The sequence below is a fragment of the Tamandua tetradactyla genome, chromosome 23 (genome assembly GCF_023851605.1).
Source record: "Tamandua tetradactyla isolate mTamTet1 chromosome 23, mTamTet1.pri, whole genome shotgun sequence".
Taxonomy (NCBI): Eukaryota; Metazoa; Chordata; class Mammalia; order Pilosa; family Myrmecophagidae; genus Tamandua; species Tamandua tetradactyla.
The window spans coordinates 3,974,193-4,046,281 of record NC_135349.1 but is presented as its reverse complement, the minus strand read 5'-3'; the positions used below and the strand labels follow the sequence as shown (position 1 = coordinate 4,046,281).

The window sequence follows — 72,089 nt, the reverse complement described above, 5'->3', positions numbered from 1 at the left end:
ATACTCATACTATGATGTGCCCAGAGGCGTTTTTCATGCAGAAGCTCAAAACAGACCCAAACACTTTTTGAATATTTTAGCAATTCATTCATTCAGTCGGCACGGGGCATTTCACATAGCCACCACACTAGGAACAGCGGTCTCTGCCTCCTGGAAACTGGAAATCAGGCTGGCGAGGGGGCGGCGGGGCGGCGGGGCGGCGGACGGCGGGCGGCCCCTCGGGCCACACCACGTAAGCGCAATGACAGGACCACGGCCTGCGGGGCTGACCCAGCCTCAGGACCCGTTCAGCTTTCTACGGGCTCCTTCCCCTTCTCCCCGTGCCCTTGGCGCCATAAAAACTGGGCTCACATTGAGTCCGGCTGTTCGCATCCACGACCACCGGGACCCCACCCCAAAACGAGGCCCGCCGGCCGCGGCCACCACGGCGCCACGACCCTAGGCGGGACGGCAGGAAACCGGAAGGGACGGGGCCCGGCGCTGGCCCCGAGTACGCACGCGCTAAGTGCCGCGCAGGCGCCGCCAGGGGGCGCTGCGGGACGCCGGCCCTTGGGGGAGGGGAGCGCCGGCGCGCCGGGCGCTGACCACGTGCGCACCACGTGGCGCCCCCCCTGCCCAGGTCCGCAGTGTGGCCGCGGGATTCGCCAAGCCGTGCGACTCCCAGCCCGCGAGCCTGGTGGGGCCGGCCTCCACACCAGCGACCCCGCCACCGTCGACTTCTGACCTCTGACCCCACTACCTTTAGGGGCTCTGTCTCGCTGGCAGCCGCGCTCTGTGTTTATAAACAGAGTTCCCGGCGGAGCCCAAACCCCGGCTCGGTGGATTCAAGCCCGAAGGAGCGGAGTCTTCAGCGCATGCGCGTTGCTGCCCCGCCGCCGGACTCCTCTGCGCTTGCGCGCGGCGGCTGGCCGGGGACCTGCGGTCGGCTGTGGGGCGGGAGGAGGCCGGAGCACCCGGAGGGGCGGGTCTGGGGGTGGCCAGAGACCCCCACTCCCTTCCGGGCCTCGCCCCGCCCCGCCCCAGGCCTCGCCTCCGGGTGTCCTGGGACCACCCCCATCACTTGGGGCCTGAGGAGGTGGTTGTGAAGGTTGGAAACTGGACCTGCCTCCAGGTCCGCTCGCGCCCTCCCGGCCCCCTCTCCCCCCACCCTCCCCCGCCCTGTCATGTCCCCGAGGGCGGTGTCCGCACAGCAGCCCCAGAGACCCTTTAGAACCGACCACCTAACAGCAGTGGGATACAGATCGGAATGGACTGAAATGGGAGATGTTAGAGTGTGTATATGGTAACAATATAAATTTGAAAAAAACCAAAATCCGTGGGGCTACGCTGCAAACTGAACCCTAAGTTAAACCGCGGAGTATAGTTACTAGCACAATTAGAAAAATGTGCTTTCATCAACTGTGACAAGTGCACCAGACCAGTGTAAGGTGGTGCGGGGGTGTGGCTGGGATGCCTGTATTTTATGCAGGATGGTTCTCTAAACCCACAACTTCTCTAATAAAAAAACAAAACAAAACCCAAATCAGATCTTGCTATTGCCTTCATCGCACTGGGAAAAGCGTGCCATATCCTTCTAAAAGGCCTGACCTCGTCTCACCCCAGCTGAGGTCCTCTAGAGCCCTCCAGACGGTGGCCACGGTGCCTCTCCCTGCTGCTCCTGCTGGCTGATCCGTGCCTCTCTCACGTATAAACCTTCCTGGCTGCTGGCTACCTGCCCGGCATCGTACTAGGCGCAGGGCATGCCCAGGTGGTGGAAACAGGTAAGGGCCCTTCTCTCTCATGCTTTATGTTCTGGCAGAGGACTGGTCACTAAACAGAAAAATATCAGGTGGTGGTAAGTGCTGTAAAGAAAACACGGTGACGTGACTGCACCTGCGGGGTCGGGTGTCTTATCTAGGTCAGCTGTCCTGAGGAGCTGTCCCAGGGATGGCATTTGAATAGAGACAGCCTGAGAAGGTTGGGAGGAGGGCAAGGGGAATTTCCAGGGAGAGAGAGCAGCTAGTGCAAAATACCCTGAGGCAGGAACCAGTTCCCCACAGAGGAGACCAGATGCTGGGAACCAGGGAGTGAGGGAGGGTTTTAAGCCAGGTGGGCAGAGAAGCAGGAGCTCCCATTACTATAGCCGTGTAACAAATAGCCCCCGAACTGCTCGGGTAGAATGGTGATCATCTTTCTTGGCTCATAGTTCTGTGAGTCAGGAATTTGTTTAGGGCTTGGCTAGGTAGTTCTTGCTTGGGGGTGGGGTAGGTGGGGGGTCTCCTGCGGTGGCCATCAGGTGTTGGTGGGGACAGGCTGACCTGGGCTATCCCTGGCATTGCTCACCTGTGGCCTCCTGGCGTAGTGGTCTCGGGGGACTTGGTGTTCTTTCTCATTATTTTTTATTGTGGATCTAATGTATGAATTCATATAAATCCTAAAATTTGCCATTTGAACCACTTTTATTTTTAAATATACAATTCAGTGAGATTGCATTGACAACGTTGTGCTACCGTGACATGACCAAAACCTTGTGTCACTCCCAGCAGACACTCTGCACCCATTAACTCCCCGTCCCCCTCCCCCCATCCCCTGGGACCCTCTATTCTACTTCCTGTCTGTATGGATTTGTCTGTTCTAGCTAGTTCATAGAAGGGGAATCATACAAGGCACATCCTTTTGGGTCTAGTTTCTTTCACCCCGCCAGTTCATCCACACTGCAGCGTAGGCCAGCACTGCAATTCCTCATGAGCCGAGTAATTCTCCATGTGTGGACAGACCACATTTGTTTATCCATGCAGGTTTTGATGGACCCTGGGGCTGAGTCCACCTTTTGTGTATGGTGACTGCTGCTGCTGTGAACGTTGGTGCATACTTACCTGTTTGAGTCCCTGTTTTCAGTTCTTACGTGTAGATAGGTAGGAGTGGGATTGCCAGGCCCAATGGTAATTCTTTGTTTGACTTTCTGAGGGACCCCCATATGGTCTTTCACAGCAGCCGCATGGAGTGCGACTTCTCAGATTTCTCCCAAGACAGCAAGGCAGAAGCTACACGGCCTTTAAAGGCGCATCTTCACGAGTCATGTGGCATCGCTCTTGTCAAACTCGGCTGGTCAGACTAAACAGGAACCGGCCCAGGTTCAAAGAGAGGGGGTGAGGCCCTCCACCCACCGTGGGATGTCGGGCCGTACGTTAAGGTGACAACGGGACGAGCTTCCTCTGTTAAACAGAGAGAGGAAATGACACTTACAGGCAGAAGGACTTGCCCAGGTTGCACACAGAGCGGGTGCTGGGACTGAGACGTCAGCGGGCCCAGTGTTTTCTCTTCCCCGCCTCTCTGATCGGGCTCCACGCCCAGCACCTGGACCGAAGCTTCAGGATTAGGGCTCTCATCACCTGCGAGCTTTGGCTCAAAGGTCTCCTCAGTGAGGCCTTTCTTAACTCCCCCACTGAAGCAGGACCCCCTCCTTGATTTGAGGCCCTGCCTTGTTGCCTTCGTAGACCTCATCACCGGCTCAAGTTCAGTTGGTACTTGCCGACCTGCTGACCTGGGTTTGTGACCCCCACATCAGCACTCTCGGTGCTTTCGTGGTCATTCCCAGATGTGCACAGCGTGGGGAAGGGTCCGAGCCGCCCCGGGCACGTTCCCTGCTGTGTGGAGCCAGGTGTCGCTCTGCCTTCTCTTCTTGGCTCTCACACTGCAAGCGAGGGTCCTGCTTTGATTTTTTGGTTTTTTTTTGCGTTTTTATGGGTGATCTTGCTATTTAAAATGGCCCCCGGTGTAGTGCTGAGGTGCCGTCCAGCGCTCCTGCGCACGCGAAGGCCGCAACGTGCCTGACGGTGGGGAAAATGCGTTTCAGGTCAGCTTCATCCAGTGCGAGGTACAGCACTGCTGGCCGCCAGCCACTGTTAACCAACCGATGACACGTCCAGTGCGGGGTCTTTAAATGCAAACACACACGGAGCAGGGTTACGTCTCGAGAGGTTGAAGGGAACGCTGTGCCCAGAGGCCCCGGAAGCCTGCCCTGGAATCAGGGGTTCTGCACATGTCTGTTCAGTGACTGTGACGTGACACATCGCGACGGTGCTGGCTTGGGGATCTGCCGTCCTTGGTCTGTGTATCTCTTTAGTGTCTGGCTCCCCGACTCTCCAGGCCGCGGCTGACCCCTCTGCAGCTGTATCACAGCGGCCAGGCCGGGCCTTGGCCCACCGCGGCATTCCAGGAATCCTTGGTGGATGACTGTATGGAAAGTCTGTGCCCGAAGCACGCGGTGTTCCGACAGTTCTGAGCTGCACTGCACGCCGGGCACCTCACAGACGGGAGCAGAGCCGGAGCCAGAGGCTCGGGGAGGGAGGGCGGCCGTTCGGCAGAGCCAGGGTTCAAGCAGAGGGCTGGGTTATTTTCCCATCCACCACAGCCCTGTTCCCCCAGCCCCTGGGAAGTAGCACGTGCGAGGGTTTAGTCCAGGGAGGGGCCCCCCTAGTACCCCCACAAAGAATGCTTACTAAAATATTGTGTTTGTTCAGAGTGCATCTCAAATTCTTGAAAGGAGACACGTGGACTCGTGTTGATCACACACTGTCACAGCGATGCCTAATATTGAGGCAGGGGAATGGAGGTTGGAGAATAAAGGGAACAAATAAGAGAAGTTAACAAAGAAAAGCAACTTCTGGTACAGTTGTCTCGGGGAAAGCGGAGCTGCCTGCTCGGCAGGGAGAATCTTGCAGGGGGCTCTGCAGCTTGCCCATCCTCCCAGATGCCATGGCTCCAGTGAAGTCCCCCCTTCCCCCCGGGGAAGTACACCAGGGTTGTGCCGAGGGGGCTTCCCTGCTAGGATGCAACAGGAGAAGCTGGCCTCGGAGCTGTCAGGGACTTCCGTGGCCACCAGCAGAGCGGCCTCCCTGGACCCCAGGCTCTGCCCGGGCCCTGTGAGGCTGTAAGGGGGGGCTCCCCGGGGTCGAGGGCCTCAGCTGTTCTCTTCTAGGAGCCACCATGGCCTTGGAGTAACGAGTGATGCTCAGGGGCGGTGAGAGCACCAAATCGTCATTTGCTCAGAATTTCTGCAACTTACTTTTGGCTCAAGTTCCTCTCCCTCCAGCCCCCAAGTTTGGAGAAAATCCATTTCCCCACTTCCCTACCAATTTGTAGCTCTGGAATGTTATTCTTTCCTCTTGCCTTTCTTCTGGTTTCAGATATTGAAAGTGTATAACACACGCACACATGCACACAATCAAGCACTATATAATCACTTCTGGTTTCTCTATTCTTTGCAATCACAGTAGAGAACTTGGAGTAGTAAAAGAGTTTGCGAGCTGCCCACGTGGCCAGGCACTGTAGGTTTAGGATTCTAGCATCTGCAAATTTCAGGGTCAGGCGAGATCTAAAGCAATGGTGGCTGAAAGCGATGTGCAGGCCACTCCTGCTTTGCCAAGTGTTTACGTGTCTGTGACGAGACAAATGCAGAAATAAGCATCTAGGAACTTGTTCAGTAATTTGATATTTTGACAACATCCAAGAGTGGATTCAGTGGACTTGTCCCCTGTTTGGCAGAACAGACTGGAAAGGAAACCAAAACGTGGTCCTTGACTGCAAATAGTCTGAAAAGCGCTGGAACGAAGAACTCACCTAGCGAGCAACACCTAGAAACCCACGAGTCAACGTCAATACTGTTGTGAAAAATCAGAGAATGCAATAAGATGGCTTAATATTTTTTAAAAATAGTAGGGTTCCCATATAAAAATAAAGCTCCTTAGAAAATATGAGGGAAGACAAAGCTGAAAATTCCCTGGAATAAACTAACTAAAAACTGCAAAATCTGCTTGAGTGATTTAAGAACTAGAAGACACAAGAAACGCTCTTGAAATCGGGTTGTTTGGGGCGGTTCAGAAAGATCCTGACTCATTTTGCAATAGGCCAGTACAGCTTCCAAGAAGGCCGAGGTGTGGTCCTAGGAACTTGTGGTTTCTTGAAGCACGCTGTGGCTGGAGTCTCGATCTCTAAAATGGAAGAGAAAGCCGGAGCCTCGGAGACTTGGCAGAGATGCTGGGGCTGGCTGGGAAAGCTCTGACTCAGGGATGAGAATCTCTGCCTGGGAAGGAAACTTGGAGACAAGTCCTCAGGCTTTCCCGTCTTCCACGAATGTTTCTGAGAAGAGTGGGGTGTACACACGTGCCTGTCTCACCAGGGGCCTCTCAGCAGATGGCGGCAGTGGTTTCTGGGGAGGGGAGCTGAGAGGCTGGGGCTGGTGCTGGGAGGGAGGTTGAAATTTCACTGTTTATGGTTTTGTTCCTTTGGAATTTTGTCCCATGTACAAATATTACCCATTCGAGAAAATTAGTTAAAAAAAAACCCTCCCGAGTTTAGTCTTTTCACTTTGTTAATGAGAGCAAGGGCCCCAGAAGGTCACTAATTTTGTTAGCAACAACGAGCTTATTAACGACAACGTCAGGACTCGAACCCAGGCCTCCAAACCGCCGGCTCTATCATCCCACTTAATCAGTGTGGCCCAGGCATTGGGTCTCCGAACCTGTGGACCAGAATTCATTCAATTATTCAAGAAATGTTTAGGGGAGACGTCTTATAAGCCAGGCGCAAGGCCGGATGTTTGGGATTCATCTTTGGACAAAACAAACCAAGTGCCTCAGCCTGGAGAGCTGCCATGCTCTTAGGAGAGAGAGATGGTGAACAGCCCGCTCAGAGAGAAGCGCATCTGAGGCTGCAGGGGGAGGTGATGAGGGGCCTGGGAGAAGAGAAGGCAGAGCAGAATGCAGAGTCTGGAGGCTGGATCCCCCCTCCCGGGGAACTGAGTGTGGAGGTCAGAGCAGAGGCATGAGGGGCACAGAGGGGAGCAGCTGTGGGATGGGCATGCGATCTCGGAGGGTTTCCCTGACTTGGCTAGGGGCTTCGCCTCCTACTGTCAGAGACGTGGGCAGCCTGCAAGGTTTTGATCCAAATTGTGATGGGATCTGAGATGTTCTTTAAAAAGATGACTGTGTTAGTCGGGGTTCTCTACAGAAACAGAACCAGCAGGAGAGCTGTGTGCATATGAGAGTCATAAAGGGGTCTCATGTAACTGGGAATGGAAGAGTCCAAAATCTGTGAAGCTGGCGGCTCCAATGAAGGCTCTGGACAGACTCCACAGGAGAGGCTGGCTGGCTGGCTGAAGAAGCAGCTAAAAAGTCTCTCTTCAACTGATTGGATTATCTTGTTGGTGGGAGACCTGCCTTTGTTGATAGCAGATGTAATCAGCCACAGATGGAATCAACTGACCCACGATTTAATACACCAGCCTTTCCATTTATCTTCCAGACATAAAATGTCCTTGCAGCAAAGGTCAGGCCAGTGCTTGCCTGACCAGACACCCGGGCATATCACCTGGCCAGGTTGATACCAGAACCCAACCATCATAAGGACCTTGTTTGTTTTGTTGAAACAGATTAAAGGACCAGGGCAGAATCCAGAGACCCCCAGGGGGCTGCAGCAGCCACCCAGCTGGCAAGAAAGCGTGAGCAAGGGAGGGCCGGAGCTCTGGCCACATGTGAAGGCGTGAATTGTGCTGTGTGTCGTGTGCAAGGGGCGGAGCCAAGGAGGACATCAGTGTTTTGGCCTGAGCACCTGGAGGGGGTTGTTGTGCAAGCAGAAGGCTGAGGAGGGCCAGGGGAGAAGATGAGCTGTCCACAAAACACCACAGGGGAGCAGTCGAGGAGGCGGCTGGACAGAAGAGCAGAATTGAGGAGAGACTCTCGGACTGAAGAGCTATATTTAGGAGTTGCCAGCATGTGGATTTAGGAATCAGATTAAGACCTATTTACTAAAACCTTCTAATGGTTGGATTCCACACGAGTTGGAGAGGCAGACAAGAGGATCCATCATTTCGAGTGTTAACATGCATTTAAATCCCATGGCACGGGCAACACAAACCCTTCTAGTTCCAAGGAGAAGGCTTTCTAATTGTGCTCTAGCAATAGCAGGTAGGAAATAAAATAGATTCAGGTTCCGGAACTGTGATTTTCAAGCTTTGCTTTCTTTTATATCTTGTGGGTGAGTTTTAACAATCCTGGTATTCAGCCCCGCCCAGTACAGATTAAAGCAGGTTCTCCTGGAGTCTCACATCAGCACTTTCTAAAGCTCGCCAGGGGGTTCCCAGGTGCAGTTTCGACAACCGGTGCGCTAGAGCAGAGCTTCTCAAACTTTATGCTGAATCTCATGGCCTGCCTCAGCCTGCTGCATGTGACTCTGCATTTTACAAAGCCAAACAGAGCGGCGTGGCCTGATCCCATATGTCTGGTGTCCTTCTAAGAGGGAAATCTGGGTGCACAGGCAGACAGTGGGGAGAAAGCCCAGGGAAGAGGGGGGTGGCGGGGACATGTTGTGTTTACAAGATGGTGGGGCATCCAGATATATACATCCAAAGGCGTGCACAGTCTCTTAGAGTTGGAGAGGATTGTAGAGGGCGTTACTACGTTCCTTCATCCTGGGTTGGAATCAGTTCTCATTTCCATGGAAGACAGTCATCCAGTTTCTTTCAAACATTCCCAGTGATGGGAGTTTCCCCCCAGTTATTCAGAGGGTTTTGATGGCTTCCATTCTTCCTTATCCTGAACCAGTATGTGTGTCTCTGGTAAACAAAATGACAAATAGGATATAGAGCCAAGAAGAAAACTGCCAAGTCTCAAGACCTTTCTCTGAGTTGACATCAATCCATTAATCAAAGCTTTGCATTTGGCCATCTGACCTCTTGGAAATCTGTCTCACGTGACTGTCCTCCAGCCCAGTTTTGTCCTCCAGCCCATTTTTGTCTGACTAGTCATTGAAGTATTACGACTTTGTCAAATGTCTGGCTGAAATCCCAATATGCTACTCTTAAGTCTTTTCCCCTCTCAGTAAGGGAAATGAGCTCCCTCTGGTGTGAATTATCTTGGAAGGCCAGGCTGACTCCTAGACCGTTTGTGTCTTCTTCTCCCAGTGCTTCCAAGATTTTAGAATCTTTGCTCAGTCGTAGACCTAGAGTTCTGCCTTTCCTTGATTTCTTTTTTTAATTGCTAGATTTCATTTTTGCGCAGGCACCAGGAATCAAACCTGGGTCTCCGGCATGGCAGGTGAGAACTCTACCTGCTGAGCCACTGTGGCCTGCCCATAGACTTCATTTTTAAAGGCAGTTTTAGGTTTAGAGAAAAACTGCAGAGAGTACAGAGTTCCCAGATGCCTCTTCCTCCCACCCAGTTTCCTCTACTAACATCTACTATTAGCATTCGTGTGACTCATGTGTTTCAATTGATGAGCCAGTCTCGACACATTATTGGTAAGTCAAGTCCACGGTTACATTACATTCGGGTTCGCTCTGTCCTACTGTTCTATGGGTTTTGACAAACGCATCATGTCATGTATCCACCAATGCAGTATCGTATAGAATAGTTTTCCTGCTCTAAAAAACGCCCCTGCTCCACCTATTCTTCCCCCTCCCCCCCGAGACCCTGGCAACCACTGAGCTTTTCATTGTCTCTATAGTTTTGCCTTTTCCAGAATGCCATATAGATGAATCATACCTTATGCAGCCTATTCACACTGACTTCTTTTACTCAGCAGTCTGCACTTACGAGTCCTCCGTGTCCTTTTTGTGGCTTGATGGCTCATTTCTTTTTATCAGGGAACAATACTCCATTGTAGGGATGTACCTTCTTTGCTTTTTGAAAGATGGGACATCTGTTGCTCTCTCCTCTGCAGGCACCATCCCCTTCTCGGGGCTCTCTGAAGATAGGGACCACATCTGTCACAGCCACCTCCCTGCATGCTGCAGGGTCTCCAGGGCCTGGCAGGGAGGGTCTGCTCAACTGTGTTGGTCCTAACTGAACTGAATTAATTCTGCGATCCCATTTTTACAAATGCTGCCATGCCGGTCATCATGCTTAACCTGTCTCCTGCTTTAGTTATTCTTCAAAATAGCATCTTTCCCTGCTCTGACTACTAATCAAACAAAAATCATCTACAATTCCAGTGTGCAAAGGTTACGGTTGGCCACATTTTCTTCCTGAGGTTTGGGCTCAGATTTCCATCTTCTGTAGGATGCCTCTGCCTGGACATCTCTAAAACATCTCAAACGCTCCCTAACCCCAACGACTTCCCCATCTTCTCCCTTCACACTGCGCCTGGACTGGCCAACACCGTCACCGTTCACCCAGGAAGGAATCTTGCATAATCTTCTTCCTGGCACCGACATTAACTCTTCATCAGAACCTGCCCAGCCTTGCACCTTGGAATGTGGTTCTTCTCCATTACTCAGCCTCCTGGGACTCCAAAGCAGCCCCTTATCTGAATGGTTGCTACAGTGTTCTTACTGGTCTCCTAACCCTTAATTCCTCCCACTGGGGCAATCTAATCTCGACTTTGCTGCTGAGTTAAGGTCATATGACCCTCTGCTCAAAAACCTTCAATGACACCATTTTCTACAGAAAAATCCAGCATGGTATTCACAGCTCCATGTCATTTGGTGCAGTCTCTGTTTTCAACCTCATTACCTACTGTATTAGTTAGGGTTCCCTAGAGAAACAGAATCAACAGGGAACACTTGCAAATACAAAATTTATAGAAGTGTCTCACGTGACTGCGGGAATGCAGAGTCCAAAATCCGCAGGGCAGGCTGTGAAGCCGACGATTCCGATGGAGGGTCTGGAGGAACTCCACAGGAGAGGCTCACCAGCTGAAACAGGAAGAGCCTGTCTCTTCTGAATCCTCCTTATAAGGCTCTCAGTGATTAGATTAAGCATCACTCTTGCAGAAGACACGCCCCTTTGGCTGATTACAAATGGAATCAGCTGTGGATGCAGCTGACATGATCATGATTTAATTCTATGAAATGTCCTCATCGCAACAGGCAAGCCAGCACTTGCCCAACCACCACTTGGCCAAGTTGACACATGAACCTGACTATGACACCTGCCGTTATCAAAGGTCCTACGCAAATGCCACCTCCTTCAGGAAGCCTTCCTTAATCTCAACTGTCAAAATTAACCACCCACTGTCTCCATTCTCCCATGGTGCTTTGGCTAGGTGTCTTTAACAGTCTTTACCAATCATTTCATGATTTCTTACATATGCAACGTGCATCCTTCCTAGATGGTGGATTATTGATGTCAGGGACAGTTTCATCTATCTTTGTATGACTCAAGAGAATCACATTATCTTTCAGGTTGATTTCTGCATGTAATTCATTTGGGCCGGAAAACCTGAACCCTTAAAACAGGGCAATGCTCCTTTGGTATTGCCTTGCCCATCTGGAGCTTCAGTACTCTTTAAAATAAAAAAGGTTGTTCATTAATTGGAATGGAAATGTTATATGGTTCCCCCGTTTGTCCGATCCTTGAGGAACTGCCTGTCCCTCCCCACTGGGTACAGTGCTTTGGGGTGGGGTGGGGTGGGGACTTTTTAGAATCATGGGTCTGCTCTCCCCAAGCCAGACCCAATATTAGGGGTTTGCTCCCCCTGTGGGGTTATTAGGATACGATGGAAATTCCAGGACTCCAAAGTGCTTCTGCAATCTTTTTATTCCCTATCGAACACTACGCTAAGCCCTGTTTAGATGTTTTCCATCGTGCCTCCCGCTTTCTGCCTGAGGTGGGCCTCATCTCCTGTCTGAACAGCCTGGACCTTGGAGCTGGCTTACCTGGCGCAGGTATGGACATTTTGGTGTGGCAGAACCACCCTTCCTGATGGAGAAGTGGGGCACACCTACTTACAACGGTCTCATTTTGAAACACCGTGAGGGTAAGTTTCCCTCTGGAATCATCATAAGAGTAAACAAGCAAAATCTCTAAAGGGTGAATTTTAGTAGGAGAATTTGCAGACTTATATTCTTGTTCTTTGTCCCAGCATGTAAGTTAGCTTCCAGGAAAGGTGACTTGCTTGGAACATTGGCAACGGTTTATTAACACACCTGTTCCCTCAAGAAAGAGAGTCACCATGTGTAACTTCGTGGCTGTGATTCTTGCTTCTTGACTCTTAAAGCTACCTTATTTCTTGCCCATTTCTAAGTGTGGTTCTCCAGATTCTTGTGGACCCAGGGAGTCTTAGACAGATGATGGATGAATTTACATGCAAGGGGGAAAATCCCCTGCAAAGATAGGCAACCCACATCTAATCTGTGGCTCCATGGTGTCAGCAGTGTCTCCCTGTATCTCTGCTTCACAATCCTCAAAAATATGGCTTCCATCCCCATGGCTACCTAATGGACACAGGATTGCTGCTGCAGCACCAGCCATCACTTTGATATTCCAGAGAGAAGGAAAGAGGAAGGGAGGAGAGCCAAAATGGCATTGTCATTATAGTCAGCCACTTAAAAAATCTTTCCCAGAATTCCCATCTTCTATTTACATCTCAATATAAAAATATCACATGATCACCCCAAGTTTAAAAGAAAGATGAGAAGTGCAATTTAACTGGACACTTTCCTGTTCTAAAAGCCAATGGATATTAGGTGGGCAAGTTGTGTTCTCTGCCCCAAACTCTAAGATCCTTCCTATGATTTCTTTTTGCTTAGATTAGTTTGTTATTTTCTGTGATTTTCGACAAGGAAGACCGATGCCTTAATTTATTTTTTCCTTATTCCAAAAACATTGCATTTAAATTTATTGTGGGCAATAAAAAGGGGGGTGGGGTGGGGTGGGAAATATAGTAAGAAAAAAAACAGAAAAGAAAAATCACCTGTAATTCCACTCACTAGAGATAAATATCATTAATAATTTATTCATAACAGTGAATATTCAACTAACTAGTTAATTTTCTGGCTTTTTTTTTTTTTTTTAATTTTTTTGCATGGGCAGGCACCGGGACTTGAACCCAGGTCTCCGGCATGGCAGGCAAGAAACTCTGCCTGCTGAGGCACCGTGGCCCACCCTTTTTTTTTTAATAGACAAAATCTTAAAGGAATCCTTACTTCATGAAATAGATCGAAATGAAGCTGCTTGGAGTGGCGCAGACCCTTCTCTGTGGGTCTCCTCTTTCCTTTGCTAAATTTATAACTCATTTGCAAACAACCATTTTAAAGGGCTGTCCAGTGGTCATTGTGTGCATATGCTCTAATTTATTTAACAGGTCCCCTGTTGATGGACACTTAGGTTGTTACCACCTTTCGTGGGTGCAGACACGGGCTGTGACGTTCCAGGCTGGCTTCCACGTGAGGGCTCCTAGGTGCCTTCGAGGTGTGACGGGGCCGTGGGGATTCAGCCGCTCCTCTTCCCCCCAGGGAAACCCCTGGCCTGACGTCAACACCGGAGAACGGCTCCGCCTGCTGTTTACATTTGATGTAAGTGTATCATCCCAGATGTTCACTTTTATGCCGGGCTCCATTTGGTCCATGTGACTTTTACGAGCTTCATCCCCCTTGTGGTGTGGAGACGCTCCTCGCTCAGCCTGTCGCTGTGTGCACACACCACGACTGATCCCTTCTCTTACTGCTGGACACTTGAGCTCTTTCCAGTTTCAGCTGTTACGGTGAACATGTGTGGGTGTGTGTCTGAGTGTGCTTATGAATGTTCCGGTACGTGTGTGCATGTAAGCATGTGCCTAAGTGTGAACACGTGAGTGTGAGCGTGTGCCTGAGCGTGAACATGAGTGTATGAGAGTGTGCCTGAGTGTGAACATGTGAGCATGTGCCTGAGTGTGAACACATGACGGTATGAGTGAGCCTGTGTGAACATGTGAGTGTGGGCGTGTCTGAGTGTGAACATGAGAGTGTGTGAGAGTATGTGCCTGAGTGTGAACATGTGTGCATGTGTGAGTGTGTGTGTTTGGTGGAACTTTGGATCCAGCACCCATCCAGGGGTCCTGATTTTAAGAGTTGATGTTTTGGGCCATTATTTTTTTTGCCTGACTCTTGTACTGTTACTTGGCTCTCTTGCCTCTGATGGATTTTTCTCTCATTTTTTATTGTGGTTTTATATATATAATCACAAAATTTGCCATGTAAACCATTTTGAAGTGCACAATTCAGTGGCATTAATTATATTCACAATTCTGGGCCTCCATCGCCACCATCCATCACCAAAACTTTCTTGATCACCCCAAACAGAAACTGTCCCCATGAAGCAATTCCCTCCAGCCCCTGCTAACCTTTCATTTTCAAGGTTCTGCCTCTGTAAATGTACTTATTCTAGATATTTCACATAAGTAGGATCGTATGATATCTGTCCTTTTGGGGTCTGGCTTCTTTCGTTCAGTGTAATGCTTTCGAGGCTTACGCTTGGGGTAGCAAGGACAGGAAATTGATTCCCATGTCCCATGGTATGGAGAACCCCCCTTTTGTTTATCCATTCATCTGTCGGCCAGCACGTGTGTTGCTTCTGCCTTTTGTGCTGCTGAGAACGATTGTGTACGAGTGTCTGCCTGAGTCCCTACTTTCAGTTCCCTCTAGGCTGGTACACGCTTTTTGGTGTACACATGCAAATACATGCTGTTGCGTGTACACCTAGTGGAATTTCCGGGTCATGGGTATTTATTAGGTGCCCCTAACTAGTTTCCAAAGTGGGGGCCACTGCTTATACCCTCACCAGCAATGCAGGAGCTCTTTTTTAACTTCACTGACGCTCAGTATTTTGAACTTCCATTTTGCAATTCAATCATAAAGCAGGGGATCATCAGTTTCAATATTCTGTAAATTCTGGGTTGCTGCTCCTTCTTGGAACTCCTTTGTGTGAGTTGGAAGAGGACATCCATTCCTCTACTTCCATCGGTTGAAAATTTTTTTAGAGCATGGCGTGTTACTGCCCTCTGCTGGACGGCTGCTGAAAATCATCGACTCGTGGGGCCTGCCATAGACAGGGCCGCTCTTGGGTGGGGGGCCTTGGGCAGTGCACCCCCTGGACAACCACACAAGCTGACTGTGGCCCTCTCGCTGCTTGTGCACACACACGGGAGATGACAGTGAGGACTGGGTGCAGAAGGCCCAGGGGAGACTTTCATTCAAGGGCTGGTCTGGCCTGCATTTGCATTCTGTATGACCCAGAGTATTTAAAAAAAAAAACACAAACCAAAATTTTACAAAAACCTAGGGGCTTTCATCCCCCAAATATGGAAAAATCTGAAAAAGAAGTCAGAGAAGCTAGAGAAATTGGGCCCTCATTCCCAAACGGTAACATAGCCTTTGTCTCTAGTTAGCCTCAGTCTCCACCATGCCCTGTTGTCCCCCAACCCCGGGGCCTCTGTCAATGGCAGCAGCAAAACTGAAACCTGATGATAATTCCTTTTTCCAGTGGCTCCACTTATTATGCTCTCTGCCTTGCCACTACGAGCTTGTGAGTTTGCAAACACTAATCTTGACATTGGTAAGGGAAAAACTGCAAACGGATTATAAGGTTGTGAGGTCAAACAACTTCCATTTCATTTTTTTGTGGAGTAAAAAACTCATCTGACAAGGTTGTCTGGATTTACAGCGATGTAAGGCTAGAGTTTAGAGTTTCCCGGCAGGTCCCACACAAAGGACTTGGTTCTCCGTGAAGCTGTTGACCAAGAAACTGTCAACCCAAGGAAATGTGGGTGGGGGTGGGTGAGGTAGGAGGGGCTGGATGAGCTGGCGAGGGGAGGAGGCTGCCTCTGGGGCCTGCTCAGAAACCCTTCGTGTTTCCAGGGATTGGGGCCAGGCGAGGCAGCTTAATAAGTGGTGAGGCTGAAACTGAATAGAAAGTTCCAAATCTATAAGTTACATAGCTCTAAACCAGTCTCTTGAGTAGCCCAAGAATTTTTCACATTTTGGCTTTTTTTTACTTTTGCATCTAGTAGTCAAATCAACTAGCCAGGAAGGAATTGTCTTCATCGTTAAATGAGAATGCGCCAACTGACGCTGATGTTTCTGGGCACCGACCATTTCATCTGCTCTTCACAGTGACCCTCTCCATCCCACAGGAGATGCTGTTGGTTCCATTTTACAGACTTAGTTTACAGATAAGCAAAGTGAAGCCCAAAGAGGTTAGGCAGTTCATCCAAGGTCACACCACAGGGGAGAAGGGGTTTGGGCCCAGGGCTACGTGGTTGTGGGTTTCCTGCTTTGGACCCTTCTGCTCTTCTAGTCAGATACCAGGACTCAGGGGCTGAAGCCCTTCACTGGTGGCCCCAGATGAAGTCTCGGTGGAAGCCGGCGTTTGTCATACTTACAAATGTGGTAGCACAATGCCTGTGGACATGGAAACGTCTTTCCAAGCCTTGGGCCCCTAAAGGCTGAGACCCATCGAAATCCAATCCCACCATCTCACGGGCGAAACACCTGGGAACCAGAGAGCCGTCTGATACTTCGCACAAGGTGGCAAGGCCGTGGGTGGCAAAATCGGGCCTGGGTACCGGTGACCTAACTCCTGATGTTTTCACCTGCTGGGCAGTCCTAGAGCTTCCAAATCTGGAAGGCCTGGGAGCGCTCTACTTTTTTGAAAGCGCAAACCAATCTCCATTCTCCCCCTTGAACCAATTCCCAGGACACCTCCTTACCTGGAGAAACCTCTGTCAGGTGGGCAGTGTCCAGCGCGTGGCCTTTCTAAGTGGCCCTGGTGTTTGGGCCACCTGCTCCCCTATGCGGGCGATGGCCAGAGACAGCCGGCCGGCATGAGTTGCTTCAGTCTTGCCCTTGCTGTGGGGCTTGACCAGGATGTCCTGGAATCATTAGACCTGTGTCCTGCCCGGCCCGAGGTAGGGAAGGAAGGACCCAACGCGATTTGGACATGAAAGTGTATTGAAAAGAGTCAAACGCTGGGCAAACAGGGATCATGACTGTTAACCTGGCAGGTGGGAAGCAAGCAGACAGGATGCTGTTTCCTATTCCCTCCCCCCGGCCCCGGGCCCGGAGCCTGATTTCTCTCCTCTGCTCTCTGGCGCTGCGGGGTCTGGCCGCGTCCCGGGGTTCCGTGAGTGGCTTAGCCCCTGACACTTTGGCTCTGTCCTCGGATTTGCACTGAAGACTTCCAAGTAAAACATCTGCCAGTTGGACTAAATAAAAGCTTTTCTTGGGCCATGAAGAGGTGATTATTTGCATTATGTGGGACTGGCCATCCATGACAGTGAGACTTTTCTCCTGGAAGGAGAAAATGAAGAGATGCCACCGCCTTCCCGGCACCTCCACAGAGAGGCCCAGCTCTGAGGTGGGCTGCGGGCAGCGGGCTGGTGGCCCCGGGGAACCCTGCCAGGGAAACAGGCCGGGCGTGTGTATTTAAGTCTTCCTTCCCTAAAACAACATCTCCTGACCGCGCCTTTTGTCCCATGCGTTGGGCTGCCCCTGGAGCTCTTGTTATGACTGTCAGTGAATGTGAGCCTTACTGAGGCCATTTGATGATGTGATTCAAAAATGTCTAAACCCTAAGCTTTAGGTAAGTGGGGAAAACCATGGAAAACAAATTCCAGCATTGCTTCGAATCCACAGGTTTGGTATTTTTCAACAAAGGTAACAGTAAACGAGTCAGCAATTTTCTGGCCTAAGAACTGAAGGAAGATGGTTTGGGATACGTACATTCAACATACATCAGGGTCTTATTCCCATTTGCATAAAATAAATGATTTCTCAGTGGTTGCCATCCATCTCCAGATAAACCCCTGAATGTCTCAAAGTGACTTTGACGAAGTGATCTTAGGAGCCATATAGTTTATCTGCAGGCAGAATATTCCAGAAGCTTTGGGGAAGCAAGTGCATGTCGGAGATTGTGGTGAAGAGGCAGGGATCTTCATGGCACCCCCGCCAGGATGGGTGGTGGGCAGTTCCGGGGTCAGAGCTGGTCACCCCTGGGCAGAGCTGGTCCTGTTAACCACGGCCTGTCACGGCCACATGCTGCGGACTCTCGGCAGGGTCCTTCGTGTCCCAGGGTCTGCGTTTGCCCAGCTGTGAAGTGGGAAGGACGGCACACTCTCCCCCCCAGAGCAGCACTCAAATCCGTGCCTCGGTGCTGCTGCCAGGGCGCCCCAGACTAAGACAGCGGACTACCAGCGCCAGCTAAACAGAAGTGTCCCTTCTCCTGCCCACTGCGGCTCGGAGAAGATGGTGACGACACGACAGCGCGCAGTGTCCAGGCTTTGGCCCAAACCGTGACCCGGCTGCCTTCGGGCCTGGGTTGCGTGTCGGCCACCTTCGGAATGCAGCGGGCAGCTGTGCGTTTTTGGAAACTTCCAGCTCACCGTCACAGTGGGAGCAGCCGAGTCGGTTCAACATGTGCCCTTGATACTGCCCCTGCTCGTGAAGTGATGTGGAACTAAGTGGTCCTACCGGGAGCTGTCCCCAAGGATGGGGGGTGGCCCCCGGCCCAGCTGGAGGCAAAGCTTCTCCTGCGTTACTGGGCAGCCCCAGAGGCTGTCACGGCCGCTTCCCTGTGCACCGTGCTGCACTCGGGGGATGTCACCCAGCCCCAAGCCGCCACCTGGCGCTGGCCCACGCTGCAGCACCGGGGACCCGAAGGGGTCACAGTGAGTTAAATAAGCCAGACACAAAGGGACAACCACTGTGGGATTCCACTTGCACGAAACACCTAGATTAGGCGAATTCATCAAGACAAAAAGTAGATTAGAGATTCCCAGAAATGAGGAGCCATAGCTCAATGGGGACAGGGTTTCTGTTTGGGGGGATGATGTTGTTTTGGAAATGGACGGTGGTGATGGCAGCACGACACTGCAAATGTGATTATTATTATTATTATTTTTTTTTGCATGGGCAGGCTCCGGGAATTGAACCTGGTTTCTAGCAAAGCAGGTGAGAACTCTGCCACTGAGCCGTTGTTGCCCGCCCTGCAAATGTAATTAATGTCTCTGAACTGGACACTTTAAAAATGGTTAAAGTGGCAACTTTGATGTTGTATATATCACACATATATATGTGTGTCACCACAACAAAATTTTTAAAAAGTGTGTGTAGGTCTTGCCTATTAAAAATGTGAGGGTGCCAGGCACATAGTGTATGCTCAACAAATACTTGTAAAATAAATGAATCAATAAATGAAATCTAGTCTTCTAAAAAAAGTGCATTCAGCATCAGAGTTGACTTTAACTGTTATTTCTTCTTGGGTTCCGTATTTTGAAAGATCTTGGGTGCCATTTTGCTTTGGTGACTCAAAAGGCAATTAATATTCTTTCCACATTTGATTTACCACTGACATTTCTGGTGGTCTGGCAGAGGTTTGGGGCTGCGCTGCCCATTTCGAGACTCTTCCTGCCTGTCTTGGCTCCCTGGCTGCCGTGACAAAGGACCACGGGCTGGGGGCCTGGACCACACACATCTGTTGTCTCCCAGCTCTTGAAGCCACAAGTCCCAGATCAAGGGACCGGGGTGAGGGTGGGTGCTGCTCCCCCAAAAGGCTCTGGGGGAGGCTCCTCCTTGGCCTCTCCCAGCTTCCTGTGTCTGCCAGCCTTCCTTGGAGTCCCCTGCCTCGTGGCCGCATCACTCCAGCCTCTGGCCCCGCCGTCACATCTGCCCCCGCTGGGTCTGTACATCTGTGTCCAGATCTCTCTCTTCTCATGAGGACAGCAGACACACTGTCTGAGGGCACGCCCTCCTCCAGTCTGGCCTCATGCCCTCTGCAGCCACCCCATTTCCAAGGGGAAGACCCCAAGTCCAGAAGCTCAGGGTTGGTGGGGAGAACTTGCCCTGCTTCACGGCTTGGACCTGGTAAGCTGCTGTGGGTGGAGGGGACGGAAGCTGATCCTGGAGGGTGGCCTGCTGGGGGGCCGTGGGCTTGGGGCTGCCCCTGGGTGCAGTCCTGGGTGCTTAGAAAATCAATCTCAGGGGGTTTAGGGAAGTCGGTGTCGGGATTTAAAGAAACCCCTACTTCTATCCATCCTGTGTGCTCATCACATTTTCATTTTGGTCCTTTCCCACCCAATTGCCAGGGAGAGCCTCTTGTGCAGAGTGGGGGAGGGGCAGGCCTTATGCTTAGCCCTGTAGAGGATGCCCACCCTGGCCCCTCCCCCACCGGGCCTGGCTTTGGGCTGCCTCCCCCGAGCTCGGCGGGCTTGGGGTCTGGCAGATGGGAGTAGAGGGGGACGGAGGGGCGTGGTCCTGGGGCCAGGTGCCAAGAGGCGCTTCTCTTCGGGGACAGAATGCTGCAGATTTTGGGGACTGGCCTCCTGTGAAAGGGCATACTCTGCACCTGTATTTTCCCATCTGCAAAATCTTTTTTCCTTCCCCAACTGCCTCACAGGGATTTAAAATGCCTGCAAAGTACTTTTGTTCCTCAGACTAAAAAAAAAGGCACTAGCAGACTAGAAGATATTATTAATACTGTACAACTGTAAAAGTGGTGAGCAGCGGATTGGAATTAAGGCATGGTGTGACTATCATGGTAGTGAGTATTACAGAAATAAAACATACATGATAAAAGAATTATCAGAGCGGACTAATTATAGACTTGAGGCTATTAAGGGAAGGCAGGAAAATCTGTGCTGAGGGGAAAATGAGAAGAAAATTAGTGAACAGAAAAAGTGGAAATAGTACAGGAGAGAAATATTGATGTCCGTTGTCTTTTAGGTTAGTGGTTTCCGTAATGTGATGCGCAGAATGAAAAGGGGTTGTTTGAAAAAGAATGTGACTGTGGTTGGACAAGAACACGTTAATTTTTAGTTTTGTATGTTTATAGTTGTCAGTTTTTATTGAGACGTCATTTACATGTAGTGAAATTCACCCTTTTTGATGTGCGGTTTATGATTTTGACAAACGTGTATGGTTCTATAACTTCACCCATAAAGAAGATCTAGAACATTCTCATCACCTCCCAAAGCTACTGTCTCTGGCTCCTCCTTCCCATCCACTCCTCAACCCACCGCCCTGCGGGGACATGTGACGTGTTCATGGAACTGAGTGGGGCCAGGCCAGGGGGCAGGTGAGATGGAGGTGCAGGTATGATGGCGTGCAGTGGAAGTCATGGGAGCCGAGGAGAACTTTAGGCTGACTTACCTCTGAAGTCCCTGTCTTGGCATGAGAGTCTGGGCTGCCCCATCAGTGTGAGGAGCTTGGGGAACTGGACAAGAGTCTTGAGGACAGTGTTGGCAGGAGGCCCAGGGCAGGCCACTGGAGACTGAGAGAACCTGCAATGGCTCCAGTGGGCAGGACTCTGTGGCTTTCTCCAGCTATGCATGGCCTCCAGGATGTCAGGTCAGGAGGCTGGTGGAAAGAGGGAATTGTTGCTTGTTCTTGCCCAATCTCCACCCCTGGCCCCCCATCTTTCCATGGCAGCACCCTCATTTTTCTTTTCTGGTGGAATTACACCTCCCCTATGTTCAGATCGTGGGATTCAGTAGGGTTGGTCCTTCTCCCGGTCTCCAGGGGTGGGACTTGAGCCAGGCTTAGCCAATCAGCCGATTCCATTCCCTTTGCTGCAATAAATGATTGGTTCAGAGATGTGTAGGTAATCTAGACTGGGCCAATGAGTATCAGCCTTGGGACTTTAGCTGGCACTGTTGGGAAAGCAATGCTCTTCATTTGCTGGGGTGGCTAAGCATGTAGGCTATGAACCTGGAACCACCGGAACCAACCACGCGAAGACAGCCTGCCTGGGGGGAACGTCAACTTAGAGGAAAGCAGAATCAGAGAGAGGGAGAGCAAGACCTCAGAATGTAATCAAGAGCCTGGATCAAGCAATATCTGAAGGCGTGGGCTTACTTTCTGTTGTTGTTTTTGGGTCTCAAGTGTAGACGATGAAATTAATTGTACTCTTCAGTTCATGGCGTATTCTTGCTTATCTGAACAAGGCCCCTCTTCATTGGAATGCACTTAATTTCTAACTGTTGGTTTGATGAATTCTTTCAGAATGTGTGCTGTTTTCTGTGCACAGATTTTTATATGAGTAATATGCTATAGGTTATATTCTGTCTCTTGTTTAGGTCACTCAGCCTTATGCTTCTAAAACTGCCTATGCTGCCGGGTGTCCACAGCTTCCATTCTTCTGACTGCTGTGTGGTGTCTCTTTGTCTACAAACCCACGTTTTACCTAGATCCCCAGCCGTGAGCACACAGCTGGCGTCCAACACCCCAGCACCACCAAAGGCCACAAAGAACAATCTTGAATGTGCATGTCTTCAGGTCTACGTGTGGATTTCCTGGGGGAAATATACCCAGTGATGGAACTGCCAGGCCACAGGGTATGTGTTTGCTTAGTTTAGGAGGGTAGTGCCATGCGTTCTCCGGAACAGCATCAGAAGTCCTTCCCACCACTGCTGGGAGACACTCTGTGGCCACGCTTCACTCAACTTTCCGATTTTTGCCCTTCTAATCATGTAAAGGGACACATTTCATTGTTCTGTTTTCATGATCTGGTTCTGAATGAGTTTGGGCATCTCTCTTTACAGTCTTTGATTTTCCTTTTCTGTAAATCATCTGTTCATGTCCTTTGTCCATTTTCTTGTTGCGGTTCCTCTCTCTTTTTTGTTGATTTCTGGGACTTTCCTGTTTATTCTAGGCCCAACCCCTCATCGTTTTATGCAACTAACGGCTCCCATTCTGACATTTAAAATATGTATATCTTTTCTACATTGTTCTTCATCGAACAAAAATATTTATTTTGACATGGTAAAATCCCTCTATTTCTTTCTCTTATGGTTTATGCTTCTGGAGTTTTTTAAAGAAGGTCTTCCCCATCCTGAGCTCATAGAGAAACTCTCCCCCATTCTTGTCTTAGACTGGCTTTTCTAATAGCTACTTGATAATTTGGAATCTCCTCTCGCAGGTGATGTTAGGTAGGGATACAGTTTCTTTCTCTCCGCATGGAGTACCCGTCTTCCCGACTCCATCTCCTGACAGTCTTCCCTTCCACCCGGGTCTGTGGGCCACCTCCACAATCTGCTATGGTAGGCAAGAGACCTGGGTCTGTCTCTGGGATTTCTATGCTGCCTCGTTGGTCAACTTTAGTGTTTTTGCACTAATACACTTAAAAAAAATCACTATGTCTTTGTAGTATGTCTTTATATCTGTAAGGAAAGTTCTCCTTTATTCTTCTTTCTTCAAGTTGGCTTAGATATTCGTGGCCCTCTATCCGGCTATATAAATGTGGGAGTAAATTACAGAGCTACTTAACCAGATGCAGTTGGAATTTGGTTGGGATGGCACTGGCTTTCTAGATGGTTGTGGTTTTGGGAGCGGTGGAACCTGGCTTTGGGTGAGAATTCTGATCTCTTGGGTCCCACGTTCTCTTTGTCACCTGTTAGCCTTTATCATCATGGAAAGGGGGAGACAAGGGGAAGAGTGGGACATCAGATGGCACTTCAGGGATCATTGAGGATGACAGTAAGAAAGTGAAGTGTGGCATTAGCTTTGCCTGCATGGATTCTTTGCAATCAGAGACTTCCCAGGCATGGGGTGGGGATGGGTGGGTGGGAGGGAGAGGGCAGGAATGGCACTCTGCTTTCCAAACGCGCCACAGCCTCTTGTTTCCTGCTTAAATTCCCCTTGAGCAAATAGTCCAATTACCCCTCTCCTCTGTGACCTTCTCATACCACATTTGAACGAGTGGAACTTCATGTCCGCCTTTGACAAAGAGACTTGGAGTATTTTCCGTTTCCTGATTTGAGTGTGATCTTAACTCCAGGATGATTCAGATGACAAGCTTGAGTGGCAGCAGCCAAACTCGTATCTTGATATTCTGATGAACTGAGATCCTGGCTCATCCATCACTTTTTGAGCTGTCAGGACAACTCCCACAGCTGGAAGATCCATTTTATTTCTATGGTAACAGAAGGCAAAAAAAATTCCCCTGGCATCTGATATTACCTCTGAATCTGCTAGGAAGACGGGGCTTGAAACATGGCGTAAGCAGATGTTCTGAGATGGATAGAGAGTTCAAAGGCAGAACGAACGCTCAGCCACTCAAGAGGCACCTTGGGTCCTGGACTGACAAGATTTGGGGAAGACATGGCTCTCTTGGCTGTGGCGGTGTTGACTTTATTGGAACAAGGGAGCATAATAGCAGGATGATTGCAGGGGAACAGCCTCATTCTGCCCTCAGGATCCACTGCGAACTGAGGGAGGTGCGGAAGGGTTTGGGGACTGCTAGGGTCGTTGTCCCGTCCTTCACGAACCAGAGAATGAAGCCAATGAGATTTCCCTTTGATAATATGGAATGAGCTGGAGCAGGGCAGGGAGACTCAAAGTCACCTGAAGGTGACAGCAAGACTGAAGGTGATCTGCGTGTCTCCTGAAGACGTTGCAGCACAGCTACTAGACACATGCTGCGTCTTCTGGAAGTGTCCCTTTGACTTGGGTGGCAAAGTCATTTAGGAGCATTTTCACATGCCAATATGGATTGAGAATGGGCAGTTTTCACTCATTGTAAAGATGAAGCTGCAGATTTTATTTCTTACTGCGTTGGCCATGATGTATCTCCTGGGGGCTTGCATTCACCCTCCTCTACTCTTGGGGTACATTAATGAAGACATCTGAAGATTAAAATGTCTATGGAAAGGGAGATAACAACTTCAGTGGAGGGAGGGCGTGGGCAGCCATGGAAGCTGTAGTGGCTGCTACAGGGGCTTTTCTCAGATCCCCTGGGGCCCATATGACAGACTCCATTCATCCCTTCCCAGCTTCTCTGTGCTTTGCTTCGTAGTAACAGTTTGTAGCTGCCACCTTCTGCAGAGCATGGTCTCTGGATGACTACAGCTGCCCCAGCCCCAGGCCCCAGTCCTCCTTCCAGCCAGAATTGGAATTGCTCTCCAATTCCCTCTGTGCATTCAATTGTGTTTTTTAAAAAAGTCTTTTTATATGTATTTATACGTGATGGGGATTGAAGCCAGCTGGGCCGGCCCCCTAACTGGCTGTGCATTCCTGAGAATTGCAGGACTCAATGACCCTGATGTCCTTTTATTCCTGGGAAGTGGGAAGACTGCTGGAGGGGAGCTGGGGGCTAATAACTGCTCTGGTGCTTGCGGGGAGTCAGGCGTGGCATGGCGTCCTCTTCCATCAATTTCGTAGGTGACCACTGAGGGTCTCTGCCAGTGCCAGTCCCCTAGGTGTGGGATCCCGAGAGGAAACAAAAGGCCGGCCTCAACTCAAGGGGCAGGCACTGGGAATCAAACCCGGGTCTCCAGCATGGTAGGCAAGAACTCTGCCTGCTGAGCCACTGTGGCCCACCCTTTTCTTTTCTTTTTAACAGACTACTTTTCAGAGCAGTTTTGAGTTTACAAATATATGTTTAAAACATATATATATATATATATACTTTTCAGAAAATACAGAGCTTTCCTGTACCCCTCTCTTCTGACCCCATAAATTCCCCCATTATTAACATCAAGCATTGGTGTGGTACATTTGTCACAACTGATGAGCCAATATTGATACAGTATTAGGAACTGAAGTTGTCTGTGTCATGCAGCTCTGAGGGTTTGGCAAATGGGTCACATCGTGTCTCCTCCACTGCAGTTTCCTACGGGATCATTTCACTGTCCTGAAAATGCCCCAGGCTCATCTACTCTTCCACCCCTCCCCTACCCCAAACCCCTGGCAAGCACCGAGCTTTACTGTCTCTATAGGTTTGCCTTTTCCCCGATGTCGTCTAGTTGGAATCACACAGTAGGTAGTCTTTCCAGACTGGGTTCCTTCACTTAAGGAGGAGCAATGAAGCTCCTCCATGCTGTTTCCAGTCTTGAGAGTTCGTTTCTTTTTATCACAGAATAATATTCCATTGCGTGGATGCATCAAAGGTTGCTGATCCACTCAGCTATCAAAAGGCACCTTGGAAGCCTCCAGCCTTTCACAGTGATGAACAGCTGCTGTAAACATCCGTGTGCAGGTCTTTTTAAATTAATTTACTGTGCCAGCAGCTCCAGGGGCCAGTACCTTGCAGTGGTGAGTGCCAGGGTCTCTGCAGGCACCTGGCTTGGGTCCAAATTCTGACTCTGCCACATACTGACTGGGGTCTGGGGTGTGGCAGAATGACAACTGAAGTGTCCGTACAATTCCCGTCCCTGCTGGGGATGAAACAGTCCACAGAGGGTGGACTTTGGAGCCAGGCAGACCTGGGGCTCATTCCCAGCTTGCACCAGCATGGATCCCTGGGGTAATGATTTACCTCTCTGACCCTCAGTCTCTTCATCAGTAAAATGTAAATAATGTTCCTATTCTTGGAGGGATCTGGTAAACAGGAACATAAAATGTGCAACGTGCCAGGAGCTAGTAGGCTCTAAGTGAAGGCTATTATTATTATATCGGGAGGAAAGGAGAATATACTATAAATAAGCATAATACCTCCCTGTGACTCCAATCATGCTCTCGTATGTTATTTCTACCTGTCTCTGATGGGTTCCATGTGCTCCATAGACTTAGAAAAAAAAGTGGCAGCTCCATATGTGAAGCTGGCCAAGTTGTGTTGTTCAATGGATAAGGAGATGCTGAGCAGTGTATTTAAAGCCCTACCCATTGTGCAGAGAGAGGACAGAGGAAACGTGGATGTACGTGATTACACACATCAGGTGGCTCCAGGGAGGGGCACATCAAAGGATGCAGATTGCCTTGGGAGGGCCTGAGGGGCTGGGGGCGGGCGGGCGGGCAGGTAGGGGACCTACTTTGTTTTGTAAATAAAATACCTGCTTCCAGCCTTTAAAGATTCCCAGGCCATAGGAACACAGCTAGCAAAAAAAAAAAAAAGTCTGGGGGAAACTCAGTTGAAATGAAAGAGGGCGAGGAGTCTAAAATAGAGAACAAGTCTGAGGGTGCGAGATGGGGTCCGAGGGAGAGGAGGGGAGGAATACACCCATCTTCCTAAATGTTTCCTTCGTATTAATTTTTATTTTATTAAGTAAAAACTGTCCTAATGATGTTTATGGAAAAGCAGCATGCTGTGCTTCTCTCTTTCCTTCTTGTTCTTGGGCATGCCTGGGTCCCGAGGCTGTGGTGGGCAGGGGGCTCCTCCCTGGGGGCGGGCTGGGGGAGGGCGCTTTGTCTGGGATCTGCTCACCTGGGGCAGCTGGACCCTGGGGATGTGACCTAGAGAGTGGCTAGAGGCACCCTTGGGCAGGGCGGCAGGGCAGGGAAGCTTCGGGGAAGCGCCCTTGCTGCACTGCTTGCCCCGCTGACACTCAGTGACCTTGGGCTGCGCTGTGGGTTGACCTGTCTTCCTCCACAGGACATGCTCAGGCCCAGCCTCGGGTCCTGTGAAGGTGACCTTATGTGGAAAGAGGGCCCGTGCAGATGTTAAGGGGTCCTTATAAGAAGAGGGGACTTGAAGAGATGCAGACGGAGGAGAGAAGGTCCAGAGGGGGCAGGGCTTGGAGGCACCTGCAAGTGCAGAAGCACCAAGGAAGGACAGCAGCCAAGAGAGCTGGGGGGGGGGGGAGCAGGGAGGAGCCCCCAGGGCCTCAGGAGAGAACAGGGAGCAGCCCGACCACACTGGGGTTTGGGACTTCTGGGCTCCGCAGCAGTGAGAGAAGAAATGTCTGTTGGGTTAGGGTCCCCGGCTGTGGTCCTTCATCACATGGGCCCCAGGAGATGAAAAAAAGCATCGAGGCCACAGGGCCTGCTCCTTCACCATGTCAAACCTCCTTCTGCCCCCACTCATGACGCACTTGTGCACAGCCGCCAGATGATCCAGGCTAATCTCAGCATCCGTAATTTAATCCTGGCTACAAAGCCCCTGTCTTCTGATAGGGTAGCATCAATTGGGCCCAGGGATCAGAACCTGATATCTGTTTTTACCTCTGTCCCCGTCATACTAATTTTTTTAGTAGTTGTAGGACTATTTAGCTTTCTATGGTTTCTTGGTTCAGTTTTGGTAAATTTTGTTTTCCGAGGACCTAGTCTATTACTTCTAATATTTCCATTAAGGATTTAAAAAAAGCATGAGGTAAAAAGGACAGGAATGGATATGATTTTATTGGGTTTAGGTTTATGCCTCCAAAGTTTAAAAAGTGACCAGTGAGTGGGACTACTTAGTTGTTCACATGAGAATTCCTGCATCTGAGAAAGTAAATTCACAAATGGCAAGTGTGTGAAAGCCTGAAAAATGTCTGATTAAACCTTTTTCCCTCATGATCTTGTATACTTGTAGTTGTGACCTAGTATTCCATGTCACAAATTATAATATTATTTTCTGCTTAGTAATTTATCTCAGAGGTTATCTATTGGATAAAAAAATATCCATACTTCATAAAAGGAGGATTTAGACCTCTACAAGTAGTTACTTCCTAATCTGGTGTGAGAATTGCTGTCTTCTGTGAGTTGTGTGGCCAGGATTGGGACTGAACAGCCTCCACCTCCTCTACCAAGCCCCTGGTCTGACTCCCCTGTGAGCTCCTGTGGTGACCCATGGAACCCCAGCCTCTCTCTTGCTCAGAGGGACGCTCTCCCTCCTCCCAGCCCAGCCACCACCCAACTGCTCTTTCCAGGGGTCCCAATAGCTGAAAGGCTGATAGCTTAGTTGGTGGTGAAGACAGAATTAAAGAGGTATGAGAAACAAGTGTGCAGCCTTTCATAAATGTCAGGGCAATGAGACATCAAACTAATAATATATTAACAGTAAAAACTCTCAAGAACATCTCATTTCAATTACTCTAGGGAACTACCAGCTCATCCATGTGGGCCAAAGGAAAGTAGGAGAGTCACGAGCCAGATTCTCTACTTCACTGTTCATAGAACTCAGAGGGCAGTTGTCGGAAATCCTAACACCATGGCAAAAAGGTCCTTCTCTGCAAACATGGAATCTCAAAGAAATGTAGATTTTCACAATAAATGACCTTTAGAGATAATTACCTATGGCATAACCACATTTGTTTTGGAAAGGACTCTATTTTTTTCTTTTTTGCAGCTGTTAGCATATGTTCTATTTGTGTTTATTTCAAGGAGAGGAGGAAGACTGGAGAATTATTACTATTGACCTTGCAGAAGCTCTTAATAAAGGTAGTTTTCGAGAATAACCAGTCTTCAAAGGGCAATAAAGAAAGGTAGACTTGCTCATTTCAATGGAAAAAATAACCCTACAAACAAAAACCCAAACTAATAAGAGCCTACGTTATGCTGTAAAAGATAGGTGCTCCAAGAAGGTAGAATTAAAATAAGAAGCCACTGCCATTTAAGCAATGGGCAGCTCTGGTGGGTTAATTCTCACCTACCTAAATAATGAAACTAGAGTTCTGATACAGTCTGCATGCAATGATGGTGATGATCATAAATATTTCCTCACTGTTCTCATGGAGACAGTTCGCTGGACCCCCCCCCCCCACCCCAACATGCACTAAGGCAGCGGGTGATGCTATTATAGATGTGTTTACTAACCTGCCCAATACAGAACCTACTATAGACTATGAAAAGTGCATGTCAGTCTGCAGTCACCACAGTCACCACAGACCTTGTCCTGGTTAGCCAAAGTTTTTCATAAACTTGTTGAGAAAACTGTATTCTCTGATCAGCACTCAGGAGGAGCTGATGGAAGTAAATGAGGTGGAACAGGGCTGGTGGTAAGTGAGATGGTCCTAGGCCCTCTGTCATATTGTATAATATCCACCACCCTAGAGAGACACTGAGGAAGCAAAGTGAGTGTACAGAATCCCAACTCATTCACCAAGTGCAACAGTTTAAGTCCCTCTTCATTTCTGGGTTTTATTCACAAAGTTCATTGAGGTGTCTGGTTCTCTGGGACATGGTTTCCTTGAAGGACAAACACAAGTTCTTAGGGTATCAGGCTCCAGTTACGATTCCTTCTCTTGACTCAACCTTTAGAACGATAGGTACTGTAGGGGTAAGAAGACCTTGATGGCTTAATTTCACTGGGATCTGTAAGAATTAAATAAGCACATTGGGAACAGTAAGTGACCCATCAACAAGAACAGAAGCTAAGTTGATAAGATGCATGAAAGACAATAATACTTTACAAACAGAAAAAGTACTGCTGGCTCAGAGATCTGTGCTCTTTTTGCACTTATTCTGTAAATCGTGTCAAGATTAAATTGGGAAGCATTCATCCATGAATTTATTCCATTCACTCAACAGAGTACTTATTGAGCACCTTTTGTGTACCAGGGAAAAGACAAACTCGCATTATTTTGTGTTTGTCTTAAATTTAAATTTTAAATGAAAAACTTAAAAATTTAACTATATTCTTAGGCATGATGGAAACTATCTTTGGAAAGCTATACACAGTTAATCTTGCATGTGCAGAGACTTGCCAGGTACTTGTGAGCAGGTATTATACATTTTAATTGTTTGGGCAGTCTCTGACTGTCAAATATTTCAGTTACTCCTGCCCATTGACCCTCTTACTCCAGTTTAATTATGGGAAGCGCCCTGCAGGAAGAATTGTATCTATGTTTCCTAACAACTGTGTTCCCATGTGTCAGGAAAATGTTGGATTTCTGAGGATATTGAGAATTTGACCAGTACTCTGAGCCCCACTCATGCCCACTCACTCCCTTAGTAACATTCAAGCCTCCAAAAGTGTAAAATTCTGATCCTAGTTGAGGAAAGGTCCAGAACCATGTGCTCAAGTTCAAATGGACTACATGACCTCCATGTACTAATTAGCACTCTCTCTAAATGATCTTCGTCAAGCCACAGAATTAGAACCCCTGAACCAAAGAGCTCATAAAGCTTATAAATGGCCTAAAAGAGAATCCTTGGCCAATAGAATAACTAATTACAAGATGAATGACCATGTTTTTTATTTATTAATTAAAAAAATAAAGAAACAAAATAAAATAACATACATAATTCACAATATCATCACTTAGTTGCATATTCATCATTTCTTAGAACATTTGCATTAATTCAGAAAAAGAAATAAAAAGACGATAGAAAAAGAAATAAAATGAACACAGGAAAGAAAAAAAAAGATTATACCTACATACCCCTTACCCCTCGCTTTCATTGATCACTAGCATTTAAACTAAATTTATTGTAGCATTTGTTCCCCCTATTATTTATTTTTATTCCATATGTTCTACTCCTTTGTTGACAAGGTAGATAAAAGGAGCATCAGACACAAGGTTTTCACAATCACACAGTCACATTGTGACAGCTGTATCATTATTCAATCATCCTCAAGAAACATGGCTACTGGAACACAGCTCTACATTTTCAGGCAGTTCCTTCCAGCCTCTCCATTACATCTTGAATAACAAGATTATATCTACTTGATGCATAAGAATAACCTCCAGGATAACCTCTCGACTCTGTTTGGAATCTCTCAGCCACTGACACTTTGTCTCATTTCACCCTTCCCCCTTTTGGTTGAGAAGGTTTTCTCAATCCCTTGATGCTAAGTCTCAGCTCATTCTAGGATTTTTCTCAATACCTATTACCCTTGTGGTTGCAAAGGCAGCTCTGTTAATATTATTATAGAAGAGGAAGAACACAACCTTCCAGGCAATCTCTGCCTCTTGGTGACTTTGATATCATATGCCATCAAAAGAATCCTAATATGGGCTGAACAGGGTGAAAAGATCATCTGTCATGTAGGCAGGACCTAAAATATATCTTCACCTGATTGAGGTACCGATGACTCAGAAAGGTCATAAGACTCACCCCAACCACACTGCCAGGACACAATCCCACATCTTCTATTTCCCACCCTATGCCCTTTCCACTATTCCAGACTTCCCCTGGGCTGCAAAGTTTTCACAGCCTTCTAGATTGCACTGGTTGCCCCAATGCTTCACCACTCCCAGTATGCACTCCCTCTGCCATCTAACCCTGCAGGCTCATCCAATCTGATGCTGGGCATCACCCAGTGGCTTCCCTTGGAAATATGGAATTTTGACAGTAGATCTTGAAAAGGTTCCCAAATACTGGGCTTCTGGCTCTTACCCTCTGCCCATTCTGAGAAGAGTAGAGCACCTAGACTGCTAGGTGTGAGAGACATGAGGAGCAGACCTGAGCCTGCCAATAACCTAGTGCAGCCAGCACAAGTCAGCAATGGTCAGGCAAAGTAGGTCCAGCCAGTGTCAGCAGAAGTAATTATCCCAGACCTATGATCAGCAAAGGCTTATTGTTAGATGCCAAGGAAGTTTCTGTGATTGATGTTTCTTGGCAGTATTATCGTAAAAGGTAAATGGTATACCAGGGCCAGCATTGCTTTCCAAAATTCTTACATTTGTGCAGGAAGAAAAGCACCTGTTACTGATTTCCCTTTTTCTTTGTTTCTTTAGAGTCTTTTCAAATAGTGTAGGTGAAAGAATCAGCAGTTGGGCTTTTTGCAAAAACCCTCCTGGAAGCGGCACGGAGGCTCTAAATTTTCCTGCCCATCCAGGTATCACCCACACACCTTGTTGGGCAATGCAGCATCAATTTCCTTCTGCAGCTTCTTCTGGACATCAGGGTGTGTGGCCAGTTCATACATAAGAAAGGAGAGTACACTGCTAGTGCTCTCATAGCCAACTAAGATAAAGATCATTGACTGAGCTAAAATCTCCAGATTGGTCAGAGCTAAAAGGAGAGATTGGAAATGTTAGGTGAAGTAGGTCAGTGTAAAATATCACAGGCCGGATAGAGAGAAAGCTAAAGAAATTTCCCAAATTCCTCAGGAAAAATGGAAAATCACATAGTCACACTTGGAATGTGTAGCCTACAGAGCCTGAAAAGGAGAAAACAGTTTCCATTTTTCCTGAGGTCTTACTATCCTTGGCATCTCCTCCTAGCTATGCCCCCTCCGCCCACCCAGGTGGATGGAATCTCATGTGGCAGCGCTTCTGTCTACTGTGCTCAGTGTTGTGCAGGTGGCCCTTGGGGAACCCTAAAAGTGCTTTACCTGGAAGTCATAGATGGGTTAGCATTCTCACCCTGAAAACATTTTAAATTAATCTAGACTAATATGGCTTGAGTAATTTGGAGAGTGCTTGCAACACTCTAGGGAAAGTGTAAAGGCTCTTCCATTTAAATATGTTTTCTGGAACTGGAGGGAACAGCCCTGGGCAGCAGGTGAGCACCTGTGACCAAAGGTTCATCTCTGGACCAGAATATCAGCGGCATCTGAGTTTGGCTAGAAATACAGAATTCTGGAGGAGGTTCCAAGATGGTGGTTTAATGAGGTGTGGAATTTTGTTTGTCCTCCAGAGAAGCTAGTAAATAGCCAGGAAGAGTACAGAACAACTGCTGGGGCCACATCTGTGACCAGACACATAACATACACCAGTCTGGACAAGCTGGACCAGCTGTGATCCCACACACAACTCTCACTAGATGGAACTGCAAGGATTCACATGCTCCAACTGCCCCAGGCAAGGGAGGAATTAAGCGTGTCTGGGAGTCAAAGAGGATGGTCAGGTGAAAGAAGTTAATTCCCTGGAGCCTGTGCCTTCCCTAGGAGAGGGGTGGGGCCCAGCTCAGGTGGAATCCCTCCTTCAAGGAAGTCAGACCTCAGGGACTGGAAAACTGAAGCAATTAAAGTCAGCCTACAACCTCCCCTCTGTCTCAACCACACCCCAACAGAGAGAGTCTGCTGACATTCAAGGCACTGATTACTTTATAGTTGTAGGAAATCACAGGCAGACAGGCACCAGATACTAGGCAGGACAGGAAAAACAGAGTCTAGATGCTTCATAGGAAAGTCTGTCACCCTGCTGGATCACAACCTCAAGGAAGACTGATGCAGGTGACTCTTTTCCCATGAGAGGAGGCCAGACAAGTCTGTGTAAATCTGACTGGGTTCTTATAAATATCTAATTAGACTCTACTAAAAAAAGAAGGCTCCATGTAGCTAAGGGAAGGAATAGAAGAAGAGCTAAAAAAATTCTGATCCATTAACAAAAATCTATGCTAGAGGTCTAGAATAAGCTGAACTTTAGGTCTAGAATAAGCTGAACTGAAAGTCAAAGAACAGGTAGAGAAGAAATTCATCCAGGAATAAAATCCTATGTAAAAGCTGAACAGAACCTCCAGAATAAACTAATTGAGGAAATAAGTTGCCTAGATGCCAGCAAAAAACTATGAGTCATACTAGGAAAATAGAAGATATGACCCAGAGAAAGGAACAAACCAACAATTCAATGTAATACTGGAGTAGAAACAAGGAATTCAGGATGCTTCATTAATGGAAAATCTTATCAAAAATCAAATCAATGAGTTGAGGGAAGATATACAGAAGCCATTGGGCAAACAAAAAGAAGAAATTGAAAGCCTGAAAAAACAAATTGCAGATCTTACAGCAGTGAAAGGCACAGTAGAAGAGATGAAAAAACAAAACAAAAAAACAATGGAAACTTTCAATGATAGATTTGAAGAGGCAGAAGGAAGGATTAGTGAACTGAAGGATTGCAAAACTGACATCCAAAATGCAAAAGAAAATATAGGGAAAAGAATGGAAAAGTAGGAGCAGGGCCTCAGGGAACTGAATGACAACATGAAGCATTCAAATATATGTGGCCCAGAATGAGAAGGGCAGGGAAAAGGTGGGGAAAGACTAATGGAGGAAATTATCACTGAAAATGTTCCATCTCTTATGAAAGACATAAAATTACAGTGTATGCCAAAGAGAATAAATACAAATAGACATACTAGAAGACAGTTACTACTCAGACTTTCAGATTTCAAAGAAAAAGAATTTTGAAAGTAGAACTGAAAAGCAAAACATCACATACAAGGGAAGCCCAATAAGCCTATGTGTGGATTTCTTAACAGAAACCATGGAGGCAAGAAGGCAGCAGTATGATATATTTGAGATTCTAAAAAAGAAAAGCTACCAACCAAGAATTCCATATCCAGCGAAATTGTCCTTCAAAAATGAGGGGGGTGTTAAAACATTTTCAGACAGAAATCACTGAAAGAATTTGTGTCTATGAGGCCAGCTCTGCAAGAAATACTAAAGGGAGCACCACAGTACATAGGAAAAGATAAGGGAGAGTGGTAAGGAGAAGGGTGTAGGAATGAAGACTATCAGTAAAGGTAAAAAAGGAAAAAAAATAGGTATGACATACAAAATCCAAAAGGCAAAATGGTAGAAAAAAATACTGCATTTAAAGTAATAACACTAAACATTAATGGATTAAACTCCTCAAACAAAAGACATAAACTGGCAGGATGGATCAAAAAGCAAGACCCATCTATATGCTGTCTATAGGAGACTCATTTTAGACCCAAGAACAAACATTGGTTGAAAGTAAAGGTTGGGAAAAGATATTTCACGCAAACAATAGTCAGAAGACAGCAGGAGTACCTATACTAACATATACCAAATTAGACTTCAAATGTAAAACCATGAAAAGAGACAAAGAGCACTATGTATTAATAAAAGGAAGAATTCAACAAAGAGACTTAGTAAATCATAAATATTTATGATCCAGAGTGCTCCAATACATGAGATAAACAGTGAAAAGAGAAATAGACATTTCTACCATAATAGTTGGAGACTTCAATTTCCTGCTTTCATCAATTGATAGACCATCTAGGCAGAAAATCAATGAAGAAACAAAATTTGAGTAATACAAGAAACAAACAAAACTTAACAGACATTTATAGAACATAACACCCAGCCAGAAAAGGATGTACTTTTTTCCCAAGTGCTCATGAATCATTCTCAAGGACAGAGCATAGGCTGGCTCACAAGGCAAGTCTCAATAAATTTACAAGGATTGAAATCATACAAAACCCTTTCTTGGATCATAAAGGAATGAAGTTGGAAATCCAAAACAGGGAGAGGGCCAGAAAATCCACAAATATATGCAGGTGATGCAACATGCTCTTAAATAACCAGTGGGTCAAGGAAGAAATTTCAAGAGAAATCAGTAAATATCTCAAGGCAAATGAAAATGAAATCATAACAGATCAAAATCTATGGGATGCAGCAAAGGCAGTGATGAGAGGGACATTTATTGCCTTAATTGCCTATGTAAAAAAGAAGAAACAGCAAAAATCAAGGAATTAACTGTACACTTGGAAGAACTAGAGAATGAAGAGCAAACTAACCCCAGAGCAAGCAAAAGGAAAGAAATAATGAAGATTAGAGCAAAAATAAATGAAATAGAGATGATGAAAACAATTGAGAATATTAACAAAACCAGAAGTTGACTCTCTGAGAAAATCAATAAAATTGATGGCCCCTTAGCAAGGTCGACAAAAAGAAAAAGAGAGAGGATGCAAAGAAATAAAATCAGAAATGAAAGAGGAGACATAACCACTGATCCCGCAGAAAGAAAGGTGGTAAATGAGAGGATACTATGAACAACTTTATGCTAATAAACTAGACAATAAGAATGAAATGGACAAATTTCTAGACAGGCATTAATGACCAACATTGACTCGAGAATAAATAGATGACCTCAACAAACCAATTGCAAGTAAAGAGATTGAATCAGTCATCAAGAAGCTCCCAAAAGCTTCTGCTCCGGAGGTGCTCCATCCGCCATCTTATCCGTCCCTTTCTCCTCCTACTCCAGTGGCTCTCCAACCACCACCGTGCCCTCTTCCGCCTTCACCGGCTCCTCCGCCACCGTCCTCGACAGCCTTGCCATCCTCACCTTTCCTCCTCCAGAACAGCTACTAGGGGAGTAGAAACAATACAGAACAGCTCCCGGAGCCACAACAGAAATAAAAAAGACAGCGTACCCCATCCTGAAACGGCAGACTGGCTGGGAGAACCCGCTCCGGTGAGATCGCGAGGGGTGTGAGCTTCCCTGGGCGGGGCGGTAAGCGGCCGGAGTTCCTCCCCTCCTCCTTCCCGGGCCAGATGGCAGAATTGGGCAGGCGGTCCCCTCAAGCTGTGGCGACTGGCGCCTCTACCACGCGCGGCCCCCCGGACCAACTGAGAGAATTGGATCGGAAATCCCCAGGCCACGGAGAACGGTGACCGGGGGGGTCCCTTCCAAACACATGACTCCCTGGTCCGGCTGGGAATGGTGCACTCACCCGAGCCGCGGTGGCTGGTGCCCTCCCGCCACGCTTGGCGCCCCGGGCCGACTAGGAAATTCGGACGGGCGCTCTCCCGGGCTGCGGCGGCCGGCGACCCTCCCCGCGTTAGGACCCCTGGGGTGGCTGGCACTCTTCCAAGTCGCTTCGGCTGGCGAACCTCCCCCACGGCGAGAGTTTTCCAAAGTTAAAGGACCCACAGCACCTTTTACTGGTGGGACCTGCAGACAAACGTGTGCCACGAGCGCCACCTACTGGGCAGGATAAGAAAAACAGAACCCAGAGATTTCACAGAAAAATCTTTCAACCTGTTGGGTCCAAAACCCAGGGAAATCTGACTAAATGCCCAGACACCAGCAGAAGATAATGGATCACGCTCAGAAAATTGAAAATATGACCCAGTCAAAGGAACAAACCAATAGTTCAAAGGAGATACAGGAGCTGAGACAACTAATGCTGAATATATGAACAGAAATGGAAAAGCTCTTCAAAAATGAAATCGATAAATTGAGGGAGGACATGAAGAAGACATGGGCTGAACATAAAGAAGAAATAGAAAAACTGCAAAAACAAATCACAGAACTTATGGAAGTGAAGGATAAAGTAGAAAAGATGGAAAAAACAATGGATACCTACAATGATAGATTTAAAGAGACAGAAGATAGAATTAGTGAATTGGAGGATGGAACATCTGAATTCCAAAAAGAAACAGAAACTATCGGGAAAAGAATGGAAAAATTTGAACAGGGTATCAGGGAAACCAAGGACAATATGAACCACACAAATATACGTGTTGTGGGTGTCCCAGATGGAGAAGAGAAGGGAAAAGGAGGAGAAAAACTAATGGAAGAAATTATCACTGAAAATTTCCCAACTCTTATGAAAGACCTAAAATTACAGATCCAAGAAGTGCAGCGCATCCCAAAGAGATTAGATCCAAATAGGCGTTCTCCAAGACACTTACTAGTTAGAATGTCAGAGGTCAAAGAGAAAGAGAGGATCTTGAAAGCAGCAAGAGAAAAACAATCCATCACATACAAGGGAAACCTCATAAGACTATGTGTAGATTTCTCAGCAGAAACCATGGAAGCTAGAAGACAGTGGGATGATATATTTAAATTACTAAAAGAGAAAAACTGCCAACCAAGACTTCTATATCCAGCAAAATTGTCCTTCAAAAATAAGGGTGAAATTAAAACATTCTCAGACAAAAAGTCACTGAGAGAATTTGTGACCAAGAGACCAGTTCTGCAAGAAATACTAAAGGGAGCACTAGAGTCAGATACAAAAAGACAGAAGAGAGAGGTATGGAGAAGAGTGTAGAAAGAAGGAAAGTCAGATATGATATATATAATACAAAAGGCAAAATGGTAGAGGAAAATACTATCCAAACAGTAATAACACTAAATGTTAATGGACTGAATTCCCCAATCAAAAGACATAGACTGGCAGAATGGATTAAAAAACAGGATCCTTCTATATGCTGTCTACAGGAAACACATCTTAGACCCAAAGATAAACATAGGTTGAAAGTGAAAGGTTGGGAAAAGGTATTTCATGCAAATAACAACCAGAAAAGAGCAGGAGTAGCTATACTAATATCCAACAAATTAGACTTCAAATGTAAAACAGTTAAAAGAGACAAAGAAGGACACTATCTACTAATAAAAGGAACAATTAAACAAGAAGACATAACAATCATAAATATTTATGCACCGAACCAGAATGCCCCCAAATACGTGAGGAATACACTGCAAACACTGAAAAGAGAAATAGACACAAATACCATAATAGTTGGAGACTTCAATTCACCGCTCTCATCAATGGACAGAACATCTAGACAGAGGATCAATAAAGAAATAGAGAATCTGAATATTACTATAAATGAGCTAAACTTAACAGACATTTATAGGACACTACATCCCACAACAGCAAGATACACCTTTTTCTCAAGTGCTCATGGATCATTCTCAAAGATAGACCATATGCTGGGTCACAAAGCAAGTCTTAACAAATTTAAAAAGATTGAAATCATACACAACACTTTCTCGGATCATAAAGGAATGAAGTTGGAAATCAATAATAGGCGGAGTGCCAGAAAATTCACAAATACGTGGAGGCTCAACAACACACTCTTAAACAACGAGTGAGTCAAAGAAGGAATTGCAAGAGAAATTAGAAAATACCTCGAGGTGAATGAAAATGAAAACACAACATATCAAAACTTATGGGACGCAGCAAAGGCAGTGCTAAGAGGGAAATTTATTGCCCTAAATGCCTATATCAGAAAAGAAGAAAAGGCAAAAATGCAGGAATTAACTGTCCACTTGGAGGAACTGGAGAAAGAACAGCAAACTAATCCCAAAGCAAGCAAAAGGAAAGAAATAGCAAAGATTAGAGCAGAAATAAATGAAATTGAAAACATGAAAACAATAGAGAAAATCAATAAGACCAGAAGTTGGTTCTATGAGAAAATCAAGAAGATTGATGGGCCCTTATCAAGATTGACAAAAAGAAGAAGAGAGAGGATGCAAATAAATAAGATCAGAAATGGAAGAGGAGACATAACTACTGACCTCACAGAAATAAAGGAGGTAATAACAGGATACTATGAACAACTTTACGCTAATAAATACAACAATTTAGATGAAATGAACGGGTTCCTGGAAAGACATGAACAACCAACTTTGACTCAAGAAGACATAGATGACCTCAAAAAACCTATCACAAGTAAAGAAATTGAATTAGTCATTCAAAAGCTTCCTTAAAAGAAAAGTCCAGGACCAGACGGCTTCACATGTGAATTCTATCAAACATTCCAGAAAGAATTAGTACCAACTCTCCTCAAACTCTTCAAAATAATCGAAGTGGAGGGAAAACTACCTAATTCATTCTATGAAGCCAACATCACCCTCATACCAAAACCAGGCAAAGATATTACAAAAAAAGAAAACTACAGACCAATCTCTCTAATGAATACAGATGCAAAAATCCTCAAAAAAATTCTAGCAAATCGTATCCAACAACACATTAAAAGAATTATACATCATGACCAAGTAGGATTCATCCCAGGTATGCAAGGATGGTTCAACATAAGAAAATCAATTAATGTAATACACCATATCAACAAATCAAAGCAGAAAAATCACATGATCATCTCAATTGATGCAGAGAAGGCATTTGACAAGATTCAACATCCTTTCCTGTTGAAAACACTTCAAAAGATAGGAATACAAGGGAACTTCCTTAAAATGATAGAGGGAATATATGAAAAACCCACAGCTAATATCATCCTCAATGGGGAAAAATTGAAAACTTTCCCCCTAAGATCAGGAACAAGACAAGGATGTCCACTATCACCACTATTATTCAACATTGTGTTGGAGGTTCTAGCTAGAGCAATTAGGCAAGAAAAAGAAATACAAGGCATCAAAATTGGAAAGGAAGAAGTAAAACTATCACTGTTTGCAGACGATATGATACTATACGTTGAAAACCCAGAAAAATCCACAACAAAACTACTAGAGCTAATAAATGAGTACAGCAAAGTAGCAGGCTACAAGATCAACATTCAAAAATCTGTAGCATTTCTATACACTAGTAATGAACAAGCTGAGGGGGAAATCAAGAAACGAATCCCATTTACAATTGCAACTAAAAGAGTAAAATACCTAGGAATAAATTTAACTAAAGAGACAAAAAACCTATATAAAGAAAACTACAAAAAACTGCTAAAAGAAATCACAGAAGACCTAAATAGATGGAAGGGCATACTGTGTTCATGGATTGGAAGACTAAATATAGTTAAGATGTCAATCCTACCTAAATTGATTTACAGATTCAATGCAATACCAATCAAAATCCCAACAACTTATTTTTCAGAAATAGAAAAACCAATAAGCAAATTTATCTGGAAGGGCAGGGTGCCCCCGAATTGCTAAAAACATCTTGAGGAAAAAAAACGAAGCTGGAGGTCTCGCGCTGCCTGGCTTTAAGGCATATTATGAAGCCACAGTGGTCAAAACAGCATGGTATTGGCATAAAGATAGATATATCGACCAATGGAATCGAATAGAGTGCTCAGATATAGACCCTCTCATCTATGGACATTTGATCTTCGATAAGGCAGTCAAGCCAACTCACTTGGGACAGAACAGTCTCTTCAATAAATGGTGCCTAGAGAACTGGATATCCATATGCAAAAGAATGAAAGAAGACCCATATCTCACACCCTATACAAAAGTTAACTCAAAATGGATCAAAGATCTAAACATTAGGTCTAAGACCATAAAACAGTTAGAGGAAAATGTAGGGAGATATGTTATGAAACTTACAATTGGAGGCAGTTTTATGGACCTTAAACCTAAAGCAAGAGCACTGAAGAAGGAAATAAATAAATGGGAGCTCCTCAAAATTAAACACTTTTGTGCATCAAAGAACTTCATCAAGAAAGTAGAAAGACAGCCTACACAATGGGAGACAATATTTGGAAATGTTATATCAGATAAAGGTCTAGTATCCAGAATTTATAAAGAGATTGTCCAACTCAACAACAAAAAGACAGCCAACCCAATTACAAAATGGGAAGACTTCAACAGACACCTCTCAGAAGAGGAAATACAAATGGCCAAAAGGCACATGAAGAGATGCTCAAGGTCCCTGGCCATTAGAGAAATGCAAATCAAAACCACAATGAGATATCATCTCACACCCACCAGAATGGCCATTATCAACAAAACAGAAAATGACAAGTGCTGGAGAGGATGCGGAGAAAGAGGCACACTTATCCACTGTTGGTGGGAATGTCAAATGGTGCAACCACTGTGGAAGGCAGTTTGGCAGTTCCTCAAAAAGCTGAATATAGAATTGCCATATGACCCAGCAATACCATTGCTGGGTATCTACTCAAAGGACTTAAGGGCAAAGACACAAACAGACATTTGCACACCAATGTTTATAGCAGCGTTATTTACAATTGCAAAGAGATGGAAACAGCCAAAATGTCCATCAACAGAAGAGTGGCTAAACAAACTTTGGTATATACATATGATGGAATATTATGCAGCTTTAAGACAGAATAAACTTATGAAGCATGTAATAACATGGATGGACCTAGAGAATATTATGCTGAGTGAGTCTAGCGAAAAACTAAAGGACAAATACTGTATGGTCCCACTGATGTGAACCGACATTCGAGAATAAACTTGGAATATGTCGTTGGTAACAGAGACCAGCAGGAGTTAGAAACAGGGTAAGATAATGGGTAATTGGAGCTGAAGGGATACAGACTGTGCAATAGGACTAGATACAAAAACTCAAAAATGGACAGCACAATAATACCTAATTGTAAAGTAATCATGTTAAAACACTGAATGAAGCTGCATCTGAGCTATAGGTTTTTTTTTTTTTTTACTATTATTATTACTTTTATTTTTTTTCTCTATATTAACATTCTATATCTTTTTCTATTGTGTTGCTAGTTCTTCTAAACTGATGCAAATGTACTAAGAAACGACGATCATGCATCTATGTGATGATGTTAAGAATTACTGATTTGCATATGTAGAATGGTATGATTTCTAAATGTTGGGTTAATTTCTTTTTTTCCGTTAATTAATAAAAAAAAAAAAAAAGAAGCTCCCCAAAATACAGATTGTGCAACAGGACTGAATGTAAAAACTCAGAAATGGACAGCACCATACTACCTAACTGTAATACAATTATGTTAAAACACTGAATGAAGCTGAATGTGAGAATGATAGAGGGAGGAGGGCTGGGTGCACAATGAAATCAGAAAGAAAGATAGACAATAAAGACTGAGATGGCATAATCTGGGAATGCCTAGAGTGTATAATCATAGTGACTATATGTACAAAATTTAAAAATGTTTTTGCATGAAGAAGAACAAAGGAATGTCATTACTGCAGGGTGCTGAAAATACATGGTAGTTAATATGTTAAAATTTTACCTTATGTGTGAGACTAAAGCAAAAAATGTTTATTTGGTACAAAATTTATATTTTGACTAGTGCTTTTCCTGATATAACTTATGTAGACAGCTTAATTGAACATCATAAGTACATGGAATCTTGAGTAGGACATGAGATTTTGTTGGTTTGTCCAGACTGATGCCCCAATAAATCCCAGAGTGATTTGGTCAGTGAATAAAAAAGTATTTGCAAATTCCCTTTTGGGGAATGGTGAGAAAGGGGGAAAATTCAGCTTCCCCAAGTTGAATTCTTGATATTCACACAAGCAGTGTGGACAATCAAAGCTATAGGCTGAGCCCCCAATCTTGGGGTTTGTTCATATGAAATGACCCCGCAAAGGATAGGTCAAGCCTACTTAAAATTAGGCCTAAGAGTCACCCCCAAGAGAACCTCTTTTGTTGCTCAGATGTGGCCTCTCTCTCCAGCCAACACAACCAGCAAACTCACCACCCTCCCCCTTTCTATGTGGGACATGGCTCCCAGGGATGTGGACCTTACTGGCAATGTGGGACAGAAATCCTGGAATGAGCTGAGACTCACCATCAAGGGATTGAGAAAACCCCTAGAATGAGCTGAGACTTAGCATCAGGGGATTGAGAAAACTTTCTTAACCAAAAGGGGGAAGGGTGAAATGAGACAAAGTGTCAATGGCTGAGAGATTCCAAACAGAGTCAAGAGGTTATCCTGGAGGTTATTCTTATGCATTAAGTAGATATCACCTTGTTATTCAAGATGCAATGGAGAGGCTGGAGGGAACTGCCTGAAAATGTAGAGCTGTGTTCCAGTAGCCATGTTTCTTGAAGATGATTGTATAATGATATAGCTTTCACAATGTGACTGTGTGATTATGAAAACCCTGTGTCTGATGCTCCTTTTATCTACCTTATCAACAGATGAGTAAAACACATGGAATAAAAATAAATAATAGGAGTAACAAATGTTAAAATAAATTTAGATTGAAATGCTAGTGATAAATGAAAGGGAGGGGTAAGGGGTATGATATGTATGAACTTTTTTCTGTTGTCTTTTGATTTCTTTTCCTGAATTGATGCAAATGTTCTAAGAAATGGTCATGATGATGAATGTACAATATGTGATGACCTTGTAAATTACTGATTATATATGTAGAATGGAATGATCAAAAGTTAAGAATGTTTGTGCTTTTTTGTTACATTTTTTAAAAAAAGTAAAATAAAAAAATGAAGCTACTAAGGCCTCCCAGGTAATCCTCATGTTTTTATTGCAAACTGATATTACTCATGGAAAGTTTTCTTTCTTCTGTACCTAGAAGTTTCTAGAAGTCCATTGCATCGTGTTTTCAGCTTACAACCCCACACATGGGAATGCACAAAATATTGCCTTGAAGATGCCCTGATTTGGACATTTTCCCAATGTCAAAACCTTGAGCAAATAAATTCCCACTGTTTAAGCTAAAAACAAAAATGGGCTCAAGACATGAACAGATACAGCTGAGAAGGGAAAATACAAATGGCTAAAAGGCACAGCCCACATCCTTGCTCTCCTTTCTGATGCCAAACAGCCCTTGTGCTTATGAGCAAGATTACCGCCTGCTCTTTCCCCGAGAGAAGCTAGTGTGGTTGGGCCATGGGTTGTTGGATCAGGGCTGGATTAGGGCTTCTAGGTGCCTGGACATCAGCAATGGATGTGGTGCCTGCCCCACCCATGTAATTCATAAGTAAAAACAAAATGAAATGAAAGGGAGCAAGCAAGATTCTGAGTTCCCAACGATGGCTTCTGTGGTTCTGTTTTGGATCATTCACTGATCAGATTCTTTCCCCTATTTAGATGAATCTGATGATCCTGAATTGTAATTGGAGTAGAAACTCAAGGTTAGGGCTGTGTTGTCCATCTGGAAGCTTGTAGCTTCATTTAATTAATTAAATTTATTAAAATCTAATAATATGAAAAATTTCATTTTCAGTAGCACTAGCCACATTTCCAGTCCCCCACAGCCACATGTCTGGTGGTTGCTGAATTGAACAGCATGGATACAGAACATTTTGTTTATCACAGACACTCTGTGGAACCATGAGGATGAAGATGAAGACAGATAGATGATATGTAGGTAGGTAGATGAGTCCACCGTATCCATCTACCTACCTACAATTAGTCATACATGAAAAGATAGACATAAGATAGACACACAGATGATTGATAGATGATAAATAAATAGATATACAGACACATAGATGATGTATTTAAAGACAGGTGAAAATATACATATGTACATTCAAACATGTAAAGGTGGTAGAATGATAAATGCATGTTAGATTGATAAATAGGAAATACAGATCAATTGATAGATGATGAAGACTGATGATACAAAGATGACAGAGAGATATGTAATACATTGATGAGAGGTGGACAGAAGTTGATGCAGACATGGGAACACATATATTCTCAGTAGTGTATTAGTGTCCACTCATTTTTGTTCTCTATACCTAAGTTTTCAATGTTCAGGAATGGCCTGAATTGCAGGACATAACATTGCTAACTTGAAATTGGCTATGATGAGATTAATAGGTCACAGAAATAATATAACAATAAGCCCTTTTTTTTCTCTTTTGAAAGCCAGTTTATGTCACAGCATACTGAGAAACATAGATGTATTTATGTTTCTTAGTTCTGTGCTAATATATTTAGTTTCTTGGCTACATTCATTGAGATCTAGAAGGAAGGAAAACCAGTAGCATTGCGCACACCTAGCTCTCAGATTTTGGTTTCTAAATGCCATTTCCCTGTAAAAGGAATCAGGCTCCATCTAGAAATGGTTGGTTCCAGGGCTGGTCATGGGGAAATTGCAGCAGTACCTGAAATATCTTAGACCTGAAAGTGATGTGTGCTTGGAGAATGGTCATGTCAGGGCAATGAAACAGGAGCCAACCAGGAAGGGCTTCTCCTGGGTGAACCTGAGACAACATGAATGTCAAGACAAATGATGGTAGTGACAGAGTAAATTAATAATTTATGAAATCATGCTGATAAAAAGGAATGGAAGAGAATGGAAAGCTCTCCCACAATGGAGCACCAACTCATAAATGTAGAAGGAATGATGGAATTATAAAAGCACCATTTTCAACCATCACAGTAGAGAAACTATCAGAAATCATCAACATATGATAAAAGGAGCAGGTGAAAGTTTGAAGAGGAATGAGACGTTCAGAGTCTCAACGACTCCCACCTCTCCATGCTTTTAAATTACACAGGGACTATAACCTGTGCCATGGATTGAGGCAGTGACCCCGGCCTGTACATTGTGCTCCAAGTCAAGGTCAGCAATACAGGGACGACGTGCCCTCTAGGCCATGCCTTGGTGCAAATTTCCAGGCCAAGGCTCTGATGAAGGGTTTCTGGGTGGGGCCAGGGATTCTGCATTTAAACAATCTACCGACTGACTTCTGGGCATGAGATATCTGTTTTATGATTGTCCTTCAATCTAGAACTAAGTTATGCCTTTGTGCTTCTGCCAAGTTCTCTGCCCACCATTGAAGATCTGAGTATGCCTCTTTCTGTAGTTTGGCTGAGATTCTCATCTGCCTGGAAAATGTTCAGCCCATTTTAAAAGCAGCCCTCACCTCTGCGCTCCCCCATCTTCAGCCCCCATGACACTCCTTGGGTTACCTTTTTGGGATTCAGTTTCCTGGGAAGTCTGGGAGTAATCATCAGCTGAAAAAAAGTCCACTCGATACTGGAAACAGAGGGAGATTGCAGTGACGGCATGGCACTTGGGAACTCAGAGGGAAATTCTTCCTGGGAATCTGGGCCATGCAGGCCCAATGTCTGAGTGGTGATGCCTGGCTCCCCAGGGGCAGAAACACCCTTTGCCAGTCTCTGCCAAAGGAGGGTTCCCAGGAGATGTGCAACCTCCATGCCCGCCTGATTTGGGAAGTCTGCAGTCCCTAACCCTGGGTCTCTGGCTATGGGGTACAGCTCCCTTCTCCTTTCTCTGTCATGCCTGCCTGCTCAGAGGAAGTCCCTGACCTCATGCATTTTTCTTCTCCTGCACTAATTTCACGCTCTGCATCTTGTTCTTGACAAGTGATCGTGAAGATTCACGCCTGACATTTCAGGCCAATTGGCTGCTCTGTGAGAGCATCTTCAATGCCCCCGACTGCAGGGACCCCCCACTACTGTCAGTGCACCCTGGGTTGCTTAGCCATGACTCCCTGACCTGCAGACACCCTGCTGCTGTCCTCCAGGGCTCAGGCAGTGAAGCAGCTGAGCTAGCTGCAGCTTCAATTTCCAGAGGAGACCACTCCCCTAACCAGAGAATGAGAAGGTGCCATAAATTAGAGCATTTCCCCACAAATCCTAATACCTCTGGTAGCACCTGCAAGTCCTTTTGAACAAAGGTTGGCCCAATCCAATTCTGTTTAAGTCTCCAGAGCCAACAGGTGTACAACTGCACCAAACCACTGAATTTCCAATGTAACTCGAGTCAAACTGAATCTGAAAGGCTATTTTATGGGTATTTTGCCTCCACTCCTGCAGGTACTACAATTCACAGTACAACCCACAGGCTAACAGCATTCGACTCCCTTAATACTCATTACCATACTTCCTTTGGTACACATCTCAAGGGAAGCATGACTGAGTGCACCCGCAAAGAATGTAGGTCTTTCTTAATCATTTGTATTGTTCTTAAAAAGCAATAATGGAAGAGTACAATCAACCTCTAGTCTTGCTCACAAGTTTTGTTTATATCATCCCATAAATGTGGCACTTTTGTTTTACTATATTTTATCTGTTTTAGGTAATTATTCAAAACAAAATGTCCATTATCCCAAAGTCATGTCTGACTAAGAAAAATAAAAGTGTCACAAATTAAAAAAAAAATTTAGACCATTTCCATCAGATAGCCTCATAGTGTCTTCCACTGGGTGATGTTTAAAATAAAAACCTTGGAATTAAAATGATTCTTGGCCAGTCCAAGAGCTGGGGCAATTACAATGCCAGTACTACAACTTTTTTTTTCTTTTGCATGGGCAGGCACCGGGAATTGAAACCAGGTCTCTGGCATGGCAGGAGAGAATTCTGCCACTGAGCCAGTACCACAACTTTTAAAGAAGTTTTATCCTTTGACAATATCTTGAGGGAAGGACATGCCTACTAATCCCATTACGTATTTTAAACCGGTTTCTGTGACTCCTTCTCTTCCTTCCATCCTGACACTCTTCCTTCTGCATTTCCCTCAAATGTGAAAACTCCTGCTCCAAACCCTAGAGTTTTTTTCATATCTTTTTGTTAAAAAGCAATACAGAAAATGAATCATAGGTGTAGAGTTAAAGAAGTAATAAAAAATTATAAATACTCATGTAACCGTCACCAGATCTTACTTTTTGATTATCTTTGAGGCGACTTTCCTTCATCTTTTTAATGGAATTCTGAAAAATTCAGTAACATCTTTTGGAATCACAGACATTTACTGCTTCAAAAAATGGGATAAGGAATGGAAAGAGTACTGTAGGGAAGAGAAAAAAAAGAAATCAGAGTGAAAATGCACTATTTTCCAGGAAGATTATAATTCCCTACACTACTGAGCACAGTCAAAGAGATCAGGGACCCACACAGGAAGGGGCCCTCTCTCTGGGCCCCTTGCTCAGGTTTCAGGTCAATGGCCCAGCAAGTGGAGGTGCCCACATGGGCCCCACCATGGGGGAGACCAGTTGACCCTTTCTGATACTGTTACTAGTGGGACACATCCACATTCCCTGAATGTCAATGGAGAAGTCAGCAGAATGTCTGCTGCTCCTATTTGCCATGGTGTTTAAGAAATTTTGCCTGGTATAAAAATAATTCAAGGTATCTTCTCTGACCATGATGGAATGACATCTGAAATTGATAACAAAGAAAACTGGGACCTTACAAACATGTGGAAATTAAGTGACATGCTTGTAACTAACCATTGGACACACTGAAGAAATCCATTGGGAAGTTAGAACTTAATGCAGATGAATGAAAATAATGACATGACATACCAAAATTCATGAGCTGCAGCTAAGCCAGTGCTTAGATGGAAAATTTTAGCTGTAAACAGTTATCTTGTAAAAGAAGGAAAATCTCAAATCAATAACCTAACCTTCTAACTTAAGACACTGAAAGTAGATGAGCAAACCAAACTTAAAGCAGCAGGATGAAGGAAATAATAATCAGGGTGGAAATGAAAAATATAGAAGTACAAAACAATAGAGAAAACTATGAAACCAAAATCTTTTCTTTGAAAGGACCATTAAAATAGAGAAACCTTGAGCTAGATTAGCCCCTATCTGGCAAACAGGAAAGAATAAATTTGAGTGCAGAGATTCAATTAGTAATCAAACTTTTACTCACAAAAATATCTCATGCTCAGTTGGCTTCAGTGGTGACATCTACCAAATAGTTAAAGAATAATAAACACCAGTTCTTCCCAAATTCTATCAAACAGGGCAGAAGAGGACAAAACATGGCCCAGCTCACTGTATGAGGCCACTTTTCCCTGGATGCCCAAACCAGACCAAGGCCACCTAAGAAAAGAAGCACCACACGGTAGCTCTCATGAACATGGATACTAAAGTCCTCAACTGAATACTGGCAATGCTGAATCCACCACATATAAAATAGATTATATCCCCGACCACATAGGTTTTCTCCCTGGAGAGCAAGGGTGTTCAACATCCCCAAATCAATTAATATTATGCACCATGTCAAGGGAATGCAAAGAGCATGCATATTCAACTCAAGAAAAGCAGAAAAATCATTTGACAAAATCAGCACCCTTTCATGATATAAATGTTAAATATGAAGAGAAGGGGAGTTTTAAACCTGATATAGAACATCTTTGAAAAATCTTTCAGCAACATCACATTTAATTGTGAAATACTGAAGGCTTTCCCCTAAGATCAGGAACAAGACAAGGATGCTGCTGTTACCATGTCTATCCCACATTGTATTGGAGGTTCTAGTAGGGAAGCTATATCAAGAAAAAGATATAAATGGTGTCCAGATTGGAAAGGAATAAGTAAAACAGTATCTATTCTGACATGTCATGATCTTATACATAGAATATGTCAAGGAACCCACCAAAAATTATTAGAACTAATAAATGCTTATAGTATTTTGGTATAAAGATCATTATACCAAAATCAGTAGTATTTCTGTACACTGTGATGAATAATCTAAAATGAAATTTAAGAAAATGACTTCATTTATAACAGCATGAAAAGATTAAAATACTGAGGAATAAATTGAACAAGAGTGCAGAACTATATGCTGAGAAACTACAAAACATTGATTAAAAAAAATAAAGAAGTTCTAAATAAGTGAAAACAATCCATTTGAGTCCATGTTCAGAAGATTTAATATTGCTAAGATGACAATACTCCTCCAAATGATGTACAGTCAATAGATTGCCCTCCTGAATTCTAACTGCCTTCTTTGTAAAAACTGACAGTTTGATTCCAATATTAATATGGGATTGCAAGGGATCCAGGAAAGTCAAGCCAATTCTGAAAAAGGAATAACAATATTAGAAGACTTCTGGTGCCTCATCTCAAAACTCAGCACAAAGTTTAATAGTGAACACAATGTGGTAATAGTATAAGGGTAGAGATGTAAATTAGTGAATTGGATTAGACTCCAGAAATAAACCAATGGATCAATCAATTTTTCAACTAGGGTGCCAAGGTCATTCAATGGGCAAAGAATAGTCTTTTTAACAAATGGTGCTGGGACAGCTGGAGATCCACATTCAAGGGATGAATATGGACACTTATTCCACATCATCTATAAAAAATTAACTCAAAATGGATCAAAGACCTAAATGTAAGAGCAAACACTATGCAAATCTTAGAAGAAAATAAAGGAACAAACCTTTATTATCTCTGATTTGGCAGTGGATTTGTAGAAAAGTAACCAACAGTATGAGCAATGAAAGATAACTACATAAATTGGACATCTTCAAAATTAAAACATTCCATATTTCAAGGAGTACAATCAAAAGCATAAAAGACAATGTGAGAATTTGCAAGTCTTATATACGATATATGCTGCGTGAAAGGAGCCAGCCACAAAAGAGCATTTGTTATATGATCCCATTACATGAAATGTTCAGAATAGAAAAATCTATAGAGACAAAAAGCAGCTTAGTGTTTTCACAGAATGAGAGCGGTGTCATGGACAGGAGTAGGTAAAGGGTAAGGGGGTCCTTACTGAGAGTGTGAAAATGTTCTAAAATTGGAATGGTTGCACATCTCTTTGGATCATCCAAAAGACACTGAGTTGTACCATGCAATGGGTGAACTGCATGGTATGTGAATTACATCAATGAAGCCGCTGTTAAAAAAAAATCATGAGAAAGTAGCAGCACACATACATGTTGACACAAGAGGGTTCAAGAAATCAAACTTTAGGAGCTTCTTGGCATTTTGCATGAAGGGATCCTGGGTGTTGTTGAGGGAATCGATGTTCACCCCAAATGATGTGCTCGTGATGACGTCCATGCTGTATACCCTGAAGACGTTAAGCAGGGCAGAGAGACAGGGAGGTGTCAAATCAGCCCCACCTGTCATCCCTCCCTAGCACAGCCAAGAAGAACCTGAAATTCAAACTCTTGGATGAGACACTACAGGGACCCAGAATCTGGAACATTCCAGTGGACATGGCCATCACCTGTGCATCCTGCAGAGGCATGCCCCAGGTGCCAGGGAGGCAGCTGGCTCTGGGCGGATGGGTGGAGACATGAGGTGAGATGGACCCACATGTGAGCAAGGAGCTCAGGCACAGAGGGAAACGGGCCCCGGACAGAGTGCAGCAGTGTGTGTACAGGGTGTGTGAGCACAGGGCTGGAGTAGGACAAGGAGGGGAAGTTTACTCTGCTCAGGTGCCAAGAAAGAGGACATTTCACCCAGGTTTTGCCTTTCCAGTTTCCATACCAAGAGCTGAATCCTCCCCAGCACGTGCCAGAAACTTCACACCCTGTTCTCAGGTGCTGGGACCTCGTCCACTATCTCTACACCACCGTTCTCTACACCACCTGAAGAACCTTCACTGCCCCAACTCCTGGGATCCAAGTTTACATGAGGTCAGAATCATTTCCCTAAAATGGGAGCTCTCACAATGTTCTTAGTTAAAAAATAATAAAATTCACTCCAAAATCAATCTGGGGCATTACACAGACAAGCGACCATATGACCCATGTATGTCCAGGTCAGTCCCAGTTTGTAACTGCTGTCTTGCATCATTCATAAGTGTCCAGTTTAGACAATGAATGAAACGGTCACTCCACTCACACCCTGTAGACGGCCTTCCCTTTATCAGGCTGGAGGAAAGACTGGTGGAAATATTAACACTTAGCATTTTCCTTTGTTTATTCAGCAAATGTCTGAAGGGGTTTAAGTTGCTTCAAGTTCGACATTTGGGTTTTCCTACTCTCCCAGTGCCTGCTGATAAGAACCAAAGCCTTCCCCTCCCACCACACCATCCCCTGTACATGCTGAGCTTTGGTGCTATGGATCACATTTCTCGGTTCTCAGCCTTCTTATTTCTTTTGTTCTCCCGAATATCCTAGGTGGGTTTATCCTGGCTCATGTACACAGGGGGACAGACCTTCCTGGCTGCCCAGTCATCAGATGGGAACCAGGCCTTCTTGGGTTGCACATTGAAGTCTGAACACCCCACACAGGCTTTTGTTTGATCATAAGAGCATCTCAACAGTCGGCTGTTAGCTCCTTCACAGGCAGCTGGAAGGCTCATGGCCACATTCAGAAACCCAGCAGCCACCCTCCGACTTACTCTTTCAGGGTGACAGGCTTGCCCCCCTCTGCCTCCTTCCTCAGGTTCTTCACCAACATATCTCCATACTGGCCAATGATTGGGAACATCTAAATACAAAGCAGAACATAAACGTGGGTAAATATGGAGACCTAAGGCTGCCAGGACCAGGCTTTTCCAAGCACAGAGCCAGAAGTGACATTTATAGAGAATCAGATAGGGACAATTATTGATAAGGGACAATTCTAGGAATCCCTAATTTAGTTGACTACCCCCTTGGAAAGCGACAATGACATTCCACCAGTCCCCAGATTCCATCTTCAAATTTCTAATGAAAAGCCCTCTTATTTTCTTACCTCCTTGAGCTTTCCACTGCTGAATGCTGGGGATAGCAATGTTCACAATCTCCTCCAATGTTCATCCAAAGAGAAGTTCATGGAATATTTTATCAATCCCACTGGACCAAGGTACTAGAGTCCAAAGCAAAAGACATTTTGCCTAATGTAAGTTTTGAGGAACTCCCCAGTTGTGGAAAATTTCCTCAACAGGCATTCATTTATTAAGGATTTATTTTGTGACTGTCTGTTTCATACACACTCAAAGTTAGATTTTCCATAAATATTTAACCCTATTATTTTTGCTTTTATATACCAATCTCCTTCTAAATGGATGTGCTCCACATTGTAGGGAAAGCCTTATTCCTGATAGAGATACAGGACTGTGGAGAGGAGAAAGTGCCTTGTGAAGTGAGCCGGATGACTGTGGCAAAGTGTAGGTGACATCAGATCACTTCTGATTTCATGCACATCTGCAGCACTCCAGGGAGGAATGCCTTCTTATGGTGAACTTAAAAAAATATGTGTGAATGTTTAAATGCTTAGGAATCCATTTGCTATTATGAAAAAAAGAATCCCAGGAGAGTCCTTTTTTCTTAAATTTATTTCAGTGAGAGAAGGTAAAACTAAGATCATGAGCTGGCTTAATAATCCAAACTGCTTGAAAACCTTCTTCCATCTTATAAAAGAATATTTTGTCTAAAATGATTACCTCCAACACCCATTCATGATAAAAACTTGTACTGAACTAGGAGGGTAGGGAAACTCCTTAATTTACTAAAGAGCATCTCCAAACAAACCTACAGTTACCACCATATTGATGGTTAAAGACTGAATGCTTTCCCCCTTACATTGGGAGGAAGGCAAGATGCTCACTCATCACTCCCCTGTACAGCCTCCTGGAAGTCCTAGTTAGTGCAATATGACAAGGAAAAGAAACAAAAGACACACAGATTGGAAAGGAAGAAATGGAACTGTCCCAAATTTTAAATGACACATTGTCAACATAGAAAATCTAAAATCAAGGAATATACAAAAGAAAAAACAAAACCCAAAAGCTCCTACTCCTAATAAGTGGGTTCTGTATTGTCACAGCATGCAATAGCAACGCATTACATCAATTGCATTTCTATAAAATAACAAGAAATGTATGAAACTGAGGTTAAAAAACCATAATGCCATTATTAGTTACTCCAAAGAAAATGAAATATTTACATATAAATCTATCAACATATGTACAGAATCTGAATATTAAAAATTACAAAGTGCTGATGAAAGGATTAAAAATAATACTTTTTTAAAAAAACTAAAAAACCCATACTGTGTCATGATTCAACATAGCAAAGCCATCAGTCATTCCCCAATTTATCTAAAGGTTAATTTAACTCTTTTCAAAGTTCCAGCAAAGGCTTTTGTAAACAAAGAGAAATTTATTCTAAATTCAAATAGAAAGCGTGGGCAATGGTGGCTCAGTGGCAGAGTTCTCGCCTGCCATGACGGAGACCTGGGCTTGATTCCTGGTGCCTGTGCATGCAAAAAAAAAAAAAAAAAAATTCTTACTGGAGTTCTCTAAAAGAGGAAATATTTAGGAGGAAGCTCAGCAATGACAGACACAACTGGAGTTGCAGATGCTTGGCCAACAGAGGATGCAGAGCTGACAGAGACACGGATGTTTGGACATGCTTGGGATGCTAATAGAGCAGATGCCAACACATGGGCAGAATCCAGCAGACACTGAAATGGGCCTTCCATGAGATGCTGAAGAAGCCAGAATCTGGAGAGGCCAAGGGAAGCCAAAAGATGAAACCAATACTTAGAGAAGCAAAGTAAGGAATCCCTACAGGAACAGAGGCTGAATGCAATAGATCTCAGGAGCAAGGGACCAGCAGATGCCAGACACATGGCTTTCCAGCTGACAGAGGTATTGGGGATGGCATCAACCTTTCTTGAGTGAAGGTAACCTGTTGTTGGTGCCTGAATTTGGTTACTTTCATGGTCTTAGTGCTATAAACTTTTATATAATCAATTTCCTTTTTAAAAGCCATTCTATTTCCAGTATTTTGCATTCCAGCAGCATTTAGCAAACAAATACAGACACCCATAGGCAAAAAAAAAAAAAAATTGAGCTTCACCCTAAACCTCATACCCTACATTAAATTGAAGTCATAATGGAGCACAGGCTTAAGTTGAAAATGTAACACTACAAAATTTTAGGGAAGAAAATGGGAGAAAATCTTTGAGGCAGAAGAGTTTCAGACTCAACAAATAAAAGCACAATCCATAAAAGAAAAAATTGATAATTTGTTATCATCAAAATAAAAGCTATTTCCTCTGCAATGGTCCTATTTAGAGGAAAAGATGGGCAGTGCCATGGTGGCTCAGTGGCAGAATTCTCGCCTGCCATGCCAGAGACCGGGTTCAGTTCCTGGTGCCTGCCCATGCAAAAATAAATAAATAAATAAAAATAAAATGGGGCTAGAGAAAAAGGCATTTGTACTGGTGACTGAGAAAATTGTGTTGGAACAATTCTGGACCTTGATACGGTGGTGGTTACACACATCGACAGCTGTCATAAAGTAGCACAGAGCTACACACACACACACACACACACACACACAAACACACACACACGTGTTAGTGTCTGCATCTGAAACTGCTGACAGCCACATAAGCTATGTGGATTTCCAGTGTCAAAGTCCTGGGTGGTTCTTGCAGTGTCCAGTCCTGGGAGTTGTGACCGTGGCCATCTAGGGCAGATGGTGGGGAACTGGGGCCACACCTACCCTCCGGTTGGTGAAGGTGGAGTAGCACTCTTTCACCAGGACCATCTTGATCATGCTGGGATCCGTGATGGCCACCACAGGCTGCCGGCCATCGTAAAACCTGTATGGGGAGAGAGTACTGACAAGCCAGGCCCACAACTGGGCCACCCCGCCAGGCCACACGCTCACCCGGCCCTGAAGCATCTGTCCCTTGACCTGGACAAGGCTCAGATGTGTCCTTCCAGGTCACGTCAGCACGTGAGACACAACAACGTCCCGACTGCAGAGGCTGCCTGAGTCTTCACGCAGTGAGGAGCAGAGGGCTCTGGTAGTGTAAAGATATCCGCAGACAACCCAGCTGTCCCTGAGATCACGGTCACAAGTGACATCAGTATGTGCCTCAGGTCTAGGTGGAGGCCCCTGGGTACAGTCACTGGGTCATTTTCCGTAAATTTTTGTATGGTAAAAATGTTTCATTATCAAGAAAGACATGAGGAAAGTGAAAAACGAAGGCAAGTAAATAAGACCAAAAACTAATAATTACATAAGGTCAGTCAAACTACTCAGTGGTTAGAAGGTTATCATTTAAAATATGTCAAAACATGAAAAATGAATAGAAAAAATAATAGATGAAAATGTAGAAATATTGATCATAAATGTTTAAAAATACACAAATAGAAAAAGCCTTGGAATGCTGCAAGTTTATATTGGAATTATAAATGTTTCTTTGCCTTATTTTCTAAAAGTTTCCTGCTTAGATATAATTACTTTAAGTATTAAAAAGAGATTTTTGGTAGCATTAAGGATAGAAAAATTCTAATAAAATAGATAATGGGTAAAAAGAATATAGAGGAATGGAATAAGCCAGAACAGAATGAGAGTTCCCTAAAGTCACCTACATATTCTTTGACTTTACAGAGGCATTTTAAGTGGGTATGTAATCACAGGCAACAATTGGTGAGAAATGCTGCACTTAGTGCTGCACATTTATAAAAATAGTCCAAGCTCAGAGGATTAGTGTATGTGTCACACATGCCAGTGTGGGGCCATTGCATGAGTTCTTGAGGGGAGACCTCGGTCTGTTGCACCACCACACTGGTCATGCTTCTTGCTTGGTCCCTCTTTCACCAGTATTTCTTCCAAAATTACCCTGATGAGGAAGGGACTAGAGGTGAAGGTAACAACATTGACCAGTAGCTAAAGGTAGCTCCTGCTCACTTTTCCTCTCTGGACTGCCCAGACTGGTCACTTTATACTCATCATCTCAGTCCAGCCCATGTATTTCTTCAACCCTGTATTCGATTCAAAACTTTCCCCCACCCCAATCCACTAGGTTGGGACTTGTTGGGTGGGGCCCAAGCATCTGCTTTTGTAACAGCTTGTGCATGGCTTCCCGCATCCACCCAAGCCTGAGAACCCTTTCTGAAGAGGAAATGGCCCCTACTGGTGGAGCGAGTCCAGCAGGTGTGCACGACGTGTCAGTGCTGGGGGATGGGAAGCTGGGCCCGTGGTGGCGCCGGGCTGTGGGTTTCTTTAACCCCAGCACGTGGCCTTCTGGAACCATGGGGTCAGCATAGCCCCGCGGCCGGCGCTGGGGTCCCCGAGGGCCTGAGGAGAGAAGACGGAGTGGTGGGAAGAGGCCCGGCCTTCTCCCACTGGCTCTGGCACCAAGGCCCAGCCATGATGGGGCCACTTACTCCACACTCACCAAAACTTCACAGCGCCCCAGGGAGCAGCCAGTACTAGCAGCATGGGGAGGTCAGTTATCCCACTGGGAAAGCTGCCTTCAAAGGAGTCTACGCGTCCTCCACTCAGCAGGCATGGGGGTGTGAAGAAATGCCTGCATGCACCGCTACTGAGAAGTCCAGGCTTGAAATTCAGAACAGTTCCCCACTTGGGTAGGAAGTAGAAAGCGGAGCATAATGGTTTCCCAATGGGTTTATCTCTATCCCACAGACCTTCTTTCAAGTACACATTAAATACAAAATCAAATAAGGGAATTTTGGTTTTTAATTAAAGGTGAATTCATTTGATAAAGGGACAATAATATGTACATATTAGAAGGGGCTAAAATACTGCATTTCAATGCAATTAAATAGGATCTAAGTAAGGACAATGAGGGAGAGGAATATTTATTTGCCTAGAGAGTTGGGTAGGGGTCCCTGGCCGACCAGTCTGTAGAAAGGGGAGAACCCACAACTTTCTGGCCCAGTTCTTTCTTTATCTGGATATTTTGGTTGAGAATGGTCCCTTTCCTGACTGTAGACCATGACACCTGGTGAACCCAGGACCCTTGGCAGAACAAGTCTCCAGGATCTTCATGATAAACGGTTTCCTCCAGGAGCCTCTGCACTGAGATTGTCCTCCCCTGAACCACAGGTTTATCCACTGGAAGTTTCCAGAATACTCACCACCACAATTTCCCATATTTTCTAAAACATGTCATGTCAAAATGCCAAAAACCATGTAAAGACAAAAAAAAAAAAAACAACAACATAGTAACTATCTTAAATGTGCTGAGCCCTACTTTTCCCATGTCAAATATGATGTGCAACTATGAATTCAGGCTACTTTTCACTAGCCTTTGGAGGGAAGTTGTTACTCAGAGACATCTTAGAGGTAAGGAGAGAAGACAGAGGAGATATTTGTGTGGAGAACTTATAGTAGCAGTTGAATATTGTAGGTAGGAAACGACTGAACCCCATCTCTGAGTAAGAAGTCACCCTTGCCTTTCTGAAGTCTTAATTGTGCACGCGTTGCTCTAAAGTCCGTAACCCTCAGAGCTATGACCTCCACGGGCACAGGACAGCACTGAGGCCTAGAGGAGGGAAGGGCTCATAGGGCAGGCACTCTCCTTCCCTCCTGACCTGTGCCCTTTTCATGCATCTCCTGAGGCTCTTGGAGTTGAGCAGGTCAGGAAGTCAAGCACATGTGTGACTACTTGTTGTTGTTCGGATTGACATAAGGCCAAGGTGTGGTGCTGACTGAGGACAGAGTGAGTGCGCGAATGACAAAGAGAGCTGTGCCTTCCCATTTTCCTTCTCAGCACAGACAAGAAATGGAGGTGCCACCTGCACATGGTAGACAGTGAGTTTTGCTCTGCATTTTCACTTTCGTGTCTCAGAAAAGAACCTTCCCAGTCCACGTTGCAGTAGTCATGTTTAAACTATGCTAAATGGGATTCCCAAAGACAGGGCCTGGGGTGCCCAGCTAAAGAGTTCATCTGGGAAGGGTGGAGACAAAATTACTTCTTTTTAGAGGGTGAAAAATATCAAGTAATATGTTCGGGGGTAATATGTAAATGGGGTCCTCAGGTGTAGACTTGGAGTCTGAGAAGCAAGTGTGAGGTCTGTGGGAAGGAAGCCCAAGCAGAGCAGCCTGTGCCAGGCCCTGTAGGCAGCCTCCAGGGGGTTTAGCCTCTTGCATGCCCAATGGTGCTTCAGCCCCAGTATCACATTTTATATTATGTTCAGCTTGGTTTGAATTTCTTAATACCTATGTCAGAGACTCACCTTTTTACTATTGTTTTTTTAACCCCGGATTATGCCTTAACTGAGGTTAAAACAACCCATTTCAGTGTAGAGTATCTGATGGAGAGAGACAGCCATGACTGCACCTCATTTCACTGACTCCCTGCTCAACCTTCCTCACAGGGGCCTGCTCTGAAGGAAGGAAGTAAAGCCGAAAGCTCCTGATATGGCTCTTCAATCTCCTAGACAATTTGGGAAGCAGAACTTTGATAAAGTCATGGAGATAATGACAGGGAGATGGACAGATCTCAAGAGAATTCAGGTGTGAGTGGTGAGGTGATGATGACCTGGGTGGCCTGGTAACAAGAAGTTCAAACATTACCCAGGAGGGAAGGATGGAAACATTACTCAGGGGTCCTGAGGGCAACAGGAAGGTTTTAATCTAGCACTCACAGCTCATGAGCTTCTTGCCATCCCCATTGGGTGATTCTCCTGGTCCTAAGGACCACCAGGCCTTCCTAGGAGCCAGCACCTGACTCAGTCATCATCTTTGTAACACTGATGACATTTGAACACCAGGTCCGTGGCTGACTGTACCAGGGCTGGGCTGTCAGGTGGACAACCCTACAGTTGACACTAAGACCCAAGAGGTTCCCTCACCACCCTGCCATGTGTGGTCTTCAACATCATTTCCAGAAAGTGTGGAAGATCAGAAGGTCCTCCTGAGGAAGGGCATTTGTCCTGGTGGTGGAAAGTGGGTCTTTGCAAACAAAAGTCATGGACACTCACCTTGCGGTAGGCCAGAACATTTCCCAGAAAAGGCAGAGGAGTTGGCCCAGGAATTCTCATCTTCTTAAAAGTCCTAAATGTGTAGGTGCCATACCTATAAAATGACAGAGAAACCAGGTCACTGGACCCTTGAGCCCGTCATTAACACAGGGAGTAGGACTCTCGAGGTTAGGAAGTAACTTATAAGGAAACAATAAGAACTCCAGGGTCCACAGTCACACTGCACCATCATCTCCTTTCCACCTCCTCTGGTAGATCACCAAAGAGTAACCATGCTTAGATAATAGCTGCTGAAATCTTCACAGTGCCAATTGGGAGGGAGGACTTGGCCAACGTTTCCAGACTTGAGAGCTCCTGGAAGGTTCAACTGGAACTCTGCTGGGACTTTCCCTGATGTCTATTTGGGAAGTTGACTCGTCACATATTGTGGATCTCATTCTAGGTAAAAAGGGAAAAATCTTTCTTTTCTGATGATGTGGTTTTGTGTAACTGCATCCAGGAGTCACAGATGGTTAACAGGAATTCATGATGAGGTTGTTCTTTCAGTGCACTCAACCCTCTGGTGCTTTTCCTCCAGTCTGTGGCACTTTCCCCAACTTAGCATCTGGTCTTCCTTAAATATGCCTTTAAAGATATCAGTAGCTGAGAGAGTTCAAACAAAGTTGAGAAACTACCTTGGAGTAACTCTTATGCAAATTCAGCTAGAATTGCCACGTACCATAACTTGCCAAAACCCAGCTAAAACCACTCCAGACAATCTTAAAGAACACCTAGGGCATTATATATAAGATTTTACAAAGGTTCTATGCATAGGGTAACATTCCAGAAACCTACAATCTCCAGATGGGTCCCTGGACCAGATAAGTCCTGAAATGCAGAGTGTCTACCCTCTCTAGAACATTAGCTAGTTCCATCCACATATCCCTATCATCCACAGCCCCTTTTAACATGCAAAACCTAGAATATGCATAACCCAAATACCCATAAAGAGTGGGAGAAAGATCAAAGGTGATGATGGAGTTATACAGAGAAAGGAGTGTTTAACAAATGAGTATGATTGCCAACTCATATTGATATTTCATTTAGATTCCAGTATCTTAGAGTAGCTAGAAATAAAAACCTAAAATAGGAGAACTGTAACCCATACCAAACTCTGAAATCTGTTCTACCAGTAAATGTTGCGATGTGCTTTGAAATTTATTGCTTTTTAGTACATGTGGTATTTTTCATAAAAAAGAAAAAAATCTTTCCCAGTCTCTAGTGTTTTCGAGGAGCTAGAAGGAAAAATTGGAAGTAGCGGAATGGCAACCCACAACAAACTCTGAAACCTATTGTATATCTACTTATTGAAGTGTATCTTGACAATCATTGCTTTTTTCCCTTTTCCTTGTATATTATGTTGTATTTAACAGTATAGACATTTGTAAAAACAAAAGAGCCCTGGGAACAGTCATGGTGTTTCCTAGCTCTCTAACTAGGTGCATGGTGTGTATTCATTTCGTGAACATGAAAGTGCTGTTTCATCTCTGCCAGGCCTCTGTTGTCAGAAAATTGGATTAACATGTGCTGTAGGGAAGGGCAATTGCCCCATAAATTTCCTGAATTGATTGCATTAGAAGAAGGAACAGTTAAATAATCCAAGTCCAGACCAGTCTTTCCAATGGGATCCAGTCCTCCTAATGGTGATTTACACCTGATAAGCCCAGGGCAGGCCTATCCCCCTTAACCCCGTGTTCACTCAGGAGGTAGGGTATTCACTGCCCCTGGGTGTCCACCATCCTGGAAAGGGCAGCCCAGCCTGCTATACATCTTTGATCTTCTGTGGAACCCATATCTCTGATGCTGGGTCCTTGCAAGTCTTCAGACCCCAGTGTCCTTGGGAGATGACAGAGCAGAGGAAGGAGAGAGGCAGAAGAAGAGGCAGCTGCAGGCACTGGGAGAGCAGCTGCTAGGTCTGTATGGTGAGCCCATGGTGGTTATTTTGGAAAATATGTCTGAAGAGCGTAAATAGTTCAACAGTCTTATAGTAGGCTTTGGTGAAAAGAGATGAAGACTTCCAAATTCAAGTAGTTTCTTCCTGGTAGCAAAGAAGTGTGGTGCAACCTATCAAGTCCCTATCAAATGTTCCGGACAATTAAATTCAAAATTTGTTTCCTCTTCCTTGGACAATAGGCTTTAAATGAGCATGAGTTGTAAAGTGTTCTGTGCAAATCCAATAATCTTATGATATACTATCAAATAGAACCTGAAGCCCGCACAAAGTAGAGAGTGCTTGGAGCACTGAGTACCTGCCCCTTGGTCAGGTCCCACTGGGGGTCAAGATGTGCCTACTGACTGCCAGGCGGGGGTGGCCTCTGGCATGTTCTCCAAGGTCCCTCCTTTACTGGGGCCACTTGCAAATTAGGTCAGCTCATTTCTGCTTCTGGACTTTCAGGACGATGTAGTGGCGCTCACAGGAGTCCCAGCCATGGAGCTCACCTTTCAGCAGCAGTGCCCCCAAGAGGAATCTTGTCCTCGGTCTGAGCTCACATGGGCACAGGGGAAAGGCAGGGTTGGACAGGGTCCAGCAGGCAGGACTAACAACAACCACTGTAGCCCTTTTTATTGCTTTTAAACTCTGTCAGCACCCCTGGGCCTGCTCTCCTGCCCTGCACTGTGCATTTCCAAGCCCTTTGCTTCTGTTCCAGCTAGTGTGTGGGAGATGCCTCTTGATTTCAGTGCCCAGGGACACCACAGGAGCTGCCTGCATGGAGCCTGGAGCCTCCTCCCATCTCCCTCCTCCCATCTGGAGTCCTTTCCCTCCCACGCACCTGCAGGGAGGGAACAAAGTGACTTGCGGTCAGGTGGGTGTGAGTGTGCCTGTGCCACCTATATCAGGATGTGCTCTGGGCTCACTATTCCTCGCATAAGGTGGAGGAGCACATGCGGGTCACATGTCTTCACAGCATCAGCCACGTTGTCTCCACCCCACTCATACTTCAAGAACACAAGCTGGAAATGCTCTTTTCCATAAAACTCTGATATAAGTGTACTGAAATTACAGCATAACCATGAAATTCAGCATGTCTTAGCCAGAGAATATGCTGCCACAACACCTTGCACCCTTTCCTTCAAAGACTTGAATGCAGGCTGATGGTTTCTGTTTTTCCCCGCATGGTGATTTCCTTCTGGTAATGGACGTGGAAGTGAAGTGAGGGGGGCATCAGGGGTCCCCAGGAACTCTCCTCCAGGCCCTCGGTGATGCCAGGAACTGCACTGAGGAGGGGCCTCTGCTAAGTGCTGGTGGGATTTGTTCTGTGGGGGACTCGGGGAAAATTCTTACGACCCAAACCGGGTCCAGGGCCTTCTGCCTCCTAAACCTGCCATGAGAGATCCTTCCAGGGGGGAATTAACCTACAAACTGTGCTCACCCTCCCGGGACTGGAAGGGAAGGGGGAAGAAAAGAGAAGGGCTCAGGTCCCTGCCAGTGTCCTGGATTTAAAGGTTCCCCATTTAGGTGTCAGGTCTTGCTGGAGGCTGGGGGGAGGTGCAGGGAGAAGCCCCAGCTGGGCTAAGAGAAGAGGGAAGGCCTGAGCCTGCAGAAGGGGCTGGGGCACCCTCAGCCTCCTGAGGGGACTGGGTGCACCCTGGGCACCCGTGGACACCACGAGAGCGGAGCAGGAGCCATTCCTGAATTCCCGCATCACCCCTTCTGCAAGGAGAGGTGACGGGGATAAACCCCAAGCTGCCCCCACCCAGCCCAGAACCCCACACTTGGGAAAGGGTTGGGGAGGCCCCTACCCATGGTGCCTACCAGGAATACTGTGTCCACTCAGTTCTGGCTGCTTTGTGCAGGTTCATACTGGTCCATCAAAAGTCAGCTCAAGGCCAAAAACTCACTAACTGTCCTTGGCACAGAAATTGGGAGTTGGGGGTGCTGGTGGGAGTGGCCTTTGAGAATCTGCACAATCAGAATAGATGCCTTTACATTTCTGTATCATCCAGCAGATCATCAGATCATTCCCCTCCATTATCTCCTGGACCTCCAGCATAGCCTGGGAAGATTGTCCTCCTTGGGCCCAGAAGCCCCAGCCCACCATGGTGGAGGATAGGCCTGGACAGGTACTCACATATACAGCAGCCCCAGGCAGGTAGCAAGGAGGACCCAGATTTTGGTGGAAAAGCCTGTGGACAGGTCCATTGTCACTATCTTCCCAGGACTCTCTTTCCTGAGTCTTCCTTTCTGCTGGGCTTGCTGGGTGCAGAGCCTGTCTACTCAGTGCTGCTGTGATTCAGTGAGGCCTGTTGGGGTGTTTTTATCTCCTGAGGAAGTAGTTGTTGCCCAGTTGCAGCCAGTACAAGGGCCACCTACCCTGCTGTTGCCATCTTAGAAAGCCAAGGGGCTGTTTCACTTTGGCAGGGCAGGGACAGCCATGGACACTCCCAGTTGACTCCACTGAGTTCATAGCTTACGAGATACTGACAATTAATCAACTAAGGGTTGTTTGTAAACCCGAAGGTTATTGGCCTTCAGTATCCCCTGACTTGTCCCTGACTCCTGGACAGGCCCAGCCTCACCCCCATGGCTGTCCTCACTCCAAAACCCTTGCTAAGGCCCCAAAAATCTACATCTGCAGATCTCTACCCATGCAGAGGAGTCTGCCTAGAATTCCCTTTTGACCTCTGGAAAGCTCCTAATCATCCTTCAAAGCCCAACTCCGACAGAATCCTCTGTTACCTTTTTCTCCCTGATCACTTCAAATGGCTTCAACCCCTTCCTGGGAAACACCCGTTCCTACACACGTTTCTGTTATTCCCTCCACCCTCCCCCTCCTTGGCTTCCACATCTGTTTCTCATATCCAATTGTGAACTTCTCAAGACCAGGGTCTGGGTGGTGATCCCCGTTCTGTTCCTAGTGCCTGGTGGGGCAGTTTACACAGAGTGGACACCAGGATGTGTGGGTGACCTTGCTGGAGGGTCCCGTGTCCTGTACCTGGACGCTCTTGTGTGCACCAGCCCTGTACTGAGCTAAGCTCAGCACCCATCTCCACACTTTCAGGCCAGCCATGGGCTTCACTTGCAAGATCCTGCCAAGGAGGATGAGACGTGGGAGGGATGGAGTTCACAGCCGCTGTGGGCAGTCTCCGTGCAGCTGTCACCTGGCCAGGCCCTCAGTTGTCCTCAACAGATGGTCGGACAGACAGTCACCTGGCCGGAAGAAGAGATCCTATCTCTGGACAGTGACGTCTCCAGGAGCAGTGGGTGGGAGGTCGGGAGCTGGAGTTAGCAGGCCTCTTGTTTCTACGGGCCCCCAATGTGGCCATCAGTGAAGTGGCCGACGTCACTGTCCGCAGCTCACACAGCAGCTTGTGCACTGCTACTATGCTGCCCCCTGGGCTGTTTTGCTTGGCATGAGGAATTGTGGATTACGTGAAAAATAATACCTCCAGTTCTTAAAGCTCCACTGAAATGTAAGAAATATAAAATGTGCTTTGCATATCCTTTTAGCTTTATCCTTTCTTACTCTCAGCACTTCTGCAGCATTTGCATGCGCCCCTCTTCCTCCTACCACTTTCTCTGGCCTGTGTGTCCCCAGGGCTGCAGGGTCCCAGCTGAGCAGTGGACATCTGTTTGGTCAAACCGAGGAAGGCAAAGGTTTCTCACCTGTCTCCCTCTCCTCCTGTGGGAGTCTGTCACAGATTTCTTCTTCCCCAGGCTTGTGCCTTTTGTTAAGGCTTTAGGCAGGTGGTACCTGGTAAGTCCAGCGCTGCCCCTGGAAAGTGTGGTCCATGTCCCATTTGTTCCTCCAGGCACTGATGTGAGACCCACTGGTAGGTGTTGCATGTAGGGTGGTCCCTGGCTGTGGCTGGAGATCCCACAGCCCCTTCTTTGGGAGCACCCTGGCTCAGGAAGGAGAGGGATGGGTCAGCCTGGTCAGACTGAGGCATTAACAGGGCAGCATCTGGAGCTGGAAGAACAATGTCCTACAGAGATAACTAAAGTGAGCACTGTCAGCAAGCTTCTACCCCAACAAAATAGAGACCTGGGAGGCTGGGAGATGATCTCCAGGGAAAGCATCCCAGGAAGTCTAGAGAAACACAATTCATTGCTGCTCCTCTCAGTGGCTTCCCTGGGGAGTGATCATTAGGATCAAATGTCCTGCTCCACACTTGCAGATGTAGAATCTGAGATGCAGTGGGTGCAGGTGGCTTCCCACAACGCTGACCACGTGAAAATATATAAAGTCACAGGTAGGCAGGTTGTAAAGTCTCGCCCCCATGAGCTCACTAGGGGGACCGACCCCAGAAGTAACAACACCTTTGCTGAATTCTGGTTCCCATCTCCACGATGATGCCCATAGCTCCCACCAGGATCTTCCAGAACAAAGGGTCACCTCCTCTCCACAGAGGAACATGCTAGTCATGGCAGATTCTAGGGAAAGAAAGAAAGAAAAAGAAATAAACAAAGAGAGGGAGAAGAAAGGAGGGAGGGAGGGGGAGGAACTGAACGACGACAATGAAAGGCAACGTGTCATCCTGGACGGGTTCTAACAGGGGAGTGAGAAGGCTCAAAATGATGTTACTGGGAGATATGAAAAGTGGGAATATAGAACGTAAGCTGTATATCAACGTTGAATGCTGTGAACTGGATAAATGCACTGAAGGTGGTTACATAAATGGATGTCATTGGTCTTAGGAGACGTGCGGAGCAGCATTCAGTGTTCAGGAGCATGGGGTGTAAATCTGTGCTCAAGTGTTCAGAAAAGGGATTGACAAGTAAACAGACAGCCAGATGGATGGATATATGGCTGGATTGATAGACGGATGGGCAGGTAAGAAGTTATGGCAAATGTGGGAAAATGTTCTAATCAGTGGACCTGAGTCTCTGAGGGATAGGAATGTGCTGGAATTCTCTGTATGTGGTGTGCATTCTTTTGTGTAACTGTCCTCAAAATCTGAAAGTATTTCAAAGTTAAAAGATTAAAATTAAAAAAAGAAAGAAAGAAAATAGAACCTAACCAGGGAAAAAGGAAAGGTGAAGAAAGGCATCCAGAAAAGAGAGGAAGGCTGGGGGAGGGCAGGTGGGGCAGATGGTTGGAAGGAAAACTACTTATCAACTTCTTCCTGTAGCTAGAGTTAAAATGGGTAGAAAGCCTGCAGTGCCTTCCTTTACTTGTCCATTCTGAGTAATAGTGATTCCCAGTTACCTACCCCACGTTTAGTTTGGATTGTTTATGATGCATCACATGTTAAGGGAAGTTTACTTTATTCTCTAGGATGATCTCTATTCTGTTACTGAAATGCACCGCCCAGTGCCTGCAGTTCCTCTGGGATTTGGAAGACCAGATAGGTTATAAGCTACAGGTTCTGCTCTTGAACTTACTGCCTGATGCAGAGACAGAGACTGTAGAGGGCAAATCTCTAATCTTAGCCCCACAGTTCTGCACAAAACTCTCAAAGTTCCTTATCAAAATAAAATTCAGAGGCATTTCTCCTTATTCAGAGACTGATCTTGAGCCATCCTATCATCTGTTTCTGTAGTTCTGTGGAAGGCTTTCTCTAAACCGTAGACTCAGTGGACTGACTTACATTATAAATCCAAAACTATGCTCAGATCATTACTGCGAAATGTATTTACGATTCTTTACATCAAATTATAGGCATTTATACTTATTTCCTATTTCCAGGCAATATCTCCCATTTCCCTCAGAGCTCAGAAATCTCCATTTCATAGTATTACTCAATGTATCTCAAATTTTGTCCTTTTCTATTCATTTCTTCCTTCCTTTTTCTTAATTTCTTAGTTAATTTTGTAATTCTTAATTTCTCTTACTCTTGACTAGTTCTATTGTTACATTTTTAATTCTCTTATTGAGGTAAGACATACATAATACACTGTTTATCACCATAACCACTCTCATGTGTAAAAGTCTATGGAATGCGACGCAGTCCTGATGTTATGGGACCATCATTACTATCTATTCCCATTTTCTCACCCTGACAAACAGAAATCACTATTTGGACCTCAGGACGTCATCCAATTGATGGTGACGAAGCCGACACCAGCAGGTTTCCGGCGTGGAGCCTCGTCTGCACGTCCACTCGCCTGGGCACCGGCCGTCCTGCTCTCCCCCGAGTCTCGACCACCTCCGCGTCAGGATGGCCTCCTTAGGCTGAACGCTGCGCTCTGGGGGACCAGGGGCTACAATGCGGCTGGACGGAGGTGACGGCCGCTGTCTTGGGCCCTCGGACACGGGACGCAGAAGGCCTCGGTGAAGCCGGCGGGAGAAGCCGACGCAGCCGCAGGCGCAGCAGACGCCGAGCGAGGCCGGGGCAGGCGGCCGGCAGAATGAGGCTTCACCGGGCTGATGGCCGCGGGGCGGCTCGGGTGACGTGGACGTTACTGTGGTACCTCGATGGCTGCTCTCCGCTTCTTTCTAGCCAGAGCAGCCCCCGGTTCACCTGAGGAACAAGGTGTCCAGCCGCAGGGTCTGACATCGGTGGTCTGAGCCTAACGCGGCCATGCTGTTCCCCTCGGCTGGGATTGAGGGGGTGTCATGTGACCCAGTCCTAGCCAATGAGACACGGAGGGCAGTTTCCCAGGGGCTTCTGGGAAATGCTTCCTTCCACAGTAAGGGAGGAGTGGGGCGAGAACTCAGAGCTGCAGAGGCCACCTTGCAACCACGACTGGACATACTCTGAAGATGGCAGGAAGGTGAAAGGAGTTTGTCTTTGATGTCATCATTGCACCGGTTCTGGCACTATCTACCTCCTGACGCCTCATTATAGAAGAGAATTAAGTGTCTTTGTTCCTGCTTCTGCCACCACTATTTGCCCAGCTCCTGGGATGTGCCTCTGAGCCATGTCCGGTCAATTGGAGTCAAAGAACATGCCAAAGGGATGGAAACATACCATTTTGTGATGTTTGCTGGAACAGTTGAGCAAGTGGCATGTTCTTTTCATTTTGGGCTTACTGAGTCATGAGGACGTGAGTTTATGGAATTGTCACTGGCCCCTGCATTACCAGGCAGGGAATGTGCCACGGGATGCAGTGAACACAGAGTGATGGAGAGAGTCTTACCTGAGCACATAGTGTCCTTTTCTCTAATACACATGATTCCTGTTTTCCCTGAACCTGTCTCCTTGGAACTCATATCTTTCCCTGTTGATCATATTAGGGTTTCAGGGTTAAAGAAAAAACTTGGCATTGGGTGTTTTTAAAGCCTTGGCATGACATCCTTCCCTCCTAGTTTGTTAAGGAGAGTTTGTCTCTGGTCAGAGAGCTTCCCTCTTCTGAAATCCTTTACATTCTTTTTTCACACTTGGTCTTCAAACTCCAGTGTGAATGTAACACTTCATAGCACCTTTCTGTCCAGAGCAGACACAGTGCAAGGGCTCAGTGTCCATGTGTAGCTGGCAGCTGCTGGGTAGGACAGCTCTGGGCCAGAGATTCACAAGAGAAGGAGAAGGAGTCCTAGAGAGGGTCAAAGGACATGTGGTCACTGGCTGTATTAGCGAGGGTTCTCTAGAGAAACAGAATTAGCAGGAGATATCTGAAAATATAAAATTTATAAAAGTGTCTCATTAACCATGGAATTTAAGAGTTCAAGAACTGTAAGGCAGGCAGCCAGATGGCAGCTGCAATGTAGGTCCTCAAAGAATTCTCAGGAGAGGCTGGCTGGCTGAAGCTGCAACAGTGGTGTCTCTTTTCAATCTTCCTTAAAAGCCTTCTGGTGATTTGATTAAGTGTCACTCATTGCAGAAGATAATGGATAAGGCATTGTGTAAGTCCACAGAGGGTAGTTTCGGCAGAAGTGTTATGTGCAGGGGAAGGAAAACCATGTCCAGAGTATGTGTTTATTCCAGTTAGAACAAATCTCTGCCCTGCCCATGATGGGACTTGTTCAATATAATCAACGTGCCCCCATGTAGCAGGATGATCCCCTTGGGGAATGATGCCATATCAGGGGCTGAGTGTGGGTCTCTGCTGCTGGCGCTCGGCAGTGGCTGTAGCCAGGTCAGCCTTGGTGAGTGGAAGTCCGTGTTGTTAAGCCCATGCATAACCTCCATCCCTACCACCAAGACCACTTTGTTCATGAGCCCGTTGGGCAATGACAGGAGTTGCTGGGGAAACAGACTGACTGGTATCCTCAGAACAGGTCATCTTATCTACTTAATTATTAAATTAAACATATTATTAAAATCTTCCTCTGTGGAAGTCACCTTCTAGTGTGGAATTCACATGAGAGATAAATATTGTCATGTTTTTAGGCCACTCAGAATGGTCTATCCACATACCTCTTCTCCAGGCCTCTTTGTCACCAATTTTCCAATCATGCTCTTTCCAAGTCCCTGACCATCTAGCCAAACCATTAGCAGTGGTCCATGAGTCAGTAAACAAATGCATGTCTGGTCAGTTCTCCTCCCAGAAAAATGAACAGCCAGGTGTGCTGCTTGAAGTTCTTCCCTCTGGGAAGATCTGCCCTCATCACTGTCCTTCAGGGACATCTCAGGAAATGGTAGTAGTGCTGCAGCTGTTCACTATTGGGTGTTACTTGCATATCGTGCAGAACCATCTGTAAACCAGGCCTGAGTTTTCTCTTCCTCAGTTAATTCCCTGTAAGGAGTTCCCCTAGAGGCCATCACTCTTGTCTGGAAAAGAGAAGGTAATGTGGCAGGAGTGCAGAACATGGGCATTTGGGCCACATCCTCTAGTAACTTACTTGTGCTTTCAGGACCTGCTCTGGTCCTGTTTTTACATACGATTTCCAATTTATGATGGAGTGCTGCTGTGCACGCCAAAGTTTATGGCTTGGTGGGTCAGACAAAACCCACCTCCTGATAGGCAATTCAGGTCTCATGGAAACTTATGATTCTTCTATAGGAGCCTTCCAAAGGCTCCAGAAAGCATTTCTGTTTGCCACTAAAACTTCCAGCCCCATCGGATGTCCTGGATCATATGGTTCAAGTGGCAGAACACCTTACACAGCAGCCTGCACCTGTTGCAGAGCCCGTCTTGTTCAAGTCCCCACTCAAAATGAGCTGCTTTTCTGGTCACTCACTTGATAAATTGGCCAGAAAAGCACACCCAAATATAGAATATGTTATCACCAAAATCCAAAGACACCAACTAGGTTTTGTAGGCACCTACAAAACCTAGTTGTTTTTGGTCATAGGAGGTGCCAGATGTTGGAACTTATCCTTCACCTTAGAAGGGATATCTTGACATGCCCCACATCACTGGATACCTTGAAACTTCACTGTGATGGAAGCCTCCTGTATTTTTGTTGGTTTTATCTCCCATCCTCTGAAACAAATACCTTACCAATAAGTCTAGAGTAGTTGCTAGTTCTTGCTTACTAGGTCTAATTAACATGATATCATCAATTAAAGAACCAATGTGATGTCTTGTGTGAGTGATAAACAATCAAGGTCTCTGTGGCCAAGATTATGACATAGGCCTGGAGAGTTGATGTACCCCTGTGGTAGGATCGCAAAAGTATATTGCTGACCTGGCCAGCTGAAAGCAAACTGCTTTTGGTGGTCCGTAGTAACAGCTACTGAGAAAAAAGCCAGATCAATTGCTGTATACCAGGACCAGGGGATGTGTTGATTTGTTCAAGCAATGACACCACAGATGAGGCAACTGAGGCCGGGAGAGTTTAAATGACCCCTGCAGGGTGTGTGTCTCAGTGGAATTTTGAGGATTCCTCCTTGCCAGCTGTCCATGGAAATAAAGACTACTATGCCCAGAGCTCTTGGCCACAGCCTTTCCTTATTGCTCCCCTCTCCCTACAGGCCCTCTTAGACCTACCCCCTCGCAGCACCTCTGCACAACCTCCCTTTAGTCCTGCCACAGCTTGGGACCCTGGAGCACTGGCACAAGGCAGTTCACACTAGCACGGAGGGCCTGCCCCAGGATGACCATTTCACTGCTAAGAAGAGGGAGTCCATGGTGGGCTGAAGCAGGAAGTACAGGGCCCTGGAGAAAGGCAGGGCTTGTCATGTGTCAGAGTGACAAGGCTCCTTGGAACCCCTTGGAATTGTGTGCACAAACACGGTCTGTTTCCTGGGTTGACTGCCCCATCATCTTCACCTGATGACCAAAGAAGATGACCAATAACAGGCTTTCTTCTCCTGGAAAGACTAAGGCTTGAGGACTGAGTTACAGACAAATCTTTTTTTGTTTGTTATGCTCACTCAAGATTGTAATAGTAAAATTTTATCTAATATCAAATCATTCCAGAGCAAGAGAATGAA

General features: G+C 45.6%; 1 pseudogene across 1 annotated transcript; it reads right to left on the bottom strand.

The window, feature by feature from the left end:
* Positions 1 to 24,818: 24,818 nt before the first annotated feature.
* Positions 24,819 to 68,366, bottom strand: LOC143666649 (cytochrome P450 3A4-like; annotated as a pseudogene). The gene is made up of 13 exons (XR_013167721.1): positions 67,826 to 68,366; positions 64,823 to 66,261; positions 59,850 to 60,491; positions 55,612 to 55,711; positions 52,850 to 52,963; positions 52,515 to 52,603; positions 51,757 to 51,765; positions 51,097 to 51,233; positions 48,083 to 48,207; positions 46,368 to 46,434; positions 32,163 to 32,323; positions 26,868 to 27,074; positions 24,819 to 24,920 (listed from the first exon to the last, which is right to left on the bottom strand). The product of XR_013167721.1 is annotated as a cytochrome P450 3A4-like (transcript).
* Positions 68,367 to 72,089: the final 3,723 nt, after the last annotated feature.